The sequence below is a fragment of the Lygodium microphyllum genome, chromosome 19 (genome assembly GCF_053477565.2).
Source record: "Lygodium microphyllum isolate KBCC chromosome 19, Lygodium_microphyllum_v1.1.10, whole genome shotgun sequence".
NCBI classification, from domain to species: Eukaryota; Viridiplantae; Streptophyta; class Polypodiopsida; order Schizaeales; family Lygodiaceae; genus Lygodium; species Lygodium microphyllum.
Genome location: NC_141153.1, coordinates 114,978,793 through 115,050,881, shown reverse-complemented (window position 1 = coordinate 115,050,881; position 72,089 = coordinate 114,978,793). Strand labels below are relative to the sequence as shown.

General features: G+C 38.4%; 1 protein-coding gene across 1 annotated transcript; it reads right to left on the bottom strand.

Moving 5' to 3' along the window:
- Positions 1 to 53,691: 53,691 nt before the first annotated feature.
- Positions 53,692 to 56,507, bottom strand: LOC148020290 (CASP-like protein 4C1). The gene is made up of 3 exons (XM_087700621.1): positions 56,161 to 56,507; positions 55,724 to 55,859; positions 53,692 to 55,625 (listed from the first exon to the last, which is right to left on the bottom strand). Exons 1-3 carry the CDS (start codon positions 56,457 to 56,459, stop codon positions 55,398 to 55,400), a joined length of 663 nt encoding a protein of 220 aa, XP_087556747.1. The 5' UTR covers positions 56,460 to 56,507; the 3' UTR covers positions 53,692 to 55,397.
- Positions 56,508 to 72,089: the final 15,582 nt, after the last annotated feature.

Below are 72,089 nucleotides of genomic sequence, written 5' to 3'. Positions count from 1 at the left end.
CATAGATAACAACAACAACCATACCATCTTCTGTATGCCTCACATAAAGTGAATAATTAGCTTTGCTCTGCTAAAATCCCATACTGCATAAGAATTTGTTGATTCTATCACACCATGCTCTTAGTGCTTGCTTCAGTCCATATAAAGACTTCTTCAACTAGTATACATAATGTGGGTATTTTGGATCTACATAGCCCTCTGGTTGATCCATGTACACTTCCTCTTCTAAGTTGCTATTCAAAAATGCATTTTTCACATCCATTTGATAAAGCTTCCAGCCATAGATAGAAGCTAAGGCAATCACCAATCTCACTGCATTATTTTAGCTACTGGACTGAATGTTTCTTCATAGTCCAAACCATAAGTTTGTGCATATCCTTTTGCAACTAGCCTTGCTTTATACCTCTCAAGGGAACCATCCGACTTACATTTGACCTTATAAACCAATTTACATCCAATGGATTTCTTGCCATGAGGTAATTTCACCATACCCCAAGTCTTGTTTTTCCTTAGTGCATCCATCTCTTCATCCATTGCTTGTCTCCACTCTTTGTTCTCTATTGCTTCTTCAAAGCATGTAGGCTCCACATGTTGTACATAAGAAACCATGTATGCATAATGCATCTTCATGAACTCATTATAAATCCTTTCTGACCTTCTCAATTGAGGTGCACTATCATGTGTCTCAATTGATCTAGCATTGTGGTAGAACATACTTTCTTACACTTCTAGTGCCAGGTGTTTTAACATGCGGAATGCCATACTCATCATCTATAGATTCATCTTCTGAACTTTCAACCATAGGTCTCTTTCCTTTGGCAACTTTTCCACTCCTTTGTGCACTTCTCAACCTACCACTCCATGGACTGTAATTGCCACTGCTTTCCACATTCTTTTGAGGTCCTAAAGCATCTTCCACATGCTGATTTTCAGTCTTGTTATTTGCTGAAATTTTCCTTCCATATCCATCACCATCACTGCTTTCATAGGAATCAACATCCACTACAATTTTGGGCTTGTGCCATGATTCATATTCACTGAATCTGACATCCTTGCTTATGTATACTTCCTTACTCACTGGATCATAGCATTATTATCCCTTCTTCTCATTAGGATATCCAAGGAAAATGCATTTTATAGCCTTTGGTTCCATCTTCTTTCTCAAATCATCTTTGGTTCCATTTTACAGCCTTTGGTTCCACCTTCTTTCTCAAATCATCTGGAACATGAACATAACAAACACGTCCAAAAACTCTAAAGTATGTAACAGTGGGTGTCCTACCATACATTTTCTCATATGGTGACATATTATGAGTCAAGGTTGCTGTAGGTGTTCTATTCATAATGTGAACTGCAGTATGTACTACTTTTTCCCAATATGACAATGGCATGTTCATTTGGTTCATCGTTGCCCTTGCAACCTCTGTAATGATCCAATTCTTCCTTTCAGCCACACCATTTTGCTGAGGTGTGTACTTGCATGTCAATTGCCTTTTGATACCATGATCTCTCAAGAAGTCACAAAACTCATATGACATGTACTCTCCACCATCATCTGACCTCAAACATTTTATGTAGCATCCAAACTGCTTTTCAGCAACATAGATTTAAATTCCAAAAAATTTTCAAATGATTCACTTTTATGCTGCATAAAGTACACCCAAGTCATTCTACTAAAATGATCAATGACAGTGATATAGAATCGACATCTTCCGCTCATGGAAACATTCTGACATGGGCCCCAAATATCTGAGTGTAACATTTCCAAAGGATAGTTGCTTATTCTCTCCCTCTTTGGAAATGGACTTCTAGATACATAGAGTTTTGAAACACTAGAGTACCTGCATCGAAAGCAAATAATCTCCCTTTCTTTCTACCATGAGCAATCACCCTGCCAGGTCTTCCATTATGAGACTCCTCAATGAAACATCCAAACTTATTGAATCTCACCTGCAATCCTTGATCTACAAACCGATGCTAAGTTCTTAGTTATTGTGGGCACATAAAGTACATCACCAAGATTATTCTCAATCCCATCTTTAGTAACAAGTGACACACTACCAATATGAGTAATTTTCTGTAAAGTATCATCACTAGTGGTAACATATTTCTCATTCTACATCTGCTCCTTGCTATCAAACCACTCAACATGATGAGTCATGTGGTTTGTAGCTCTTGAATCAAGAAACTAGTCATTCTCACGAGGAGGGTGAATCATGCTCCCAAGCACATGTTCCATAGCAAATAGGTGACCTCTAGGCGATCCACCTCTAGGTGCATAACCCGTTCCACCATAAGTGCTTGCATAGTGGCCATATTGGGTCCTTCCACGACCCCTAGACATGGCATTCTATTTGTGATAACAATCCCTCTCAAAATGACCAAATTTCCCACAATAATGACAAATGCCATCTCTCTATGAAGGACTAAACCATCCTCTACCTCTAGGGAAAGATCTCCCCCTGCCTCTATGCAAGAAGTCACCACAACCAAAGTTACCTCTTCCATGAGCAAAACCATCATTACCACGACCAAGTGAAGAGCCTCTTGCTCTAGATGAGCTGCCACGACCTCTTTGGTGATAGAAAACACTGTCTCCACCTGCATTTTTGCCACTGCTAGATGCATTCAATCCCAACTTGATTTCTTCTGTAAGTAGCAATCCAATAAGCTCCTCAAAGTCAAGCGTACAACCTCCTCTAATTGAAATAGAGGTATCCAAAGATTTGAAAACTTAATCATCATCATCAACAGGTGCATTAATGGATGCAAGGTCTTCTGCAATGAGAGGTGATATGATGAATGATCTCATTGCAGAAGACCTTACATCCATTAATGCACCTACTATGAGGTCCATTCTCGCAGTCTCCTACAAGTGGCATTCTCAAAGTGATAGATACCCTTAACTTAAGGACACTTTACATATGCTTCTACTTTAGATACATACAACCATAGAATATGACTTAGGATATGTCATATTTATCAACACTATAAATTTTCACCACAATATTTGAATGAGATTCAAGTTTGGCTGTGCTATTATGTTTTAGGGTTTCAGGGAGGAAAGATGAATATCATAGGTTCAATGCTGAATAATCTTGATGTAGGACCTTCTAACTCAGTGCTTGATGAAGCATAATAGCTCAAATTAAGGATTAGTGAAGCAAGAAGTATAGATTGAACTAGCCTATTACTCAATGCAATTTACAATGCAATGTGTGCTGGCTATTCAGCCCTTGGTAATGGCACCAATGATGATGCAACAAGTGTACTCCATTGGTTACTTATGAAGTAATGAAGACTTTGCATAAGGTTAGAAGCAAGGAAATGATATTTGATGATCAAGAAGAAGGATTTGAGAGAAGATCACCATGAAAGCTTCACAAAGTTTGAAGGAGGAAAGAGAGAGAAAGATTATCTCCAAAAAGTAACTAGACTTGTAACCCTAGCTAGCTCTCATTATCCTTTCTTTAATCATTTTACCTCCAAAATAGCTAGTTTCTTGACCACAACCTATTTTTGTCCATTGTGATTTTATCTTACATTTAGCTTTGACTAAATTTTCATTTGCACTTGAAGGGTCCTTAGTCTCTGCACTTGTCCACTTCAAGAGCTAGACACCCTATCCTTGAGAAATTGAAATGTGATTGATTTGAGAGAGTAATATATGGTTAGATTGTGACCAAATGGATCAAAGACAACAAGGCTTTGATACCACTTGCCAAGGAGAGAACTAAGAAGTGAGAGAAGAGAGTGCATAAGAGAGAGAAAATAGGAGAGAGAATAAGCAACGAGGAGAGAGAAATATTAGAAAGATAGAAGAGAGGAGAGAGAAGCCATGGAAACTGTGAAAAATAAGATAAGATTAAGAGATTGCAATTGTATTATTGTAAAGCAATGAAAATTTACAAGTCTTAGCACCTTATATACCTATGCCAATGTGCTAATGTATTATTAATAAAACCATCTAAAATAATGTCTCTTCCTAGCTTCTTACATCGACACATTGCATGCACATGTTTAACCACTAAAATGTATAATCTCATATGTTTAATTAGAAAATAAATTAATCTCTCTCTCAGATGAATTTCAAGAGAGCCATAAGCAACTTTCAAAGACTCACATTTTCCCTTTTTATCATCATATTGCCCTTGAAAAGAGCTAGGTACAACTTTTCAAAGACTCTTTTCTTTTCTTTTCATTATCTCACTCTTTCCAAAAAATCCTCTTTATTTATAGGAACCTTTCCTGCTTGTGCTACATAGGCTCAGGAACCTTCTAGTTGGTTTAGGATCTCCAAGGCAAAGCTCTATATTATATATAGAAGATGAACAATTTGGCATGCATGAGTATGATGTTCACCTCTTTATACTTGTGCTCTTTTATGCATGTTAGCCTCATTTTTGGAGAGCAAAGTTAAAGAAGAAATAAGTGCAATATTCTTAAGGATCAATTTCATGGACGTATGTGACAAATTGTCATCAAAATTGAATTTGTAATACTTATAAATTTCAAAAAGTTATTGTGTTTTAGTTGTATCATCCAAGAGTTGGTGGGCCCCCTCACATAAGCAAATTTTCTTAGATAGGAGAGATTACAAGATTAGTCCCCCAAAATATATGCATACAATGCAAGGACTAGTTAAGAGCCCAAGAAAGGAATAAGGTACCCAACTTTTTTTGGGGTGGGGGGGGGGAATTAATATTTGAGTCCATGTATAGAAAATGTCAAAAATTAAATAAAAGAAGTCATTCATGTGTATGCCAACAGAGCTTTTCTTTTTGCTTCTATCTTATCTATCAGAGTATCTTGCTAGAGTGAGAGGGGCATAAAGTGAGATAGAGAGTGAGTGTTTGTGTGAGCATAAGGAACAATGGGGGGTCATTGGAGAAGCTATCATCCACCTATTCTGCCATTTCGTTCTTCGTTTCTTCATTCACAATCACTTGGAGCACATGTGGACCCAATTGAGGCCATGGAATAGTGGATCCGAGTGGCAGAATCACTTCAATCCTAGAGCCACTTGTGAGCCCATTACATGATGAAGACTAAATGAGATATCTAAGTAGATGAGCTCTCTAAAACTCAAATATAGTCATGTATTTTATCTTCTTTGAGGATTGATGTTGATTGCATAGTTGAATAGAGAAAGATTGTTTGTAGGAGTTTTGTAGCTAGGTGAGAGATAGTGTAGGCAACATGGTGGAACCTCTTGAATCAATAAGAGTTTTGTCAAGTCCTACCATTGAGTAGAGATCCCAACAATGTGCCATTTTTACATTGACATATTGTAGCTCAAAATGAAATCATACAATACTATAGCTACATTGCAAAAATGTCTAAAGGAGGAGGCTAAACGGTGATTATGAATATCACTTTCCAAAAGTTGCTAGGTATACCAAGAGCTCCCCCAAATGTTATAAATAATAAGATGCAAATAGCTAAGTATTCATTTTACATGGCCATAGCCTTGCATGCATGATATCTAAAAACTTAAATCTTTATTATCAATCATTTAAATCTTTGGCTCCCTGACTTCCGAATCAAGGATAAGGTCACAATGCCTATGTAGAAAAAGAGGGGATGTTTGACATTCTCTATGTGTGTGTGTGTGTGTGTGTGTGTGTGTGTGTGTGTGTGTGTGACCCCATTGGTTTTTTTCATCATACTCTTGACATGTTCATTGTAACACAATCCATATTGAAGCCGTTATAGCCTCAAAAGCTCCTTGGAGCAACAAACTTGGCAAACCAATCTCTCTCTCTCTCTCTCTCAGGGCAAGGGGCTATCCCTCAAATGACCAAGATAGCACAAAAGTAACAATCCCTCATTTCTCTCTAATTACACTTACACATAAAGATGGTAACCAAATTGAGCTTCTTTGAACTACTAGGCTCACCTTTATCGAGGCTCGTTACTAGGCCCTCCCTTAGGGTATGGATATGGTCCAACAACTATAACAAGAATTCAAAACATTAAAGAGGATTCAATAAAAGCAAAGCAGAAGGTTCAAAGATTAGAATAACAAATCAATCAATAGAAAAAAACTAAAGATGAGATCATCCACTAGATATAATGATCTAAACCACATAAATAAATTCTAGCAAAATAAGTCATAACATAGATTGAAGAAGAAGAGAAACACAAATGGGTTGCCAAAGAAAAATTAGGGGGCTTGGATGAAGGATGGGATAAGGTTGAGACTTAGAGCTTGAAGAGATAGAGAATGAAATTTTTGTTCCAAAAAACACAAAATCATACAAAAAAGGTCCTATAGTTCCATTCCCTTGATTAATGGTGGAGATCCATTAATCACCCCATCAAAGGAAAACATTTGGTTTTACAATACAAAACAACGCAATAAAACATTAATCTAGCAAAGAAGCAAAGGAGATTCTTGCAAGGAACCAAGATATGGATGGTGGATGAGCTCACACCCACATATCTCAAGAACAGAAAACAAGAACTGGTTAGAGAACAAGAAGCACAAAAAGAAGAAAAATGGGTGGTTTGTAGAAGAGATAAAGCAATCATTGTAGTTTTTTGGATATCAAAATGATGAATTAATCATATGAGAGTGTCCAAATGCATCGTTTAATAGAAGTATCTCTACCCTATAAGGATAGGATAACCTTTGAAAATTTAAAAGATCTGCTATCCAGTGAAAGTACCTAAAAGTGATTTTCTTTGAGCTTATTGTGAATATTGTGTTATATATTCAAATGAAAATATTCTAAGTTTTTTTTGGTTTATATGTATATTTTTATTTATGCTTAGTAGTTAGAGGTACCTTTACATTCCAATCATTATAGATTTAGCCTCAATGGACATTGGAATCTAGTGCAAGTATCTCTATATATGCAAGCTATTAATGTGGTTCAATCCAATTGAATTTTGTATACATGTTAAATTAATAATCACTTACATATAAGAGTAGTAATATTATGGTCATCATACACAATCTTATATGTATTAGAGTTTACTTTTTGCTTTTTCCCTACTTTCTAGTTCGATTATGCCTGTTAAAACTCAAAGTAGAATGCATGTGTGTGTGTGTGTGTGTGTGTGTACTCTCTCTCTCCCTCTCCTCCCACTCTCTCTTTGTGTTAGCATTGTCACACATGGTTCCATATCTATAGTTTAGAAACTTACGAGATCTGTATTATTGTCAGTATTTCATTTGTGTGCTTATGGGATCTATTAGTCATTATTTATATTGAATTTCATATTGTTTGTGACTATCTCTTAGTACGTTTCAAGTTAATTTACATTTCTCTTGTGTCTATCAAGTGACGAGACTTTTCCTAGGCCATAAGTGGCTAGTTTAAAGGACCTAAAAATGTGGGAGAGAGTTTGGTCAATGTGCGAAGCTCGAGATTTCGCCTCACTTTTTGAGATTAAAGATATAGGTTGCTATTGGCACCCTAATCTACTATGAATTGGCTAAGAAAAATCATGATTTTTTCTAGGGAAAACTCAAGGAAAAGCTAAGGGAAAGTAGGGTGCAAGCAGGGCATGACTGGGAGAAGATAGAAGAGTTGTGGATGCATATGTGAGGACAAATCTGAGTATTCTAGGATTGTTGTAGAATGATCTAAGTAGAGATAGTAGGTTGTCTAACATTGTTCACTTCTTACACATGGAATTCTATCTTGAATCAAGTGCAATCTATCATGAATTGCATAGTGGGGGGACTTGCTTGAGTTGTTGTGCCAAACACACACCATACGCATAAGAGGAAGCTCACTCAGAAACATAAGAAGATAGATGGGGGGACTTGCTTGAGTTGTTGTGCCAAACACACACCATACACATAAGAGGAAGCTCACTCAGAAAAATAAGAAGATAGATGGAGGCTAGAAAGTTTTCTTTCTAGTTTCTTCTTCTTCCTTTTACACACAATATAATATACACAAAGTATAGGTTCTTAAGATACAACATAAAAGAAAGTGGCCTACTAAGTCAAATAATGCATAACTAGCTATACTAATTGATTGGAGCTATAACTATGCTAGATATAGGTAGGTGCAACAAAACCAAGTATAATAAGTGATAAGTTAGTGGCTATGTGAGGATTAGTGTAGATGTGCAGACCCATCTAACCAAGGAGTCCATCATCAATGTTCGCACGTGTTCAGCTTTCCATCTCAACATTCCCCCTCAAGATTAACTACATCTTTGCGATTCCAAGTAAGCTTTGAAAATTTTAAAGCTTCTCTATATCTAATGCCTTTGTAAAAATGTTATCTATTTGAACCTATGTGTTGACATATACCAAGTCAATCTCTCATGCAAGCACCTTCTCTCTCACAAAATGGTAATGCATCTCAATGTGTTTTTTCCTAGTAGCATAAAGCATTGGGTTCCTAGTTAACTATATGCTGCTCATGTTATCACAATGAATGAAAAATGGACCATCTCCCTATACATTCAAATATCCAATAATATTTGTAGCCATACCACCTCACATGCTGCCAAATTAGGATCTCTGTACTCAGCCTCTGTACTCAATAAAGCAAATTTAGGTTGCTTTTTGCTATTTCACGCAACTACCAAACTACCAAGGGAAAAAATGAATTCACTAGTAGATCTTCTGTTAGGTATGCTACTAACCCAATCTGCATCTATGTATCCAAACATGTATATATTCTTACTTGTCTCATAAAAAAGTCCATAATGCAAAGTGAACTTTACATACCTTAATATGCATCTAATTGGATCCAAATGAGGCTTTCTAGGCATATGCATAACTTGATTGATAACACCAATACCATAACTCAGATTTGGCCTTGTGATAGTCATGTAAATTAAACTCTCTACTATCCTCTTGAACATAGTAGGGTCTTCTATCTCATCCCCAACATTAGTACTCAACTTTACATTTTGCTCCAATGGCATACACCCTATCATACCATACTTGGATAACATATCCAAGCCATATTGCCTTTGGGATAATCATATACCACCATCATATCTGATCACCTCAATACCAGGAAAGTACCTTAGCTCACCCAAATCCTTCATCTCAAACTTCTTCTCCAAAATATCATTGACTTCATTAATCTCACTGTTGTTGTCACATGAAGTAATCAAGTCATCCACATAGATGACTATGATGATCAAAATTGCATATCCCTTTTTCACATAAAGTGAGTGATCAGAATTAAAATTATAAAAGCCAATGCTGACAAGAAACTCTATAATCTTATCAAATCATGCTCTAGGTGCTTGTTTCATCCCATAGAGTGCCTTTTTTGACTTGCATACATATGTAGGATGCTTTAATTCCTCATAACTTGTTGACTGCTCCCTATACACATTTTATTTTTATTAACCATATAAGAATGCATTCTTTATATCCATGTATTGTAAACTCTAACCTTTTGCTACTACCAAGGCAATCACACATCTAATAGTTCCTATCCTAGCAACTAATTGAATGTCTCTTCATAATCTATGCTATATGTTTGAGCATAGCCTTTTGCAACAACTAGCCTAGCCTTATACGTGCTAATAGAAGCATCTACATTATGCTTAATTTTTTAGACCCACTTATAGAGAACTTAGGTAATGGTATTAGATCCCCTGTCTTATTACCCTCTAATGCAGCCATCTTCTCATCCATTATTGCATCCCAATAAGCATGACCAACAACGTAGTGGGCTCGATATCCTTAACCACCTTTACCATATAATCATAATGGTGAGCTATATAGCCTTCAAAAACAAATCTTTTAAGGGGGTATCTGACCTTGCTAGACCTACATATTAGTGGATCACTTTGTGGAGCCTTTACATTACAATGTGCTCTTTGTGCACCTAGTTTCTCGACTAAAAAAATACCAAGTTCATCATCTAAACACTTTGAACCATTGTAATCTCCATTAAATCCCAAATGACTAGCATATGCATGATTCCCATCTAATACTTTCTTCTTCCCTTTGTCTCTACCTACAACACTTATAGATGCACCTAAAGATGTGGGGCTTCTCTTTAGTCTCCTAGACCAAGGGCTAATTGTAGATGTAGTACATATGATATTTTTGGTCCACTAAGGCTCCATGATTCTTGCTTTTCTATTTACACATAACTATCATGATCATGATCATCATCATCATCCAAGGGATCACTACTAGATGCATACCAATTGCTCGTCTCATCAAAATTAATATTCGTGCTCACTCTAAACTCACATGTGATAGGGTTATAATAATAGAGATACCCTTTTTGCTCTAAAGAGTATCCAATGAGAATCATTTTTTAATAATTGGATCAAGCTTCTTTTACAGCTCATCTAGCACATGAATATATGCAATACATCTAAACAATTTCAAGTGTGACACATCGGGCTTCTTGCTTGTAAAGCATTCTTTGGGGGTCATTCCATGAACTATAGTTATGGGAGTTATGTTCATAATATATACAATAGTATGAATAGCTCTAGACCAAAAATGTTTTGGTGTATCCTTTTCAACCATCTCAATGTCCACGTAACTTCTACAATACCTCTATTTTTCCTTTTTGCAATCCCATTTTATTGTGGGGTATACCTACAAGTAAATAGCCTCTTTATCGCATGAGGTCTCAAAAAGTCATTGAACTCATTAGAGAGGTACTCTCCCTCTCCACTTAGCCTCAAATGCTTAACTTTTAGGCCTATTTATGTTTAAATAGTAGCCTTAAAATTTTTGAAGTGCTTAAACATATCACTCTTTTCCTTCATGAAATACATCCATAACATTCTTGAACAATCATCAATAAACATGACAAAATATTTACTGCTACTAAGACATATGTTTTGTGTAGGCCCCTAAATATCTATATGTACAATATCAAGTATATTTCTACTTACATCTCTATCATGTGAAAAAGATTGTCTTGCTTGCTTACCAAATTGACATGCTTCACATACTTTATGAAAAATTATATTTTTAAAAGCAAACAAACCTATAACTAACCCTTTGTACTGCATTAATTTGAGCAATTGCACATTTGCATGTCCAATACATTTGTACCATATTTCAATGTCTACAACCAATTCTTTGTCTTTAACATACATAGTAGCATTCATAGCAAATGTCTACAACCAATCCTTTGTCTTAATATACATAGTAGCATTCATAGCAAGAATTTCAATATCTATCGTGAACATACAATCAACTCTACTTCCTTTTGTGATCATCTTGCATGTATAATTAAAGTATTTCACAAAACAACATTTTGGATTAAATCAAATTTGAAGGCCTTACTCTACCATCTAGCCAACAAACACTAAATTCTTTGTGATGGATGGAACATATAATACATTTGATAGACTCTTTTTTAGACCCTCATGTAAGGACACCGAAAAATTTTTAATATGTAATAATGGATGGCATGAATCATCACATGTCCGCATCTCTCCAAACTATCTAGTATGGCCATGGTCATATGATTAGATGTACTTGAATCAACATATCATACATCATCATGTGTTCCCTTTTCTATAATTGCATTTATCATATGTTGCATAATAAACATATGCTCATTTTTGTCTTCCTTCTATCTTGAGAACGATGCATAGTTTTTGTATTACAATTTACCACTACAGAGAACATTCTTCTTAGCATAAAATTGGGCTGCATATGACTTGTTGTGCCATAATAATGATAAAAAATACCAAAATTGTTAGAAAATTTGTTCTACCATCTACCTCTTCCTCTAAAGCTCCCCTTGCCTCTAAAGTTGCCATGGTCTCTTGAACTTGCATTTCATCAAACGATTTTTTAAACCTATTTTGTTGGTTATCACTAGTATGTCTCATGCCATAATCCCTTGAAGAGAATTTGTTACATCTCCTTTGTGAAGTTGAGTAAAATACTTGGACTTGTTCACCACTTCTTTCAAATGATTTATCTTTCATGTTGATTCCTTCAATGATCATAAGAGAGACCAACTCATCAAAAGTTAGAAATAGCTTTTGTACATACACAAAAGTTACAAATGATTTGCAAACCTTCTCATTATTAAGACCACCCAAAGTCGATGAAACCAAATCATCATTATCAAGCATTATATCAATAGTTGCAAAGTCATCTACAATGCTTCTCACCTATAAAATATACTCATTTATAGACATCTTTCCTTTATTCAAGGTATTCAACTCTTACTAGATTTAAATCTTATGTGCCTTTGAGCTTATTGTTTAAAAACATGTTCTAAAAAATTAGCCAGGTTGCATGTGAAATTTCTACTTTTCTGATATGTCCTATCATAGTATTATCAATGACTATTGCAGACAACCAACACATTACTTTTTTATCTTTTGCATTCCATTCTTTCCACGCCTTTAATTATTCTACAGTTGTAGGATTACTTAGCTTTGGCTCATTTTCTTCATGTGAAACAAACTCATAGAGGTCTTTTTCGATAAGGAAGTCTATCACACAAAACTTTCACAATAGGTTGTTGTTCTTGTCCAGCTTCTCAATGATGGGGTTTCCACTATTCTCTATCATTATCACAAAATTAATACAAAATAACAAGCAAGTCTTTTGCAACCTTTCAAGTGCACACCAACCAATCCTTTTCACTAACTATTCAACTATATATCTAATTAGCAATTTGTTAGTAGATAAAACTTGTGTTTGCTTTATGGAAAACACCTCAAAACTTACATATTCAAAATCTATAATCTTTGTATCCACTTTCAGTTTGAGACACAACCGAAATCGCAATATATCCTAAAACTATTGCCCACAACTTTGCGGATCTAAATGGGGCTTGCAACAACCTCAGATAGTCAAAAAAGCAGTGACAAGCTCCAAACTACTTATTTGCAAAATATACATTGCTCTATTTGCATACCAAATCCCACATCAATCTGAGATTTTTACTCTTCCCTGCTTCCCATGCCTCCATAGGTACTATCCAAGAGAAAGAGTGAAAGAATGAGATAGCTTCTTACCCCTATTGCTTGCTTGCTTGAATCCTTGCTTCTTTTCCTTTATTTCAACCTTCAAAAACAACCGCTCTTAGTGGTGTTGCTCTGATACCATATCACGAATTATGTGGTGGGGGAACTTTCTTAAGCTATTGCACCAAACACGCACCATACATAGAAGATGAAGCTCACTTAAGAACATAGAAGAGAGATGGATGCCAAATTGTTTTCTTGCTAGTTTTTTTTCTTCTTCTTTTTACATAAAATACAATGTACACAAAGTATAGATAATATACAACATAAAGGAAAATAGTTTACTAAGTCAAACAATGCATAATTGACTGGTATTATAATTATACTAGTTGTAGGTAGGTGCAATAAGCCAAATATAATAATTGATAAGTAAGTGGCTGTGTGAGGATCATAATAATCACTAACATGCTAAGTGTAGACATGTAGGCCCATCTACCCAAGTGGTCCATCATCAATGTCCGCATGTGTCAAGCTTGCCATCTCAACTCAATCTATTGCTCTTGGTTGTTCCAATTAAAGGCATATTGTGGAAAAATTCTGAGCTTTCCTTGTTGCACTACTAGAGGAATCCCTTTTTCCAAGAAAGAACTTCGAGCACAAAATAACAATCAAGCAACACATGGCAAAGTGCCCCCTTCAACAAAACTTTATAGTTTCTTCATTAGCATAAAATCATATTCACTCCTATAGTTGGAGTGATAGTGACACATACACGATGTATTGATGAGTACAAAAGGTTAGCTCATGAAAGGAGTGCTAAGTTTGAGTATACATGAATTACAACTTTATGAACAAGAAGCACGCCTCTAGATTTGACCTTCAAAATGTTAGCATACCAAAGTTTAGTAAATATAAAGAAGGATAATCATAGTGATACAATGGCATAGCCTTACACATCTATTTGAGGAAGTTTGGTGTTGCACCATTGCAATTCTTTGCAAGTAGTTAGAAGCAGTGAAACCTTATGTACATAAAAATGTACTACTAGGTATAATTATCACCATTGCACCAAACGTCTCTCTAAGTAGGAGCATTGATTCTTCATCCTCCTAGCTTGAAACAATTTAACCTTTGTTGAGACAACTTGATGAACGAACTCTTGTGACAAATAATTTTAGTCTAAGAATACTTAAGAACAAATAGTACATATAGTTATAATATGAAAAATTAACTTGATGCTTGCTTTCTCTCTTTTAAAAATCATCACATGTGCAATGAGGAAACTCTACTATTGATATGAAGTAATTAACACCCAAAGCTCTGCTCCCTTCTCTACTAACATAAAACACATGTGACTCATTACACAATACAATGCCCTTAAAAATTATAGTTCTACCCTTATAAGTGTTTCTCTCAAATTCCTTTATCAACCTTGATATCCAATTAACCAACCTACCATCTCGATATCTAAGTCAACATCCACTAATAACACTTACAAAAATAGATATAGATGGAGCTTGGCTAATAGCAAGACTAGCACTTTGCAATATAATAATTCTACCTATACTAGTATTAGAGTTTCACATTTTGAGGCTTTGTATGTTTATAAAGTGTCCCTTTCCATAGTAATTTGTAGTGAAAATATAAACATTCATGGAAAAGAGGAATTAGAAAGAATACATACCCTTCTTCAGTAGTGCAAGGTGAATCTTAGGAAAACCCAAGACCAAATGAAGATGTATGATGATGAGAAGAGATGTCCTATGGAGTTCCATGAAGAAGATTTGGTTTTGTTGAAAGTACCTAAGTCTTGTTACTCTACATTGAAAGAAGGTTCTAGTAACAAACTTGCTTATAGATTTTATGGACCCTATAGGAACTTGAAGCATATAGGAGACTTGGCATATAGACTAGAACTACCCTCTTCCACTAAGATTCATAATATGTTTCATATCATCACCTCAAACCATTTTATGGCACCCAGGTGGATACAATTAGTGAGTTGCCTCCCCTTCATGAAGAAGGTATCATATAGTACATCCCTAAGGAGATCATAGGTCAATGCGAGAAGAAGCTTCACTTCAAATCTATCACTAAGTACTTGATTAAATGGAGAGGTTTTCCACTCAAAAAATATCCTTGGAGACTTGATTCTATTTTAGATGAGTCTTCATACTTACCGGATGCATTAGTGATGGGGTTGAAGCATAGCTTCAAATGGGCAGTTTTGGTGCATATGTGACCTCGATAGCTATTTGTTTTAGAATAGTTATTCTTGTTTCTAATTTTCAAAAAATACCACCTATATAGGCATCAAAGTAATCTTTGAGATCTACATTTCAAAATGTGGCATGTTCCATTTGGATTATCCTATCAAGAGTTATGGAAAATTTTGTCTAGTAATAGTGCCTATTCTTTTAATAAGCTATCTACTCACTATAGTGACTTTTTCTTGAAGATTTAAGGCTCAAATTCTCTTTTGAAGATATCTAGATTGTGTATATGGAAGAGCCTTCTCTTTGTGTCTTTGTTTCAATCAAAAGATTTGATTCTCTTAATTCATTTTCCATCATTTGTATAGCCATAAACAATGTAGTATTTTGTTCTATCCACCAATTTTAGCCATTGTAATTTTGTTTTTGTGGGAATCCTAGGCATAGGATGGCCTGATTGGTGGCCCAAAAAAATAGCATCCATGGTATGGCAACTAAAAGAGACCATCAATTTTGACGATAGCAACATAGTAGTACAAGGTGATGGATTAGCCATGGATTATGGTAGAAGTACTTCATGATAGCACAAGCACCGAAAGCTATAAAAGGATCAAAGAAGAAACGATGTGTTTCTCTCTCACTCTTCCTTCCTCTCCCTCTTCTCTTTACTCTTCACCTTCCTTCTTCCTTGTTATTTCCTCATTTGACCCACTATTTGGGTCTTGACCTTTCCTAAACTTTGATGATCGCTATATAACTCTTCAACACAGTGTAACAATGTGAGGGCAGCCAAGTGAGTCATGTCCATTGTCATGTATCTTCTGAGTAGTTACCTTTTGGAATGTACCATGTGTTCCGATGTTTGTTATCAAACCTTGTACACTTTTGATGGAATATATGAGCATTTTACTTTCTTGATTAACTACTTGTCGCAATAGTACAAATGGTTGCTAACTTTGTCAATATACTCTATTGTTATTGCCATACTAGCATACCCCTATGATGGGTCTAGGTATGATAAGGCTCTACTATCCCACAAAGATGGTGTAACTAATTTGCACCCGTTGACCATAATTGGAACTTGGACTCGATTACAGGGCAATAACCTTCAGGAAGGGATGGATTATAGGAATCTAGGAATACATTATTTGTGATGGTTCTATTAATAATACCTTGCCACACGGGATATGTATATCAGGTATTGAGACTTGTAAATTTTTATTACTTTTGCAATAATAAAATTAGAGTCTCTTCTCACTAAAAGAATCCATGGTTTAATCAGCATAGATAATGTATGTGAACACCTTATAAATTGCATGGAAGGTTCTACTTAAGCTTTCCACAGGTTGCCATTTAGTACTTATTGTAACAGAAATATGTCTACAATCAAGAATTCATTATTAGTACTTGCTTAAATGAAAAAAATATTACATACATGATTAAATAAAGACTTACAATGTGTTTGTTGGGAAACACGTTCATTTGGAGGCAAGTGCATATCATTGGCCATGTAAACATCTTACACTTTGATAAACCACACTTCAAGCATAATTTTGAAAGCAATGATATGTCCCTTCCAATGTTGTTTTATATCCTCTCTTTTTCTTTTCTTTTCACCTTGTGAGAGCCCTTGCAAGAGGGTACCATGGTAACCCAATCATTTATGCTAAAGATTTTTTGCTCCTAATTTTCGTCAGCTTCCTGGCTATAGATGGTGTAAGAGTTTACTAAATGAGAAGGATGCCTCTTAGATGCCATACAAGATTGAATTTGCAAAGAAAGAAGTTCACCAAGAAAGGTGAATGAACAAAAAATGAATATTAAGAAGACTAATGAAAATATATTCAATGCCAAAAAGAATATTGACAGCTTTCAACTTTCAAAAAATTCATTAGTAACTTCACAATATCTTTATCATGCCCTTTGTCAGATTTTATAAGTAGATAAGGACTTTTGAGCCATTTAAATATGTCAGATTTTGGAGATTTTGGCTAAAAAGGAGGAGAGAATCACAAAGTAGACTCTACTATCTCCAAAAAAGAGGAGACAAGAATACCATATTCTTGCATACATGGCAAACTCTATTTGGTCTTTTCTTAATCTCATGATTAACAAAAGTGGGTTTTTTGAAGCATTTTTTGCCCTAATGGCTTACTCTCTTTGAGCCAAGTGCGATATGGGACCACTTTGATTCGAGTGTTTTTATGTAAATAATGACATTGGAAGACTGACATTAGAGACTATTAGGTGACCTTAGCTCTTTTAAGGATTGGATTTAGATTGATTGTTGTGGGGACAACCAAAACCTTGCTCTATAAGGTGGTCTCAAGTGAGTCTAGGTGACAAAATCTATGGAATTCTAAAAAAGGAGTCCAAGATATATAACTTAGAAGTACCTCTTGATGGACCATCGAAATCATGTAACTAAAGGCTCTTTAGTTAGGACATCATACATGGTATCAAAGTGAAACTATATGGATAAGATAGCAAAAATTTGTGCATACATTTCCTTAATATTTTGACTTGTAAGCTCAAGAACAAAATATTTGAAGCTAGCCATCCTAAAAGCAATAGCCTCAATGATGTGATCTTTATTTCCATGCATCTTTAGCAAAGATTAATGTTGAGCTTCATGAAAAGAAATTTCTCTTAAAGAAAATCAAGTTGCCTAAATTCACAGGAAAGGGGCCAAATATTGAGATTGATGTTGAAGCCTAGATTGAAACTCGCGGGGGAGGGGGGGGGGGGTCACCTTATAGAACATGTAATATACCACGTGAGTTCAAAAGAAAGTGTATTTTTATCATGTTGACTTACAGTTTTCCAAAAACAGAAGGGGTTTATAAATGCACCTCATGTAAAATTTACATTAGGGGTGTTTTTATTCAAAAAATATCAGAAGCACACTTTTTAAGGGAGGCGGGGGGGGGGGGGGGGTGTGGGGTGGGAAGGGGATGGGTGGGGGGAAGATGGGGGGAGGGGATCAATACTTAAAGGCATATATGTTCTCATGAGACAAATATTTACAACTAGCATGGGGGAGGGGGAGTGGATTCTATCATAGCTTTTCATCAATATGAATTTACCTTGTGTTCACATTAAAATCCTGGCAACTTCCAAGTTTGAAGATTATAGGAAACACACCAGGTGCTTTTGTTGGGTGAGGCAAAGCATCCATAGTTGTTTCCTCTCCTTGCAATATTATTAGCCTTTCCCTTTAGGGCATATGCTAGTAAAATGGTTCATGGCAAGGTGGTGCATGGCTCCAAAAAATTAGCCACACTTTACTCAAGTTAAGTGGCTCACTATCTTGAGTAAAGTGGCCCATTTTATGAGTTAAGAGTTGTGGATCTTGGAAAAAAGGGAGTCCTTAAAATTAGGCATTGGTTACATCAAGGCAGATTAGAAGTGTTGGAGGAGGGCAATCAAGAGGGTTGCTCAACTTGCTCAACCTTGTAAACTATCATGGATAGTGGTCAAAATAGAAATGGTACAATGGTGTAGTAGTAAATCGCATCTTAGTATGGATAGCACCCCTCCTCTCTACATAGAAGGCAAGAAGATAAGCCAATCATTGTCTTCCACTCATGTTAGGAAGCTATTGTTAAGGTGCAAACCTGACCTTAGCCACCTTCCTAACAAAAGCTCCTTATGGATCGTGAGTCATTGGCAAGCAATCTGCTTACTCTTGTCTTTCTAATTTCATGAGAACCCATATATTGGAAGGTCAAGTGCGTCCAATAAGATATTTGACAAATCAAGGGTTGAAGATGGGAGCGATGTCTAGCTCAAAAGATGTAGAAGAAAGCAATGAAGATAATGTGGTTGCGGTTTTAGCTACAGGTAGAGGAGATGGATATTTTTAGTAACACTCACAATGGTAAATGACATCTTTTTAACCATTGAAACCTCTAGTAAAATGTTATTTTCATATATGATAATTATTGGTTTATGAAAGAGTTGAGCTTTAGTAAGGTTTGGGTTTGTTTTAAAATCACTTTGGTATATGTATCTTAGGGCTAATTTCTAATCATTTTGGAGATTAATTTGTGAGAGTCTTGACTTGAAATGATTCAAGATCTAATTTTGAGCTTATTGAGGCAACATTGAATGACTACAAAGATAAAGGGAGAGAAGAGTTATATGCAAAAGTATGATTAGAAATGATTGCATTTGTGCCCTTCAAGATCAAACTTGCACATGATTTTTACAGAGCATATCAAGTCAATGTCTCACATCATGGCTGCATCCAAAAAAACATCTACCAACCATGTAGCTAGGTTTTCTTAAAATGTAAAAATTGAAAAAAACCTTCTATATAAATGAATCACAAAGATCAACTTACGAAAATGGGAGTGCACATTGGGTCCTCTTTAATACAACAGTTTGAGCTAGTTTTGTTGAAATGTCTTGTGTGATGTCTAAAACACAAAATTACTTTTTGGGGCTGATATAAGAACCATCGAGATTAAGGCATTGTGCCAAGGGTGTCACTCAGGACTACTCAAGGACCTAGGAGGATCACGGAGGTGATGGATATTTTGTTTGAGTTGCCCAAGAGGTCACCCCAATGAAATCAAGACATCAGACCAAGGGTGTTGCAATGGATTTCTCACAAGCTTGCAATGATCGTGAAGGCAATGATTTTTGTTCGGTGGATGTTTGTTTGTTTGATTTGGCCCAATAGTTCATACAAAAGTGAGACTCAATGTACAAAACCACAATCAAGGGTGTGGATGTAAAGAGTAGATGAGGGTAACTGCCTAACTAGTGTGGTAGTTGCTTGGGATCTTGTATGAGCAATGAATGCTCATAATGCTCCACTTGATGAGGTAAAAGGATACATGATGCTCAATGCATGGTTTTCCATTTGGAAGAGCTGAGATGGAGAAGTAGTCACTATGGTACTATCATGTTTTAATTTGAATTGTACAGAAGGGGCCATGAAAATGCACATTCGATTCAAATTTTAGATTTACAGAGGGGATATAACTATAGCCTTCAAAATTCACAAAAGGGGTATATAAAATGATGATTTAAAAAAAAGGGGGGTTTTTTAAAGTATCCTTTGAATGTATGTTATATAGTGTGCTTCTATAAGGTGACCCCCCCGAGGATTGAAACCCTTGGATTGTTTCGATGCAACAATAATAAGTGTAGCTAATAAGGCTATGATTGCAAGGTTATGGCGGATAGGCAAGGCATGCTTGTGGTGGAAGTGGTGGTGTTGGGACAACACTACTGTTGAAGCCCTTATAAGCTACGAAGATATCAAGAGAGCCATAAGATAAAGATACTTACCACCTTTCTATCATTCCATCAAGATGAACAAGTTCTTCTCCTTTTGCATGATTAATCCTAGAGGCCTATTTTTCTTAATTCATGATACTTGAAAAATATGCACTGCCTATGGATACTATCTGACAAGTCGTAAAATTCTATCGTGGACTAAATCAACCCTTGGATACTTATCTAGAGTCCCTAATGCTAACTAATTTATAAGGCGCTCTCATGCAAGACAAGGCTCTAATCGGCAAGTCAAAGGCAAACTAACTTCTTGAAGATATGAGCTAAGACATATATGTTGAGAATCAAGCTTATATCTACTGTATCGACACTAGACAACTATAGCTTAGCTAGACTAGACATGTGTGATCTCTTTAATGAGTCGGGTAGGCTTAACTTGAGTTAGTCACTATGTCAAGCCTATCTCTTTTATCATTATTGTAGACTTAGTGTGAGAAGACTAACGAAGAATAATGGAAGAAGATGACTACTAGAGCACACTACTCTACTCTTACTTCAACCCTTTGTCTCCCTTTGTCTCCTATATTTTAACATGGTATCAGCACTTGGCCTTGTGGGAGTTCGAGTGTAATTGGGAGCTGAATGTGGACTACAACCTGTGAAGGAAAATTCCGTGGAAATGGACATCGATAGTCTCAAGTAAAAGGCTTGCATTTGATGTGTCTCTTGGTGAGGGCTTATCGAGGCATTCAAAGTGGATTTAGTGGCATGTATTGAAGCCTTGGGAAGTGATAATTCTAGTCAAAAATCACACCAACATATTAGTGTGATCTAAGAACAGTTGTGCCTATTGTTTGGGCAGCATCATAGCTCTAAGAGATAGCTTTATTGGTGATTTATGTATGGTAGATGTTATGTCTACTTCATGGAGCTTCCATTGGTTGCATTTAGTACTCATTAGAGCTCATCAATGTGATGAATTTAAGCTTCATGGATCAACGTGAATACGAAGACAGTGCCTATTTTTTTAACCTACTCAAACAGTTAGACTACAACTCTTATATGGTGCACAAGACATAGGTAATTTTATGTCTATTATGGGCCAATATTTAAAATAACTTTGGAACTATTTAGTAATCATCATAGTATTTATTATAAGTAGCAGAAAGTCCCTTGAAATCAATGTGAGAAACATTATAAATGCACCTATTTTCTTGGCAATCTTCAAACATATTTAGCTACCTATGCTTGATGGGAAGCACACTTAGACATTGTGCAAATTGTTGGCATTGACTCGGCACAATTTTCATGTGTTTGAGCACTTCTGGAAGTGGCTTGAAGGTATATGTTGTAGACTGTGTGCTATCATTTTGAGATAGAATCTCTAGGTTTTGAATGACTTTACCCCTATCATAGTTTGGGGCAGACTTGTGAGTGAATTGTACTCAGTGTGATAGCCACTTTGGCTTGTTTTGGAGGTCATATTGCTACATAAATATTACTACAATTTTAGGGCTAGTTGTGCACTTAGTAGTTGGGGCTGTAATATCCTACTTGACAAGGATTTCTATCTAGTGTACTTAACTAAAGTCTTGAGTACTCTAACTGAAGTATTGATGTATGTAAGTACTATTTTGAGCTACCAATGTATGTGAAACACTACATAGGTTCCAAGTGAATAAGTAGTTGTGTGATTGAGCAACAACATAGATATGAATGCTCATGTTTTTTAGTCATTGAATGTGATCTTTATGAGGAGCATTGATTAGTTCTAACATATAGTAAATTGCACCTGAAAGCAATTGAAAATATGGACAACAAAGTCATCTACATTTATTAGGAAGTAAAGATAGTATGTATGACATATGATTGAATTGAAGTGGATGTAAAGTAGCTACCAATGTGTTGAGATATCGAGCTCCACTCGTGATACGCCAGGGTGACCGTTGTGCATTTATGTCACCGACGTGTTAGTTGCAGATGCGGTTGGTATACCGCCCATGAATAATAGCTACATGATAGCTATCCTTATCTACTCTAGTTCGTGGCTCAGTTAGTATGCCACCTTAGTTAGTTGAGTTTGGTTTGAGACCCATATATAGGGTTCTTCTATTTCTTTGTACTTGAGTTCTTTTGGCTTACACAACTAAGAAGAGGAAAACTGTTTTCAGCCTCCACCCTTGTGTGTCTTCCCCCATTGTGCAAGCAAGAAAGCTTCAAGCGAGACTCCTTCCTTCTCTCCCACAATCTTGACATGGTATCAGAGCCTTGTTCATGGTAAGGAGCTCAAGAAAGCAAGCCAAGCTCGCGGTGTTCTGGTAAGAGGAGCAGTGTTGCTTTCATTTTCTGTTTTGGGAGCAGATCTCTGTAGGTAGCACAGCCGGAAATTGCAGGAGTGCATTGTCTCAGGTTGAGACGCCCTTCGCGGTGAAGCAAGAGGGCAGTATATGCCGCAGGAGAGGGCTTTAGCCCTTGGCGACCTTATTTTTTTTGATTTGAGGCCATTTCGGGGCCTGTTTTGGAGGCGGAAGTTTTCAACACGCACTCAGGAAAAGGCCCTGTTTTATGCTGTGCGGCCACTGTTCTACAGGTCGGTGAAAAGTTTCTGTAGAAATTGCATTGTATGCTTGTGCGCAGAGACATTGGGAGTTACAGATTCATCTTGTTGCCTGTTGATGCAAAATCGTCACTAGGAAGTGACTGTGTGGTCAAATACCACTTTCGCCAGTTTTGCAGATTTGCCCTTGTGAGGGTGAAGCTGTGTTCTTTGCAGTGACAGAATTTTTTGCAGTATTCTGTAATGGCGTCAGATTCTCTTTCACAGATTGTCACTGAAAAGCTTGACAAGAACAACTTCCAAGCATGGAAGTTTAGAATGACGAATTTCCTTATGGGAAAAGGATATTGGGAATTTGTTGCAGGAAATGAAGAAGAACCAGTTCTTCCTGATGTTCCCAATCAACAGCAAATGCAGGCATTTAAAGCATGGCATGAGAGAGCCAGGAAAGTTATGTATTGGCTGTCTATCAGCATTTCAGACTCTATGATTGTGCATATTCAGGATGCAAGTACGCCAAAGGAGGCATGGGATACTTTGTCAAAAATGTATAGCACAAATACGCAAGCCAGGAAAATGAAGCTCAAGCAAGAGTTGCACAATGTGCAAAGAGAAAATATGAGCATCAACGACTACCATATGAAGGTGAAGAAGATTGCAGATGCACTTGCTTCCATTGGGTCACCAGTGGAAGATGATGATTTAGTTTCTGTGACCTTGAATGGTCTAGGAAAGGATTATGCACAGTTTCGGACTTCCATTTCAGTTCGTGAAAGATTTCCTGATTTTGAGGAGTTGATTGCTCTTCTAATTTCTGAGGAACAGAGAAATGGTGGTGCATCTTCTTCAGGAGGAACTTCAAAAGAAGCTGTCTTCTACTCAAATGCTGGAAGAGGTAGAAGCAGAGGTAGAGGAGGCCGATTTGGAGGCCGTGGTAGAAATCAGAATATGCAGCAAACTCAAGAAAACCAGTCCTATGGAGGAGGACGTGGTAACTCTAGAGGCAGGGGGAGCCAAAGAGGTCGTGGTGGATGGCAAAGAGGCCAAAATGCAAACAGTAATGTTGAATGCTACTACTGTGGTAAAATGGGTCATATGGCTAAAGACTGCTATAAAAAGCAGAATGACATCATGAATGGAAAACTGCAACAAGGAAATTATGCATCCTCTAGTAGACAGGGTGATGACAGAAATGAGCATTTGTTCATGGTGCAACACATGAACAATTCTGTGACAAGTGCAGAAGAAAGCAATGATGTATGGTATGTTGACTCAGGTGCATCAAACCACATGACAGGTCATGCAGAATGGATGGAGGATGCAAGGAAAATGAAAAAACTAGGATTTGTGGAGACTGGTGATGATACTGCACATCCTATTGTGCAGATTGGAAAAATTCCCTTGTCTATGCAGGATGGGAAAAAGAAATACCTGTCCGATGTATTTCATGTCCCGAATATCACCAAGAATCTGGTTTCTGTCGGTCAAATGGTTGAGCAGGGCTTGCAGGTCAGATTTAATCCTCATGGATGCTTTGTTGAGGATATGAAAAATAAAGGTCGCTTGATAGCAAAATGAAAGAAGAAGGGCAGAATGTTTACATTGGATGCAGACATGCCTGAATTGAGTGCAGCAATGTTTGCACACGGGACCGGTGTAGTTGCAGATATTGATATCTGGCATAAACGCATTGGTCATGTTAATGTACAGCGACTTAAATCAATGCAGGCCCAAAATATTGTTGCAGGTTTGCCGAAATTCAAGGTTGCAGAAATGCATAAGGTATGTGAAGCCTGTCAGTTTGGAAAACAGGCAAGGAAACCATTTCCTAGACATGTTCAAGAGAGTAAGAAGCCATTGGAATTAATCCACTCTGATGTGTGGACTACTAAAGCTGCATCTCTTGGAGGCTGTCATTATTTTGTCACTTTTATTGATGACTATAGCAGAAAAGTTTGGGTGTATTTTATGAAAAAGAAAAGTGAAGTTTTTGGACATTTCAAAACCCTTAAAGCTATGGCTGAAAAAGAAACAGGTCTGCAAATAAAATGCCTGAGGTCAGATGGAGGGGGAGAGTACCTCTCAAATGAGTTTGCAAAGTTCTTGCAGGAGCATGGCATAAAGCAGCAATATTCATGCAGTTATACCCCACAACAAAATGGAATTGCAGAAAGGAAAAACATGCATATTGGAGAGGTATCTCGTGCCATGCTCAATGAAAAAGACTTGCCAGATTTTTATTGGGCTGAAGCAGTTGCTACAACAGTCTACATAATGAACAGGACTCCCACTGCAGTAATACATGGGATGACTCCAGAGGAGAGGTATACTGGTAGGAAACCAGATATTTCTCATTTGAAAATTTTTGGTTGCATTGCCTATGTACATGTGCCAGATGAGTTGAGATCCAAGTTGGATCCAAAAGCTGAGAAGTGCATCTTTATTGGTTACTCTCTGCAGCAAAAAGGGTATAGATGCTATAACCCTTCTACTCGTAAGTTTACAGTGAGCAGAGATGTTGTTTTTGACGACATGAGTAGCTGGTATAAACCAGTAAATGTGATTGATGATGTAGATGCACAAAATGGTAATGCTGCACAGAATTCACAGCAGCAGTCACAAAATATTAGTGGACCTGGAGCGTCCTCTAGCAGTGGTTCACATTCTTCGCCATGGACAGGCAGATTTGAGATCAGGAGAATCTTCTCAAAGTAATGCAGATAGTGGTATGCAGGTATCACGAAAAGGAAAAGAGAAGGTAGATCAGCCCATGTTTGATGTGAATGCAGGTCACTCTTATGTGGATGGTGAATCCAGTGGCTCAGAACAGAGCATTGATGATGAGTTGGGTATTCCTTCTATTGTTACACCTGGAGTAAGGAAGACCAGGGATGTTTTGAGAGCACCTAGGAGTGAACCTACTTTGCGCAGGTCTACGAGAGCTAGGTATCCTGTGGATAGGCTGAAATATGATGGATTTACAGCCATTCACTATGCATATATGGTCAAGGTGATACAGGAACCAGAACCCACTTCTTTTGAGCAAGCCATGGAAAAAGAAAAATGGGAGAAAGCCATGGATGAAGAAATGGATGCCTTGGAAGCAAATGCTACATGGGAGTTAGTACCTTTGCCTAAAGGTAAGAATGCAATTGGCTGTAAGTGGGTTTATAAGGTGAAGCACAATGCAGATGGTTCTGTGAACAGATACAAGGCAAGATTAGTAGTCAAGGGGTATGCACAAACATATGGCATTGACTATGAAGAAACATTCAGTCCGGTTGCAAGGATGGCAACCGTAAGAGCAGTCATTGCTATGGCTGCATCAAAGGGATGGTCTTTACATCAGATGGATGTAAAGAATGCCTTCTTGCATGGTGATTTGCAAGAAGAGGTCTATATGGAGCAGCCACCAGGTTATGTGCATGCTGTTCATCCTGAGTTTGTTTGCAGGTTGAAGAAAGCCTTGTATGGCTTGAAGCAAGCACCTAGAGCATGGTCTGACAAGATAGGACAGTATCTTGTCACTATTGGCTTTCAGATTTCCAAGGCAGATTTCTCACTTTATGTGAGAAAAACAGAGAAAGGTATTATGCTACTTGTCATTTATGTTGATGATTTGATTATGACAGGTGACAGTGATGAAGATATCCTTCATGTGAAAATGCTATTGAAGCAGAAGTTTGAGATGAAGGATTTGGGAGAGCTGCGTTATTTCTTGGGCATTGAGGTGATTAGATCACCAAGTGGGATACAGCTCTTGCAGAGGCAGTATGGATTGGACATGCTGTCCAAATATGGGATGACAGGCTGTAAGCCTATTTCAGTTCCTTTGGAGCAGAATGTGAAGCTGAGCGCAGATGCAGGTGAGCTTCTGGAAGACCCTACTATGTACAGACGCATAGTAGGAAGTTTGATTTATATGACTATTACCAGGCCAGATTTGAGCTATGCTGTTGGATTGGTAAGTCAGTTTATGCAGGCTCCAAGGAAACCACATTTGGATGCGGCTAGACGCATACTCAGGTATGTGAAGTCCACATAGCAGTATGGACTATTTTATGAGACTGGGATTCAGATACAGCTGCATGGATACACTGATGCTGATTGGGCTGGTAGTATTTCTGATAGACGATCTACCAGTGGATATGTGTTCTCTTTTGGGAGTGCTGCAGTCACTTGGAGCAACAAGAAACAGCCTACAGTTGCCTTGTCCAGCACAGAGGCTGAGTACAGGGGTGCAGCAATGGCTGCATGTGAGGTAGCTTGGTTACATAAGCTACTTTATGATATGCATCAGTCTACAGATGGGCCAGTTGTCATTATTGTGACAACATGAGTAGTATACACTTGGAAAATAACCCAGTCTATCATGCTAGAACAAAGCACATTGAGGTGCATTATCACTATGTGCGAGAGAGGGTTTTACTAGGTCTTATTGATCTAGTTTATGTCAGCACAGAGGATCAGGTAGCTGACATATTCACGAAGGCATTGGGCGCAGAGAAGTTGCGCAAGTTCAGAGACCTGCTTGGTGTGCAGGAATTGGGATTGAGCTCGAGGGGGAGTGTTGAGATATCGAGCTCCACTCGTGATACGCCAGGGTGACCGTTGTGCTTTTATGTCACCGACGTGTTAGTTGCAGATGCGGTTGGTATACCGCCCATGAATAATAGCTACATGATAGCTATCCTTATCTACTCTAGTTCGTGGCTCAGTTAGTATGCCACCTTAGTTAGTTGAGTTTGGTTTGAGACCCATATATAGGGTTCTTCTATTTCTTTGTACTTGAGTTCTTTTGGCTTACACAACTAAGAAGAGGAAAACTGTTTTCAGTCTCCACCCTTGTGTGTCTTCCCCCATTGTGCAAGCAAGAAAGCTTCAAGCGAGACTCCTTCCTTCTCTCCCACAATCTTGACACAATGTACATGTGTTTCTTGAATGATATGCAAGATTTTTATGAGTAAAAAGGCATATGCAAAAGGAGTCAGGAATTTTTAGAACTTAACCTTTAATACTTACAAATTGCCACCATCTTGTGATCGTCCATCCCCTCGCCACTACTATCATGCAAATCACCACCAACTAGCATCCCTCATAGGCATTTCCTTATACCAATGCCACATGATTAGCCACATTGCCTAGCTTACTAAGAGCCCACCATGTCAACTAACATCACCACCTTGATCATAACAAAGAGATAAGTCAACATGAATGAGAGAGAGAGGGGGGTATTCTCCCCCTGAAGTCTAGATTGAGACCCTTGAAAATTATTTCAATATAATAGGAAAAAGTGTAGCTAACAAGGCTATGATTGCAAGGCTATGGTTGGTAGGTGAGGCCCTCTTCTGGTGGAAGCTGTGGTGTGACAACACTACCATTGAAGCCCTTGTAATTTGGCAAGATATTAAGAGAGCCATAAGACCAATATACTTGCTAGCTTCCTATTGTTCCATGAAGATGAACAAGTTATTATCCTTGAGATGCTCTCATACAAGCCAAGGCTCTGATCGAGCCAAATAGAGACCAACTTCCTAAAGAGAACTATCTCATAGCAAATATCAAAGAAGACTATGATTATTCAAAGAACCAAGGAAAGAAGTGTCATGAGTGTAGTGAGGTAGAGCACATCCAAAGGAGATGCCACAATCACTAATGCTTCTTTTGCAATGAGCAATAATATATCTAAGTCAATTTCCCTAGATTGGATCAAGAAGAGGAGGAACCAAAAACAAAGCAAAGTTGCATAAGTTCAACTTTTGGTGTCCCTCAAGAATTGGATAATAATGAAGATCTAAGGCCCATTGAAATCCTGGAAGATGTTTAGAAATCCTAAAAAGATCTTTCCAAGATATAATAAACCTTGTACTTATAATAAATTTACTTTGCAATGTATCACAAAATTCTATTATAAAATGGTTTTTGAATCCATTGTATCACTTTGAAGTTTGAGTACTCGTGTGTAATTAGAGTAGTGTAGTAGGAGCATGGTGGTTCCTAACCCACATATTCTATAATAAAGTTTGTTGAGATTGTAAGTATGTGAATCCTCTGTATGCTAGAGAGGATAAGGGTAGCTGAGTGTGAATGGTCATGAGGAGAAGGGGAAACCCTAACCCTATAAACATCCCATGGGTCTTCATCAGTTGGTTGAGTGAAAGTGACCCAAGTTGTACTTCCATAAGAAACTTGATAAGCAAGACTTGTTCTTGTAATTTGAGCTCTCCTCTTCCTCTTGTGCACACATCCCAAGGTTGCTTCCACTTTGATATTCAATGTGTTGTTAGAGCCTCCTTTGATCCTTTTAGCTTCAATCATCCACATTTTCAACTAAGTGCACAAGATCCTTCATCTTCTTCATTTTATCCCTTGACCCCCTGACCTTGGAGGAGCTGGTGTGAGCAAAGGAGGCAATGTTAGCTTTGGATTTCTTCTTGAGACTTCATCCCTACTCACGGCACTTCAACAAAACACATCAAATCGTGATAGTGAGCAACCGAGAAGGCGGCATTGCGTGTTTTTGCAAATTTGGTGCCTCGGGTAAGTTACTCATGAATATATGTGTGCATCACGTGGGTTCAAAATAAGGTATTTTTATAATACCATTTTTATACATTTTTTACATATAGAAGGGTCTAATATAAATGAGTTATTTACAGATTGAATAGAAAAGGGTTATGCTTTATTCATGAAAAATTCACAGATAAGGATATTTATAAATGGGCCTTGAACGCACGTGATGTAGAGGATATACATATAGTAACTTCCCCGAGTTTGGCACAAATTTCGTGGCGACCAATACAGCCCAATGGTGCAACCTGCAGAGGGCACAATCCCTTGAGCAACCATAGGGATTTGTTAGCCCCCCTAGTGGGCCATCTCGCCGTAAAAGGGTTTGGCTTAACTCTCTTCCTACTGCCTGCTGCAAACAAAACCCTAACTGTGTTTCATGGTGGTAGCCATAGCCATAAGCTTGAAAGCTTGAATTTCTTGCTTTTTTCATATTCTGTTGTCATTAACAATGATTTTAATCATTGAGTCACTACCTCTAGAGTTAGTTAATGATCTATGATCTTCATTTCAATGGTGACTCTTCATTTGGTGGCATCACTAAGCTTGCCAAGATGGATACTTATCATCTCAAGTGGTCTTAATGATGCCAGGAGGCATATTCCACGGTGGATTCCGTGAGGTTTTACGGTGGATTCCGTAAACTTAGATGACCAGGGCTCATACACAAAGAGGATTCTTTGTGCGAGAAGTTGATGGGGACGCCTATCCTTTTCGGGCGTTTCATTAATTTAGTGTGTACATGGGTGATTCCATAGCGGGTGATTCCGCAAAATACATATTAAATTAATAAACGTTTATGAGTTTAGAGTGCGCACTCGTAATAAATTAAGGTTAGGATTTATTTCTAACCAGTTGATTTATTTATGTAGCTGAAGACTGCTAGGTATTCACTTTTGTTGGTTTAATTGTATTATTTTACTAACGATTGTGAATGCTTCAGTTGATGTGTAGAGATAGCAGCAGTGGCTGAGGAAAGCATTGGAGTCTAGCGAGTATTCGACCTTTGGATTATATTTTGATAGGCGCCACGCCTATATTTTGTTATGTCTATTGAGACATTGATTATTGATTATTATTTTGTATGCGCCTATGCGCACGGATATGTTATTTCTATTTTGGACATTGAGATTGGGCGTGCCAGACTCTATGGGCACCGTCCATTAGCTTTATTTCCTATTTTTGTAGAAAGCAAACTCAAAAGCTAAAAGCTTGTCATATTTTTGTAAATTGGGCTATTATTGAGCATGAAGATGGAAATATACATAAAATACATGCTTTGTGAAGCGCTCACACAAGGCATGGGGGAGATTGAACCCAATTGGTCTCTTGCTTCTTGTCGTTCATGCTTTTACATTGTTTTTTGTGCAAAAAGGGTAGAGTTCATTGTTCTTGGGGACCTTCCGGGATTCACTACGTGAGCATTCTGCGAGACCGATCTGCGCACTAGTGGTATCAAAGCGGAGCTCAGATCAAGAGCTTCCAATCGCTACCAATCTCGAGTGAAGGCGGAGCTCCAGGAACGATCGGGCTCTACAGTCAAACTCGTCGCGAACCGTCGATACAGGTAGACTTTTGGCAATCAAGAACCCCTGTTTCTACTGTCAGATCGCGAAGAACCAAGCTGTGTAGGCGGAGGACCACGCATCCATCTCCTTCATCAAGTCGTGGTTATACAGTGAGAAAACAAAAAATTTCATCTCTTATTTCTCACAAGTTTAAGCTTAAGTTAAGCTTAGAAGAAGCTTAATAAGCTTCAAATTTCACATCGAGCTATCTGAGGAGGCCTGCGTATTTCGCGCCGTCATGAAAAACGGCCCCCCCCGACGAAATCAGGCGACGACTAATTAAGCTCTTTAAGCTTAATCTCCTAAGTCAAGCTAAGCTTTCTGCAAGTCACACAGGGCAACAAAGTCACTAAACTCCGGGTCCTGCGCACCAGAAGTCAAGTTCTATAAGTCAAGTGGAATCAAGTCCTGCAAGTTCATCAAGTCGGCCTAAGTTCTGCAAGTCTGCAAGTCGGCTAAGTCTGCAATTCTGCAAGTCAGACTAGTCAACTGGAGTCAGAACTGACTAGTGCTTAAAACTCCTAGAAGGCTTGTTCCTATGCAAAAACTCTGAACTGGAAAGTTGTTCGTGGCAAGGTATTCTACCTATCTACAAGTTCACTGAAGTATTTTCAGCAAAGGAAGATGGAAATATTGCAGATTTTCTGAAAATTGAGGAAGAAATACCCAAAAATACATAGCCTTGTAACCCCGAATTTGAGCTACGCTCATCCCGCTAACTTGATTTTGAGTGAGAAAGGTTTATTGAGTTTTACAGGATGACGACCCCACATATGGATGATCCTATGGCTGAAGACGACTTACCTGAGCCTACCATGGAACAAAAGCTGCATCTAGTCATGCTACAATTGGAAGAAGAACGAAGGGCTAGGCAAGCATTGCAAGCGTAATTGACAAAATTACAAAGAGCGTCTACCGATAAAGAAGAACCTCAAGCCGAAGATTTGATTCGACGTACCATCGACGCCACTCTTGAAGCACAAACCATTCGCAAGGAATCAAAGATAAGTAAACAAAGTTTCAAATTTTTCACTTTCAATGGCATACGAGAAGGAAAGACTGTTTTATCATTCATTAGCCAGTCTGATGACTATTTCCATGAGGAAACCTATCCCGAAAAAGATAAAATCGTGTGTTACTAATCATTTGGTAGACAGAGCATCACTTTGGTGGACTGTCGTACGCAAGAGCATAGAATGTCTTGCTACTTGGGAAGATTTCAAGAAGAAGTTCATGCAGAATTTCCTTCCACCGCAATTTCATGAGAAGGCTATCAAGCAATGGGATTTACTTCAACAACGGGATCGTGAGCCTATTCCACAGTATACAGAGCGTTTTTGGAATGCACTCCTACAACTACGCATGCTTGAAGACGTACCAGAGACCACACATAAGCGGAAGTATATGTCTGGACTCCTTGGACATTACTACGCTGAAGTGAACATGTTTAATGCCTGCTACCCTTGAAGACGCCATCTCACTAGCTCACGACACTGAAGATAAGTTACGCGGAAGAGACAGACGACCACAGCAATTCCAAGCCAATGGTAATTATGGATCTAAAAAATTCAATTCCAATTTTAGAAGGTTTAATCCAGGTCGTTTCTCATCACCATTTTTCCGCAAGAATTGGGCTAAACCACCTGTTACCATCCAATGTCAATCCAAATCCTAAGCCTATTCCACAAGCAAATCCAAATGTACCCAGACTTCCAGCCATTGCAAATAATGTAACGAAAGCCAAGCCAATAGTATGCTATAAGTGTCACCAGCCTGGGCATCTCGCAGCAAATTGTCATTCAAAGAAGCCACCAGCACATATCAACTATCTTGGAGCCATGGACGAAGACGAGCATGAGGATATGCCTGACTTCACTGAAGATGAGGATGATCCTACTACTACTTCCGACACTTTACCAGGTATGCCTACTCCACATTCATTGTTGGCTATGAAATGTTTGGTACATGGAAAGGAAAGAACTATCTTGCATGATGACGGTAGTACTCATGACTTTATTTCAGCAAAATTGGTAAAGGAATTGAAATTACAGACTGTACCTACGCGTTATCGCATAAAAGCTGCATTTTTAGGCACTAGGTACAATGGCACACAAGAAGTTCAAGATTTAGAGATTCAAATTGGTTCATATATTGAAAGAAGAAATTTCTTAGTTGTCCCATTACAGTCAAGCGACATTATTTTAGGAATGCCTTGGAGACACCAGCATAATCCAAATATAGATTATTCCACGCACACAATGAATATTAATTTTCAAGGAAAATCTATTACATTATATGGTATGCATGCATCTAATATTTTTCCACTGCTTTCGCATACTCAAGCAAAACGTGCATTACGCAAGAGTACTAAATCATATCTCATTTGGGTGAATGAATTGCACGCAAAGGAAAATCATATGCACCCTAGGCACCAGAAATTCAATAACATGGAGAGGAAGAATAGATCCATACAAGATTATGTCACAGAGGTTAAGACCATAGCAGATTAGCTAGCATCTGTTGGCTCACAGGTAGAAGATGAGGATATGGTTGCAGTGACCTTAAATGGCTTGGGTCCGGAGTACAAGTCTTTTGATACTTTAGTATCTGTGCGGGCTGAGATGCCTGATTTTAATGAGCTGGTTGCATTATTGATTTAGGGAAGATGTCTTAGATGAATTGGTCAAAGGCATGCGGGATCTTCAATTGAAGGTTGCAAAATTGGATGAAAAATGACGCACACAACCACCTTGCAAAGCACCATATAGGCACAATCAAATAGAGCAAAAAGAAATCCAGAGTCAAGTTGAAGAATTACTAAATAGAGGCTTAATTCGACCTAGCAGTTCTCCATTCGGTGCACCTGTACTCTTAGTCAAGAAAAAGAATAATACTTATCGTATGTGTATTGACTACCGAGCATTAAATAAAATCACTGTAAAGAATAGGTATCCTATACCTAGAGTTGATGACTTTATGGACAAACTGCAAGGATCTTCTATATTTAGTAAAATTGACCTTAAGTCTGGATATCATCAGATGAGGCTAGATAGATCTGACATATTTAAGACTGCATTTAGAACACAATTTGGCCATTACGAATTCTTAGTCATGCCATTCGGATTGACTAATGCACCTGCTACTTTCAGTAGAATGATGAACCGTATCTTTCTGAAATATCAGTATTGTGTGATTGTTTTCTTTGATGATATTTTGGTGTTTAGTCAAAGTGAGAAAGAGCATTATGAGCATTTATCATTAGTTTTTCAATTACTGAAAGAAAATCAATTGTTTGCAAATCCTGAAAAGAGTGAATTCTTTAAGACAGAAATTGAGTATTTAGGTCATATTGTATCAAAAGAAGGAATTCAAGTTGATCCTAAGAAAATTGATGCAATATTGCATTGGCCTGTTCCTAAAAACGTGCATGAGTTACGCTCATTCCTTGGTCTTGCTAGTTTCTATAGGAAGTTTGTACGTAATTTTTCATTACTTGCTTTACCATTAACCAAACTTCTTAAGAAAGCAATTGTTTATCAATGGACTAAAACTCAGCAGAAATCCTTTGACTTACTGAAACGTGCATTAACCAATGTCCCAGTTCTACAATTGCCTGACTTTAATAGACCATTCTTTCTAGTTGTGACTGATGCTAGCGGATCAGGAATAGGAGCCGTACTAATGCAAGACAATCATCCAATAGCATATTCTAGTTCTAAGCTGAAACCCTCTGAGCTGAAATATTCCACTTATGACAAAGAACTATTAGCAGTTGTACAAGCATTAAAACAATGGAAACACTATTTAATGGGTTCAGAATTCATGATAAAGATCGACCAGCAAAGCATTAGACATTTACTTAGCCAACCCCAAATTTCTGACCGTCATATTAAATGGGCTTCCTTCATTCAAAGTTTTCATCCTATCATTCAATACCAACCTGGAAAAGAAAATGTAGTTGCTGATGCATTGAGTAGAAGACCTGCAATTCATAATATTTCTGTCATATCTTTTGATTCTTTGATTGCTATGAAAGATACTTATCACCAGGATATTACTTTTCATTCTGATTGGCATAAATTACTTCAAAATAATTTCATTCATGTTGATTCATTGTCATATAATGATGGATTTATGTTTTTTGAAAAGAGACTGTGTGTTACTATTCCATTCCGATCTTTTGTTTTGAATGAAATTCATTGTCCCCCATATCAAGGTCATAGAGGTATCATATCTACATTACGCATGTTAACTGAAGATTTTTATTGGCCGCATATGGATGCAGATGTATCTAATTTCGTTTCTGAATCTTTGATTTGTCAAAGAATAAAGAGACATCATGGTAAACAATATGGATTACTAATGCCTTTGTCTATTCCATCTAAACCTTGGGAACATATTTCTATGGATTTCATTACTGGTTTACCAAATACTAAATCTAACCATGATATGATTTGGACTGTTGTAGATAGATTTAGTAAGCAAGCATATTTCATTGCATGTAAGAAAACTTTAACAGCATCACAAGCAGCACAGTTATTTTTGAAAACTGTTTTTACTAACCATGGATTGCCAAAAGTGATTATTTCAGATCGAGATTCTAGATTCTGTAACAATTTTTGGATAACACTGTTTGCAAATCTAGGCACAAAGATTGATTTCTCATCTGCATTTCATCCAGAAACAAATGAACAAACAAAAGCCACAAACAGTACCATTCTAGATCTTTTACGTCCATATACTATCTCTAAACCTCACACATGGGACAATCATTTGCATTTATTACAGTTTGCATATAACAATACACCGCACAGATCTACAAAGAAAGCACCTTTTGAAATCATTTATGGATATAGATTATCTACACCTGTTGCATCTTTGTCTAATAAAATTCAGAGTGCTGATGATATTGCTACTATGCATAATAGTATTTTTTATGAGGTTAAGGATATGATTGCTAAAGCCCAACAATCATATACCAAACAAGCTAACAAGAAAAGACAAGCCATGAATTTCAAAGTTGATGATTATGTTTGGCTTAGAATAGAAAAGCGTAGACTGCAAAGTGTAGATAGACATCCAGTTGTCAAATTAGCTCCTAGATTTTATGGACCATTTAGAATTATTCATAAGATTAATGATAATGCATTCAAGTTAGAATTGCCATCTCATTGGAAAATTCACAATACATTTCACATTAGTTTATTGAGACCATTTAGAGGCCAATTACCTATCCACCCTGTTTATGAAAACCCACCTTTATTAGAGGAAGAGACTGAAATACTTGAACCAGAAGCCATCATAGACACTAACTACATGACCACTAGAACTGGCCGAAGGTATTCTAGATATCTAGTAAAATTTAAGAACCATCCTGTAGAGGAAGCACAATGGATGCACGCTAGAGACTTAAATGCTTTCCCCACTCTGTTAGCTCCACATTGAGCTAATAGCAATTGAGATCAATTGCTATCCCACCCCGGGGGTATGATGCCAGGAGGCATATTCCACGGTGGATTCCGTGAGGTTTTACGGTGGATTCCGTAAACTTAGATGACCAGGGCTCATACACAAAGAGGATTCTTTGTGCGAGAAGTTGATGGGGACGCCTGTCCTTTTCGGGCGTTTCATTAATTTAGTGTGTACATGGGTGATTCCATAGCGGGTAATTCCGCAAAATACATATTAAATTAATAAACGTTTATGAGTTTAGAGTGCGCACTCGTAATAAATTAAGGTTAGGATTTATTTCTAACCAGTTGATTTATTTATGTAGCTGAAGACTGCTAGGTATTCACTTTTGTCGATTTAATTGTATTATTTTACTAACGATTGTGAATGCTTCAGTTACTGTGTAGAGATAGCGGCAGTGGCGGAGGAAAGCATTGGAGTCTAGCGAGTATTCGACCTTTGGATTATATTTTGATAGGTGCCACACCTATATTTTGTTATGTCTATTGAGACATTGATTATTGATTATTATTTTGTATGCGCCTATGCGCACGGATATGTTATTTCTATTTTGGACATTGAGATTGGGAGTGCCAGACTCTATGGGCACCGTCCATTAGCTTTATTTCCTATTTTTGTAGAAAGCAAACTCAAAAGCTAAAAGCTTGTCATATTTTTGTAAATTGGGCTATTATTGAGCATGAAGATGGAAATATACATAAAATACATGCTTTGTGAAGCTCTCACACAAGGCATGGGGGAGATTGAACCCAATTGGTCTCTTGCTTCTTGTCGTTCATGCTTTTACATTGTTTTTTGTGCAAAAAGGGTAGAGTTCATTGTTCTTGGGGACCTTCCGGGATTCACTACGTGAGCATTCTGCGACCGATCTGCGCACCACTTAACCTTGAGATGAGTGCTTCGTAGCACTAAAATGCATTTGGTTGTCATTATTTGTTGTTGTTTTATGATAAAAAAGAAATATTAATGTAATTGAAATCTCTCAGACTCCTCTACAAGTATTGAAGTTCTTAATCAACTTTGTTCAACCAAATACTCATCCATTGAACCACAAGATTGGGAGGAACCAGAAGTTCAATCCAAGTTCACTTCACTAAAGCCAAGAATACAATCAAATCTAAAAAAATGATTTTCCAAAGGAAAGGACTACCAAAGTCTTATTTTGAAGTACTCCATATGTATGACTTTCAACCTTTCTCAATCTTGTAGTTTTAATTATTAAGTCTACATTGTTGTGAGGCTATGTGGCATCTATGAATACATAGACCATTTTCTTCATTTTTTTGCATCTATTGGCCCTTATTGTAAAGGATTAGACAATGCTACTTGCATTTAACAAGGAGTAAGACCTTCCTATGGCCTCAACCTATGCTGACATATGTCCACAAATCTGCGAAAATGACTTCCATCCATTGCAAGTACTTATGAAATACAAAAATACAAGATGATGGAGAGGGGTTACTTATCTCTTATTACAGGGACCAGACCTGTTGATCCTTCCAACTCAAATGATATGGAAGAAAATCAATGAGCGTAGGCTATTATCATGGTTCATCTTGATGAATCCTTAATACACCATGTAGATCAACACTCTACTGCCAAGGCCAAATGGGATGAATTGGAAAAACTCTATGGTGCCCGTGGAAAAAAGTCAAAAACTTTTCTTAAAATTGAGTTTTTTAGAGAAGAATATAATCAAGGGGAGGATCTAGGAAAATTTATTTCCCATATGAAAGGGCTTATGGCCTAACTAGCTTCTATACAAGCACCAGTGGTCGAACCAGATGCTATTGCTATCCTTTTAAAGGCTGTTAAGAAAGTTTTCCCTACTCTTGTAACAACATTAATGAATATCCCAAATCCCACCTCGGAAAGTACTATCCAATCATGCTTGGATGAAGAGAAGAGAACCATAAGGAGGGCACTTTCGCATCTACTTCCTGTGATCAATTGTTGATCCATACAACTTCCACAAAATGTTCTTTCAGTCGTAAAAAAGGAAATATTGTAAGTAATTGCTGGAAGAAGTACCCAGAAAAGATGAAATGCAATAAATGCAAGAAGACTGGGCATATTACTTGTAAGTGTCACAGTGTGCCAGAACCACCTAAAGAATTGGAGGCTAACTTTTCCTCTCAACCATCTAATGAACAACTCTTTTGAGTCTTATAAACTTTCTACCTATAACCATCTTTGTAGCCTTATTTATAAAGGCATCTCATTGTGGATTAAGGGGGGGCATCCTATCATTCTTTGTAATCCAATGCCACATGGCATTGGGGGGGAGGGGGGTTGTTGAGAATGTAAGCATGTGAGTCCTCTGTATGCTAGAGAGGATAAGGGTAGTTGAGTGTGAATGGTCCTGAGGAGAAGGTCTTGAGGAGAAGGGAAAACCCTAACCCTAGCTATCTAAGGCTATATAAACATCCCATGGGTCTACATTAGTTGATTGAGTGAGAGTGACCCAAGTTGTACTTCCATAAGCAACTTAATAAACAAGACTTGTTTTTGTAATTGGAGCTCTCCTCTCCCTCTTTATGCACACATCCCAATGTTTCTTCCACTCTGATTTTCAACTAACCCTAGAAAAATAATACCTCTAAGATTATCTTGGGATGAGGACATCTCCAAGGGGGAGAGGATATAATGTTTCCCATTTTTTTCTTCTAGTGTGAATGGTAATAGTGGATGGGGATTAATACAATTTAATTTTTTAAAAAAAATATTACCTTTAATAATTACTAGTTGCCCCTATCCGATGATCGTCCATCCCCTTGCCACTATCATCATGGAGGCCACCAATCAGCACCCTTTGCAAGCATTGCCTTGCACCAACGCCATAGGATTTTCCACATACTACCTCGATCATAACAAAGAGATACAAGTTGATATGAATGTGATATATATATATATATATATATGAAGGATGATCTGGCCATGAGGTAGCATATTGTAGAGCCCCATATAGGCTCCTTGCTTCAAACTTTTCTTACCAATAATTTAATCAAGGGCCAAACTATGTTAGACAACTTCCACACACTACAACTAGCACTGCTAGCCCCTCCAATATATGTGCAACGTATAGAGATTAATCCCTAAAGAATCCTAGACCTTTGATACTAATTGTTACACATCCACCCAACAATGCCCCTATCTATTTCATTGAATAACAAGTGAAAGAGGAGGAATACATGGATCTTTTTATCTATTATGATGATAAAGGTCATTCGATCCTCATGGACTATCATCCTGTACCCATTCTAATGCCAGGACGAGGCATGGGCAAGGCATGCTTGCAAATCAGGATCCCATTACCTATTGGAACTATGAGTAGCAAGTCATGTTTCCTTGAGGTGTCCATTAAAAAAAGAGTAGTCTAAGATTGATAATGTTAGCAAGCATTGCCCTGAATGTTGGAATTATCCATATGTGTCTAGATTGTCCCAACATAAGGCAAAGAGTAGTAAGGGGATAGTGCCATATGTTCCTTTGAGCCTATTCATAGTGGAAATGATCAATGACAAAGATAGTATTCAAACTCCTATCCATGTCATCACTCATTGATGCCAGGAGGCATATTCCACGGTGGATTCCATGAGTTCACGGTGGATTCTGTGAGGTTTTGTGGTGGATTTCGTAAAACTATATTTATTTCCCGAGGCTCGTACACAATGTGGATTCTTTGTGCAAAAAGTTGACATGGACGCCTGTCCTTTTTGGGCGTCATGTTAATTTAATGTGCAAGTGGGTGATTCCACAAAATACATACTTAAATTAATGGACGTTTATGAGTTTAGAGTGGGCACTCGTATTAAATTAAGGTTAGGATAGAGTTCCAACCTATTTATTTATTTTGTAGCTGAAGATTGCTAGGTATTCACTTTTGTCAGTTTAATTTTATTATTTTCTAACAATTGTGAATGCTTCAGTTTGATGTGTAGAGCAACAAGCGGTGGTGGCATTGGGAAGCACTGGGCAATAGCGTGTATTCAAGTTATTTAGAAGAAATTATCATTTTTGATGGGTGCATGTCTTATCATTAAAGGCGTGGCACTAATATTTATTTAGGCGCACTTATTTATTGAAGCGCTTGATATATATTTATTATTTTGTATGCGCATGGGTGCACGGTTTAAATATTCATTATTTGACATTGTATCTGCTTGACTTTTGGGCTGCCCAACCGCTTTATTCTTTATTTGGACAAAAGCAAACAAAAAGCTAAAGCATGATAATTATAAAATTGGGCTATTTTTTAGCTTAGAGATGAATAAATTAATAAATACATGCTTTGTGGAGTGCTCACACAAGGCATGGGGGGAGATTGTACCCAATTGGTCTTTTTGTCTCATGTCGTGCAAGTCTATTCTCTTGATTTTTGAGCTTAAAGTAGTATTATTTGTTCTTGGAGACCTTTTGGCACTCGCTACATACGCGCACAACATCCAATTTGCACATCAGTGATATCAGAGCAAAGCTGAGATCAAGGAATCACTTACCATCTCGCGCGAAGGCAAAGCTTCTGGAATGAACAGGATCTATAGTTAGTCTTGCGACAATCCGTCAATACCATCATATTTCTAGCGGTGAAGAACCCCCTGCTGTGCTGTTGGATCCCGAAGGATCAGTCTTTGATGGTGGAGGACCACTTCCCAAGCTCCTTCATTAAGATGTTTTTCTCAGAGAAGAAGGTAAGTCAATTTTCATTAGTTTGGAGATGACAAAGGTTAATAAGCTATATAAAAAGCTTAAGATCCATGATTTGATGATCTGCGACGGCAGCATGTTCTAAATGGCTTAGAAGTTTTATTAAAAATCTCCTACATAGCAGCTGTTCTTATTGTCATACTCCCGAATTGATTTTACACCTCTCTGCAAGCCTTTATTCACACCCGTGCTATGACAGAGATAATTTCTAGCAAGTAGATTGCTATATGCAGTCTTCACGGGCAAAGAATTCATCGAAGAAGGATTTCAGAAACTTCTGTATCCACAAAAAAGAAAGATTGCAAAAAGCCATTTTTAAAAAAAAGCAAGCCTTGTAAACCCGACTTTGAGCTACGCTCATCCCACTAACAAGATTCTAAGTGTGTGAGGTCGTTTGAAATTTTGCAGGATGACCGATCAAAATATGAAAGATTTTATGGCCAAAGGTGATTTACCGGAACCAATGATGGAGCAAAAATTGGACCTAATTATGATGCAGCTTCAAGAGGAATGAAGAGCACCTCAAACTTTGCAAGCTCAATTGGCCACTCTTCAACGATCTACTGCCGATCAAGATGGACCACAACCTGGAGATGTTATATGACACACGATCGATGCGACACTCAAAGCACAATCTATCCATAAAGAAGCCAAGATAAGTAAGATAAATTTCAAATTCCGTACTTTTAATGGGTTACACGATAGAAAGACTATTCTCGCTTTTATCACTCAGTTTGATGATTATTTCCATGAAGAACAGTATGCTGAAAAAGACAAACTCAAGTGTGTCACTAATCATTTAGTGGATATAGCATCGCTATGGTGGACTGTTGTCTGCAAAAGCATTGATTGTCCTACTATCTGGAAGACTTTTCAAAAGAAAATTTTGTAGAATTTTCTTCCACCTCAATTTCACAAAAAAGCAATCAAACAGTGGGATCTTCTGCAACAAAGAGATCGCGAGCCTATTTCACAATATACCGAGCGTTTCTGGAATGCCTTATTGCAACTTCGAATGCTCCAAGATGTACCTAAGGCGACCCATAAGTGCAAGTTTATGCCTAGTTTGCTTGGCCACTTCTATGCGGAAGTAAACATGTTCAAGCCAACGACTCTCGAAGGATGCGATTTCCTTGGCCCATGATGCTGAAGACAAAATTCAAGGATGAGAGAAGTGACCACAACAATTCCCAAATAATGGCAACTTCGGTACAAAGCAATTCAATTCTAACTTTCGAATATTCAATCAAAACCGCTTTGTTCCATCTTCATTGTATAAATCTTGGACACGACCCCCTTCTTTACCATCAAACACAAATCTAAATCTAAAGCCATCTCTCCAGCCAAATCCCAACATTCCTAAACTCCCCACTAGTATTATCAATAATGTTTCCAAAGCTAAATCCATAGTCTGCTATAAGTGCCATCAACTTGGACATCTAGAGGTGAATTGTCAATCCAAAAAGTCAATTGTTCACATCAACTACTTGGCAGCGCGACTGAAGATCAAGACCATGAAGAAATGCCAGATTTCACAGAAAATAATGATGATATCACTACTACTTCAGATACTTTACCAGGTATGTAAATCCCCATTCTTTATTAACGATGAAATGCCTTGTGCATGGTAGAGAAAAGATTGTTTTACATGATGACGAGAGCACACACAATTTTATTTCTGTAAATTTGGTCAAAGAATTGAATTTACATATTGTTTCGACTCATTATCGCATCAAGGCTGCATTCTTAGGCACTAGATACAATGAAACACAAGAAATGCATGACCTGGAAATTAAAAATGGTGATTATGCTGAACACAGAAATTTCTCAGTTGTTTCCTAGTGACATTATCTTAGGAATGTCTTGGTGTCATCAATATAATCCCGATATAGATTATTCCATGCATTCAATGAATATTCATTCTAATGGAAAACAAATCACATTACATAGTATGCACACCCTTGATAATTTTCCATTGCTTAGTCATACACATGCTAAACATGCATTAAGAAAATGTAGCAAATTCTACTTAATATGGGTGAATGAAATTGAAGCTAAGAAAAATCAGATGCATCCTAGGCACACACAATTTCTTTCACAATTTAAAGATTGTTTTGCTGTTGACTTGCCACCTGGCTTACCACCTACACGTCTTGAAGATCATAAAATAGACTTAATTCTAGGTTCTCAACCACCATGTAAAGCACCTTATTGACATAATCAAATTGAATAGAAAGAAATTCAAAACTAAGTTGAAGAATTGTTAACCCAAGGACTCATTAGGCCCAGTAGTTTTCCTTTTGGTGCACATGTCTTATTAGTCAAGAAGAAAAATAATACCTATAGGATGTGCATTGATTATCGTGCCCTAAATAATATCACTGCCAAAAATAGATATTCAATCCCTAGGGTAGACAACCTCATGGATAAACTACAAGGGGCTATAATATTTAGTAAAATAGATCTTAAATCTGGATACCATCAAGTATGATTGGATACATCTGATATTTTCAAAACTACATTTAGGACTCAATTTGGATATTATGAATTCCTTGTTATGCTTTTTGGTCTAGCTAATGCACTAGCCACATTCAGTCATATGATGAGTCACATATTTTTGAAGCATCGACATTGTGTCATTGTTTTCTTTGATGACATATTGGTTTTCAGTAAAAATGAAAACGAGCATTATGAACATTTATCCTTGGTTTTCAAATTATTGAAAGAGAATCAATTATATGCTAATCCTAAAAATAGTGAAATTTTCCAAACTCACATTGAATATTTAGGACATATTAATTTTGTTTCATTTTAAGATATTAAAGTTGTGGGGGTATGATGCTAGGAGGCATATTCCACAGTGGATTCTATGAGACCACAGTGGATTTTGTGAGGCTTTGCAATGGATTTCGTAAAACTATATTTATTTGCCGGGGCTCGTACATAATGTGGATTCTTTGTGCGAAAAGTTGACAGGGACGCTTGTCCTTTTCGGGCGTCATGTTAATTTAATGTGCAAGTGGGTGATTCCATAACGAGTGATTCCGCAAAATACATATTTAAATTAATGGATGTTTATGAGTTTAGAGTGTGCACTTGTATTAAATTAAGATTAGGACAGATTTTCAACCTATTTATTTATTTTGTAGCTAAAGATTGCTAGGTATTCACTTTTGTCGGTTTAATTTTATTATTTTCTAATAATTGTGAATGCTTTAGTTGTTGATGTGTAGAGCAAGTGATGGTGGCATTGGGAAGCACTGGGCGATAGTGTGTATTCAAGTTATTTAGAAGAAATTATCATTTTTGATGGATGCATGTCGTATCATTAAAGGCATGGCACTAATATTTATTTAGGTACACTTATTTATTGAAGCGCTTGACATATATTTATTATTTTGTATGCGCATGGGCGCACTGTTTAAATATTCATTATTGGACATTATATTTGGGCACTGCTCGACTTTTGGGCTGCCCAAGCGCTTTATTCTTTATTTGGACAAAAGCAAACACAAAAGCTAAAGCATAATAATTATAAAATTGGGCTATTTTTGAGCTTAGAGATGAATAAATTAATAAATACATGCTTTGTGGAGCACTCACACAAGGCATGGGGGGAGATTGTACCCAAGTGGTCTTTTTGCCTCATGTCGTGCAAGTCTATTCTCTTGATTTTTGAGCTTAAAGTAGAGTTCTTTGTTCTTGGGGACCTTCCGGCAATCGCTACATACGCATACACAGCATCCGATTTGTGCACCACTCATGTACAAAAGTAAGGTTTGGGGAGTTAGTATTATAGGCCCCACGGTAATGAACAGATCAATCATCAACAAATATAGCACCAAGAAAAAAAGAACAAGAGCTAAACTCAAGCTTAAGAGTGAACAACTCACATCACCACCCAAAATTTTTGCCGCCTCAAGTGTAAATACTGCTTTAACAAAACCACAAATTGCTAAAGAAACCATAGCCAAAGATAGTTTATATCTTAGTCTTGTTCAACGGAGCTATCGACAATTGGTAAGGTCAAAGAATGGATAAATGCAACTCAAGATAAGTTGCAAATAGGGCAAATTGACGATGATCGAACAAACCATTATTGCAACTCTTGCACCCACTAAAGTTACCATTTCACATGGAATTCTACTTAGAGATAGCCCATTGATTTGGCAAGGATTAAAATATTAGGAAAAAAGCATGAACCCTACCAAATCTCACCATATTCCATAATCCAACTTTAGTGCATCCCCAACCTTCACTTTAGGGGTCAGCATGTTTTGGGAGAAAGCTAAGTAATATGCTATCCTTCCCATGCAAACCCTTGAAAATACTATTTGCCATGGGATTGTAGACACTAGAGCTAGTGTAAGCATAGTTAATGAAGATGTACTCCAAGCTTGGGAAATTTGGTGATTGAATGAGCACATTTTAATCTAACCATCCATTAAGAGAGATTTGAGGTCTTGAAAATGTCGTGTTAAATATCCTAGAGAGACAAAATATTTTAGAAATAAAATATTTTACGATCATTAAAATTTTTATATTTTGACAAATAAACATATCTAAAATCATTAAGAAGTCACTACCATAATATTCTTGTAGCTTGCATCAAACTAAAAATGTAGGTTGCCATAAATATGGCAATGATTGACTTAATAAAGATTCTACCTTCTCTTAACAAAAGTGAAAGTAAATATTTACTTTGAATTTTTTGATATTTGGTTACCTTCCTCTATCCTCATTCTCTTCTTTCTTTCTCTCCTACCTTCTAGTTACTTTCTCATTCTTCTTTCTTTTTTTTCATCCTTACTACTTCCTCATTTTTCTTCTTTTTTAAACTCACAAATTTTTCCTCTATTTTCATGCTCTTTTCTTTCTTCCTTCTCCTCACTAATTACTTCCTCATTCTTCTTCTTTTTTGAATTCACATAGTTTTCCTACTCAAAGTTATAGATCACAGCCTCAGCTATGGATCAATCATCCACATATCTTTGTACTCAAGGAGGTCACTCATGAATATATGTGTGCATCACGTGGGTTCAAAATAAGCTATTTTTAAAATATTAGTTCTACATATTTTGTACATACATAAGGTGTAATATAAAGGGGTTATTTACAAATTAAAGAGAAAAGGGTTATGTTTTATGCAGGGAAAATTCACAGATAAGGTTATTTATAAATAGCCTTGAACACACATGATATAGAGAATATACATATAATGAACTCATTGAGATCTTTGTAGCACTATTAAAAGAGCTCTTTTTCATATTCACATTAAGCTAGAATGTGAGTATGAACCAATTAAAAAAGAACAAAACCTAATATTGTTTCAGAGTCCATGAAACATGTGTCTGAATTTGAAGGAAATAAAAATGTTGATCTTTGGTTGGATGGAAGGTCATATCCCAAAGATCCTATAAAAAATAGTACTCCACCTTCTTATAATAGCTATTTGTTAGAAGATGGGCATAGAAACCCACTGTAAGCAAGGGAGTATAAGGGTAGATGGGTGTGAATAGCCCTAAGGGCAGGGGAAACTCTAACCCTAGCTGGCAAAGGGCTATATAAACAGCCTATGGGTCACTATCACTTGTGAGAGAGTGTACCCAAGTTGTACTCTAAGCAACTTAGTAAGCAAGATTTCATTCTTGTACTTTGAGCTCTTCTCTCCCTCTTGTGCACACATTCTACTGCTGCAAACTCTGATTCTCAACATGGTATCAAAGCCAACTCTGATCTCCTCAGCTTCCCTCAGCATCAGTCATCACTAAGTGCACACTAGCTGTCATTTTCTTCACTCTACCCTTCTTTCCTCCATAGCTGCCTGCAACCTACCTCCATTGGAGGACTTGAGGAGGACAAAGGAGGCCATATTAGCCTGAGATTTCTTCTGGAGACTTCTTCCCCACATCAGGGCGCAGCTCCCTGTCAGCTCAAGCACCGACATTGTCCACGCGTGAGGCCAGCATTGCCAACATTGAAAAAACGGCGCAGTCTGGACAGGCGTGAATCTCGGGCTGAATCATGGGCAGCAGACGGCGCAATCCCAGCAACTATCATGGGGGTTTGATAGCCCCCCAAGTGGGCTATCCTCAGCCAAGAGGGCTCTGGGAAATTCCTCTTCTGCTGGCTGCTACAAGCCAAACCCTAACTGTGTTTTTTTGGGTAGCCATAGCCAACAAGCTCCAAGCTTGAGATTTTGGGATTTTTACACTCTGAGCTTCATTAACAGTGATTCTAATCACTGAAGCAGAGTCTCTGAATCCTATTCCAGAGTCTAAAGCTCTTCGGCATGATTAATGGACATCACCAAGCATCGGGAAGCCGACTTCAAACCGGGTTCCATTCAAGCACTTCACTAAGCTTGACAATAGTGTTCTCTTAACACTAATCATAAATCATCAGTTGAATAGCTTGCTGGACATTTGCTAAAACCAGTGAGTTTTTTTATTCCTCTTCATATATTGTTGTAAGGTTATGTGTAAAATGAACACATAGACCATTATGCACAAGAAGTGTATTGCATACCGTAAGTGACATTGTCTCAAGTACTTTGGTCAGTAAAATCAATAGCATGAGTGTCATCATACTCTCCTCAGAGTCATCAGCAACAAGCATTGAGATCATAGACAAACCGTGTCCAACACAAGTCTCATCCACTAAGCCGTATCACAAGGAGGAGCCTGAAGTCCAGTCTAGGTTTACTTCATTAAAACCTAAAAAGACTATTAAACCACGGAAGAAGTTTGCACATAAGAAAGGACCACCAAAGTCATACCTGGAAATATTACACTTATATGATTTTCAGCCTTTCTCTTCATTGCAACTTTGACTTCACTTTGTCTAAATTGCTTCCGCATTCAGTGAAAGGTTTGTAAGGGACTAGACACTGCCCTTGTCCTAACAAGTGGTAAGACCTTCCCAATGACCACAACATATGCTGATGTCCGTCCTCAAATTCGAAAGTTTGATGGTAAGGATTTCCATCCATGGCAGGTACTTATAAAATACAAAATGATGGAGAGAGGGTATTGGCCTCTTATTCAAGGCAATAGAGTTGTAAACTCTGCAAATATGATTGATATAGAGGATGACCAACGAGCTCAAGCAATCATAATGCTACACTTAGATGAATCCCTGATTCATCATGTTGATCAACTAAACACTGCTAAAGAAAAATGGGATGAGCTTGAAAAGCTCTATGGAGCCACTGGGAAGAATACTAAAATCTTCCTTAAAATTGAATTCTTCAGCTTGGAATATCGTTCAGGAGAAGATTTTGGGAAATTCATTTCTCATATGAAGGGACTTATGGCACAGCTTGCTTCTGTACAAGCTCCAATACTTGAAGAAGATGCTATTGCTATTCTCCTAAAAGCTGTAAAACAGGTGTTTCCTACTCTTGTAACCACTCTCACCAATATTCCAGATCCTACTTTGGCAAGTACCATTCAATCCTGTTTGGATGAAGAAAAGAGGAACCACAAAGAAAGCAGCAACAGTCAGGCAACTTCAAATTCCCGTGAACAAGTATTGGTTCATATAGTTCTCACTAAATGTTCTTTCTGCAAGAAAAAGGGACATCTTGTAAACAACTGCTGGAAGAAGTATCCCGAGAAGATGAAATGTAACAAATGCAAGAAGACAGGGCATATAACAAGTAAATGCCCCAACACTCCTGAAATACCCAAAGAATTGGTGGCCAACTATGTCTCCAATTCATCTGAAGATCGACTGTTTTGACTATCTAAATCATCTACCTAGAACAACCTTGTAAGCTTGATTTATAAAGGCATCCAAAAAGGGGGGGATCTTTTACATGTCTTGTAATCCAATGCCACCCTGGCATTGAGGGGGGGTGTTAGAAGATGGGCATAGAAACCCACTGTAAGCAAGGGAGTATAAGGGTAGATGGGTGTGAATAGCCCTAAGGGCAGGGGAAACCCTAACCCTAGCTGGCAAAGGGCTATATAAACAGCCTATGGGTCACTATCACTTGTGAGAGAGTGTACCCAAGTTGTACTCTAAGCAACTTAGTAAGCAAGATTTCATTCTTGTACTTTGAGCTCTTCTCTCCCTCTTGTGCACACATTCTACTGCTGCAAACTCTGATTCTCAACACTCTTCACTAATGAGGTTTATTAGTGATGGTTATAATGGATTTTTAGGCTATATGATCAATCTTGATAGAGAAGTATGTTCTTAGATTGGAGAATCACTTATTAATAAAACATAGAAATGAGTTATTGCAAAAACTATAGGATTGCTAACAACAAAAGATTTGTTAATTGAAGAAACACATCAAAGTGTACTAGAAAAAATAAACAAGTTTAGGCCTTCAAAATCAACAAAGAACCATTAAGTAGAATATGGGCTCCAAAAGGGCCTCTTAAGAAGGAGATTAGTAGTGGATTAGTTTTTTTAATCTTGTAGTACGATAAGCCTAAAATTCAATGATGAAGATGAATCTAGTCTTCTTGTAAAACAATGGTAGATTTGAAATAAAATTGAGGAAAAAGAGAGCACTATTTTAATTTATATAAATATCAAATAGGTGTCATGATACAAGTGGCTCCTTGTCTTGGACAACTCATAAAGGAGAGGTAGGCAGTTCCATTCCCACATATCATTAAATTTTCAAATTGAAAAGGAGATATAATAATGCCCTTGAGGGGTGCAGTACACGTCACATGTTTTGGTGTATTTGCAAATTTTAGCTTTGCATATTTTTGTGGTTTTAAATTCAATTTGTGTCTTCCAAGGGGCAATTCAAATTTGAAGTTGAGAGCTCTCTCCAATGTTTTGGTGTATTTGCAAATTTTAGCTTTGCATATTTTTGTGGTTTTAAATTCAATTTGTGTCTTCCAAGGGGCAATTCAAATTTGAAGTTGAGAGCTCTCTCCAATTGCCTTAGGTGTAAACCCCTTATTTTGAACTCACGTTATATATACATATATTTATGAGTGACCACCTCCCCCCCCCCCCCACCCGAGGTTCAAGCCCCTTTTTCACATGTCATGCTATGAGATTTTATAGAAACAAAAAACATTTTTAAATTAAAATATTGTATGTATTTTATTGCAAAATCACTCAACTTTTTGAACAAACCACTTTTGTGAGCCACCCAAGGTGGAAAGGAAAGTGCATAAAATATACATACTACCCCCTCTTCCATAGGTCCGCCTTAAATCTCCTGTCATTAGAAAAGTTATTAACTCTTAAGCTAAAGGGGCCTTTTTTAATCCATATTTTCACTAATGTTCAAGAATATGAAGAATCTCAAATGAGGAGGTGGTTGTAGTAAAAGAGTCCAAGCAGTAAGGTACACCTTTCTACTTAAGAAATGTTGTATATAATTTTGCTCCTAATAGTATTTGAGTTGTGATGTGAATCTTACAAAGGCCTATTATTTAGCCAAATGCAAGTGAGAATTAGGGCCAAAAAGCTTCAAAAAAGACACTTGTAAAAAAATATTAGCTAAGGGCACAATGAAATGGTGTGGTAGAATAGAAAAACAAGAGTATTTTTGAGACTCCTAGAGCATTACCAAATGAAAAACACATGCCCAAACACTTCTGGGCAGAAACAATACAATGTGCAATTTACATTATGAACAAGATGCTTACAATGGTAGTATGGAAAAAAACTCCAAAGGAGGTGTACATAGGGTATAAGCCAGATGTGTCACATTTCAAAGGCTTTAGATGCATTTGTTATGTTCACATTCTTGATGAGAATAGGAAGAAGCTAGATCCTAAGGTAGAGAGATGTATTTTTGTTAGATATATAGGAGAAGAAAAAGGTTACATGTATTACAACCCAATCACTCATGAACTTCATATTAGTCATGATATAGTCTTTGATGAGTTGAGTACTTAATACACTCCAATCATAACTACTCATGATGCATTCACTGATATGGATGGCAATGAGGTGCAAGGAAATGCACAATTGGGGGTTGTAAGTGCTTCATCTAGTGGTGTTACTATAACAGAGATAGTTAGTCCATGGTTAGGGTGACTCAGAGTACATGTACGTGACTTTAGAATGGTAAGAAATGCACATAGTGCTATTGATATTATAGGAGTAAATTGGCCCCATTCTTATGAGCTTAGAAGTTGTAAATCAATGCCAAATAGTCTAGAATTCCATGCTAAAATTTAGTCGTGTGTTGATGATGTTAATGGTTGATCAATGACATCTGGGATAGTAGATTTTGAGCAACAAATGGGTCTATAGAGAGGTGAAAAAAAAGCTAGTTTACCATGTCACCCTAATCATGTGAGATACCTAATACAAATGTTGACATATGATGGATTTGTAGCTATACATCATGCATAGATGACAAATGTCTTAGAAGAAAAAGAGCTTGAGAAATTTGAGCATGTAGTGGAGAACCCTGAATGGGTACATGCCATGGATGAGGAGATGGATGCTTTAGTGCAACAAGGTACAAGGTCTTTTGTTGACTTTCCTGATGGCAAAAATGTTATTGGATGCAAATGGGTATATAAGATAAAACATAACTTTGATGGTAATGTGAGAAAGTGCAAGGCTAAACTTGGTGGCCAATGGCTATGCTTGATAGTATGGCATCGATTATAAGAAGACCTTTAGCCCAATGGCTAAGATAGCTACCATTCACATAACAGTTGCATTGGCTACATATAATAGGTGGAAGATGCATCAAATGGATGTGAAAAAAGTATTCTTGAATGGAGAGTTGACTCTAGACATCTATATGCAATCGCCACAAGGTTATGAGGATTAGAGGTATCCACATAAGGTATGCAAATTGCATAAGGCAATCTATGGGTTGAAACAAGTGCCAAGAGCATGGCATCATTGTATTACAAGCTATTTACAATAGTTGGGATTTCATGCATGTCCAACAGACTCTTCTTTATTTCCATTAGTCGAAGGAAGTGACAAGGTCTTAGTCATTCTATTTGTTAGTAATCTCATTATTATAGGTGATAATGAGCACCTCATTACTCAGGTTTAGGGTCAATTATAGCAAGAATTAAGATGAAGGAGCTTGGAGTGCTTAGATACTTTCTTGGTATTGAGGTGGTGGAAGAAAGAGATGATTCATGAATGTTACAAAGACAATATGCATTAGACGTGCAAGTAAAGTATGGTATGAGAGTATGTAAAACCATGAGCACACCACTTGATCCAAATGCAAAGTTATTAGTGCATGAGGGTAATGAGAGAGAGGATCCAAATATATACATGTAAATGGTAGGAAGTCTCATTTACCTTACCATTACACAGCCTGATCTCAACTACACAGTTGGAGTAGTGAGTCAGTTTATGTAGTCACCCAAGAAACCACATTTAGATGTAGTATGTAGGATCACATGCTATGTGAAGTCTATAGTGGGTTATGGATGACACCAAAGGGTAGACATTGAGTCCACACTTTATGCCTACATAGGTGTAGATTTGGGCAAGTAGTGGAAACAATCTGAGATCAACATCAATTTGGTCCATCAAGTATGACAATTTCATGGATGTCAAAGAATTTACCTACCATTGCTTCATCTTCTACAGAGGTTGAGTACATAGGGGCAACAATTATTGCATGTGAAATAGTATGGTTATGCAATTTGTTAGAGAAATTTGGCTATGACATATTGGACCATGTACCTCTTTATTTTGATAACATTAGTAGCATCACGCTAGCTAATAGCCCAATGATTCATACTTGCACAAAATACATGTAGGTCCATTACCACTTCATTCATGAGAAGGTGCTTAGTGGAGAAGTAGACCTAAAACATGTCTCTACTAAGCAACATGTTGCAGATATTTTCACCAAGTCATTGCCCCGAGAAAAACTAGAGTACTTCTAACAAGCAATGGGAGTACATAGCTTGAGTGATGCAAGATCAAGCACTCATTCTCCATGTGACTTGAGCTTGAGGTGGAGTGTTGATATGTATGGCACACACGATGCCAAGATATATCCTGCAACTTGTATATGATAAGGAAAAGTAATGTATATGAATGATAGATAAGTTGGATAGATAGAGAGAAGAGGTTACATACCAGAGTTATGAGATAAGTAGAATGGAGAACAATGGCTTAGAGAGAAGAGATGTCGAAGAGTTCTTGAATTTTAGAGAATATAATTTTACCTCCCAAGAAGTTTTCAAAGAACAAAAAATTTGACCAACAAATTTGTTTCTTGACCAAAAGCTAGAATATAAAAAATCCCCCATGAATCATAAAAGAACTCCTAAAATCTTACTTTTCTTACCTTCTATTTAAAAATGAATTACACCACAACTACTAATAATTATGCATTGAAAACCAAGCACCACACTCTTGAAATTGACAACTAACTGAATATAACATTTAGTTGAAAAGGAACTCTTGAATGAGGAGAGAGAAGGAATATGAATAACTCCTTTATGGATAATATTAAAAGAAAAAACAATATTCCAAAAGTGAAGAGAGAATTATGTTACTATTCTTCTCTCCAATTTTCTTCGTTTTAAAAGGAGAGAGAGAGAGAGAGAGAGAGAGAGAGAGAGAGAGAGAGAGAGAGAGAGGCCCAAAAGAGAGTTCATTTTTTCTGTTATGGAAACATATACCACATTTGAGCCTAACTAGATACTTGACTCATGAACAAAAAGTACAAAATGTTATTCAAGTTGTCAATAATATGCTTGGTCCTCCTTCAAATCACCTTCCTCCTGTGCTAAATGAGAGATGAGATCCTTGAATGTCGTACAATCAACCTTCTCAATCACTATCTCTACAAGAACATAAGTCTACAAGATAGCCTCCATCATTGCATTCCAAATGCAAAAGTTTTCTCCATCTAGCTTTTAATCCATTGCCCTGACTTTACTTATCCATGGGTTGTCTCCACTATTAGAGAATGATAGGTAGAATGGGGATTTTATGGTCGAACAAGGCCTAAAAATCCATGCCCATCTATAGAAATCCTTCTTACACATAGAATTAACACTTCAAGTGTAGCCCTCCTTTAACTTTGAAAATGTAGCCTATTAGGACTTCATGCACTCATAGGTTTTCTTCACTTCAAGTGTAGCCCTCCTTTAACTTTAAAAATGTAGCCTATTAGGACTTCATGCACTCATAGGTTTTCTTCACTAATGAACATGACCAAAGTACAAAACCTACCCTTGATTGCTGAAAACACAACCTCTTTAGCACTCATATGGCCAAGTTGAACCTGGAAATGGACCAACCTATTGTATAAATAATGAAAATATCAAAATAATCATGAAAATATTGCATGCCAAACTATCCACTCCAAATAATTTGGTCATTAGCTCATCAATATATACCAGCTAGACCAAGATAATGATTGCATGAACTAGCACAAACACGAGCTAAACCTCTACAATTTTATCATAAGAAGTTGTTCTCATGTAAGGGTAAAGGAAGATATCCAATAACCACAAGGACAATAGGTTTTAGCAAGGAATTTCACCAAGGCTTGGTAGAGGTAATATAGTATAGGATGAAAAAAGCCTTCATGTAAACAATTTAAGTTTACTTAAAGTTACAAAAATGAAAAAGATAAGGTTCAATACACTTTAACGTAGTATGGTAGCTTGAAATCAAAGTGTTGGGTATATTACACATTTTCTTATCCATTAAACGAAGGTAAATGTCAAAAGTTGAATCGTTTATGACCCAACTAAAGGGTTAAACTAGATGAAGGCACAACAATTAAACTGCAGAACAAAATCAATTAAAATGGCGAATTGGGACCTGTATCTTCTATAAAAGTAAACAATATGATCAACTTTGCTACACATTGACCAAAGAATGTTAGTCAAGAAATTCAAATCATGGTCTTGTATGAACACAATTAGCGAAGCAATAACATGATTTGGATTAGGGGCAATCCTCTTCTAGAATGAAGTGCATGTAGTATGCAACAATCTTGTTTGGCCCATTTCAAGAGAGCCTTGACTATTAGAGGGGGCTAGCTAAACAAATGTGGAGGGCTTGATCAATTGTGTGGAGCCATGTGCCTATGTGACCATATGTAAGTCCGCTGTATTGTGATGGTAGGTAGTTGAGAGATTGCGTTGCACAAGGGACACATCATCCATAAGTGATGTGTTGATATGTGCTGTGATGCTAAGTCATGTTATATGGTAGTGGTGGTTAAGAGAGCCCCTAAGAACTGCTAAGCCATGTGGCAAGTCGGAAACCTGAGAGTAGGGCCGACAAGGCGATGAACAAGAAGGCTCCATAGCCAAGCCCTATGGCGATCTCTGCGTGCGTGCAGAAAGCCGAGGCTTCGGAGCATCTGTACTTGCCATGGATGAGCACTTGGCCATCTCTCAGATTGTGAGCCACGGCAGTGCCTGCTGAACAGGCCGAAAATATGAGATACGCAAAACCCTGCACAGTCCCATCTCCATGGATGAGCAAGCTCTTCCCTGATCAAGCAACACGAGTGAGAGAGAGAGAGAGAGAGAGAGAGAGAGGTTGCCTTTTACCTGATCATGGCCGAAATCGAACCAGTAAGCTAACGAATCTGGCATCAGCAGCCTCCCCGTGCAGAGATGCCATATCCCAAGGCCGATCTCTGCGAAGGAGTAGATGCACACAATGGCGGTCGCTGCCAGGACATACCTGCCGACACGATGGATACAGGAAATCAAGCCTTTTGGTGAGAGAAATCGCTAGGGTTTGGTGCTGTGCGAGAATCCATGGATTCCGAGAGAAAGGTTTTCGAAAATGGAAGGTATGGCAAGTATACAGAGAAGACACACGTTTGCAAAGACAGAAAGATGTAATTGAAGAACAAAGTGCCTGTCTGCCTGTGTGTAGGTGGGTGTGGGCGGGGGGGGGGGGTGTGTGTGTGGTGGGGGGTAAGTGTGATGAGAGAGAGAGAGAGAGAGAGAGAGAGAGAGAGAGAGAGAGAGAGAGAAACCTGTAAGCATCTAGATTGAACCATCTAACACTGTCTTTCCCTCCCGCAAGAGAGTGGTGGTCTGTGAGCATGAGCAGCAGAGATGCAAACGAGAAGACCAGGGTCACCAGGCGCAGGAGCAAAAGAAGAGCGTCAGCCTTGTGATGGCCAACCCTCCTCTTCTCTGAGAAGGAAGCAGAAGATGCAGTTGTTCCATAATAGTGCACGACCTTGCCATTGCCATCTTGGGGCTCCTCCACCATGTACATTCTCCTGGCGACGGGATTGAGGCTACTGTTCGATGAGGAACGCGAGTCCATGAATGAGAGAGAGAGAGAGAGAGAGAGAGAGAGAGCAATTGTGAGTGGGCCAGTTTGGAGCTTGACTACTACACTCTCTTTACTAGCCCCACTTGCACGGATTCTTCACATCGAGACAAAAAGATCTTTACCAGAAAAGGCTAAAAGTGACACCCCCCCCCGGGCCCCGCCACGTAAAAGACAAATCCCAAGCATGCTACCTTGACAGTTGGATAAATCGATTAGGTGTCATTTGAAGCGCATGAGAATTTTGTCCCTAGTGGGCCCCAGCTCCCCCACGGGAACCCTACAGCCACGTCGCACCGAGGTTTAGGATTGCAGTGCTACACCCGTGGTCACTGGTCACTGGTCACTGGTCACACCACAACGCCAGGAGCATGACAGAACAAATAAATAGATATAATTATCGTGGTCGACCGTCGCCTTTGATTGGCTTCTCCACCAGCAACTTTCGACAGCAGCAAAAAATGCAACCTTGTGCAAGTGCGTTTAACGAAGTGCGACACGGCCCTTAGATGGAGTTCACGGAAAAACATTTTTACAATTCTATACACAGGCCTTCAAGCCTTCCTATGTGTAGGCCTTTTGTCTTTGAAAATTCAAGGTTTTTTTTAATTTAATTGACACCAAACCTTGATTTTTTTTTGGTAAACATCTATCTTAAAGCACCTTTACAAAAGATAGATTTTCTCGATAGAGAGCAAAGGTTATTGTTGTAACTACCAAATACAGTTTTCTTGCACATAAAAACAAATTGGATTCATTTTAGCATTTGGAAAGATTAGGTTAGAAGTCAAGTGCAAGGAGGTTCCATATAAAGTAAAATGATTTTTGAGCATTGCTTGTAAACTAGGAAAGCTTGGAAAAAAGATTTAGCTAAGGTGGTAAGAAGGGCAACCTAGCCTAGCCTTATTCGGCGTTTTGTATCTACTAATGTTTATTACAACTGAATCCTATCTTTTCATGTCTATAATATTGATTAGAAGTACTTGCAAGGCAAATAAACTTATTAATCTAGTAGTCTGATACTCTCTCTCAACTCTCCCATTATTGCTCCACAACTATACATTATTTTTAACAGCTTCTAACCAATATGCTCTACTTTGATGGTTTCTATGAGAGTTGCTCAACAAAAGAAGGTCATAAACAAAAAGAGAAAAGGAAGTGACACACAACATGAACTGAGAGAATGAAGGAACGAAACTACATTGATCTAAAAAGAAGGCCGAATCCAAGACTACATTGATCAACTCCTACAAGCAACTATAGTGTGTGACACTGAGGGCACTAAGGGCATGCTAGAATAGCATGCTAAGAAGGAGAGAGTGGAGATGTGGAATGTGGAATGTGCAAGAGGCAAGCAACTCAAATAAATAAGGTTGGGTCTATGAGACTAGCCGACCACCCAACAAATGGAACAAAAATACATGCCAACATGTATTTAATCCAATAAATTATGTCGAGCCTATTCACAAAATTGTCTTCAATTTGAATGAAGCCTACCACATGTGCATGTGATGGCATTTTGATTATTGACCTAAAGTGATATAGGTGTTACCTAAGGGAATGCAATTTCTACAAGCATGTGACACACTCGTACTCATAGAACACAAGGTCCAATACTCTACCTCTATTAATGAAAGAGCAATAGTGGGTTGCTTCTTATTGCTCCGAGAAACTTTATTGGATCTAAGAGAGAGCATATCCTAATGTCATCAACCCAATCTGAATCACTCTATCATGTAATAGTGGCCCCCTCTTGATACAAGATCCTATAGGATCGAGTCCCTTGTAGATGCAGTATAACACAAAGAGTAGCTTGTTAATAAGCTTGGAAGGTAGTCTCTATAGAAGAAGACAAGAAAGCTACCATGTAAGTAAGAGATGTTGGGCCAAGTGTGGGTGAGCTAGATGCGAGACCCAATTAGTAGCATCTACAAAGGAAGAAAGTTTGGAACCTTGGATCCATAAGGTAAGAAACAACATACAAGAAGCCATGCCAAACTTCATCAAAAGCTTGGAGATGTATTTATGCTAAGAAATAAATATGCTCTGAGGTAATTGTTAGATAGTCAAACTCTTGACTCAATATCTATTGTGTGTACTGTGCATGGTAATTTATTGTAACATTCCCCCCCCTGTGCTCCCCCGGGCCTCCTCCATAGGAACAGTCCCCCCCCATAAATTTTTAAAAAAAATTTTATATCTTCCTCTCTCTCCCCTTGCCGTGGCATGGCGAGGAGAGAGAGAGCGAGCGAGAGAGAGTGAGAGAGGGGGGTGACGTGTGGGAGCTGGGGGGCATGCAGGCTGTATAGGTGGCAGCGGCCCCCCACTATAAAACCTCTCCCTCTTCCTTCCTTCAGAGGCAGTGGCCCCCCTCCATCGCCCGCAGGCTGCTGGGCACCGGCCCCCCTCCATCAGCTAGAGGCTCCCCCTGTTTATTGTAGGTGGACCCATGGGGCCTCTGTGGGACGCTGTGGCCCCCCTGCTAATGTACGAGACCCCCTGCTGACGTACAAGACCCCCTGTTGACGTACGAGCTCTCCCCCCTACTGCAGAATGCCCCCACTTGCGGCAGCAGCACGGGAACCTCGGCAGGGAAATCCCCCTAAGGCTGTCATTGAACCCCCCCCCCCCCCCCATTTCGCTAGGCAACTGGCCGTGATTAGATAGAAGGGGAGAAGAGAGAAGAAGTGAGGAGGGAAAGAGAGAAGGAGAAGGAGAAGAAGAAGAAGGAGGGGAAGAGGGAGAGAGAAAAGAAGAAGAAGAAGAAGAAGAGGGAGAGAGAAAAGGTAAAGAAGGAGAAGAAGAAGGAGAAGAGGGAAGAGAGAGAAGAAGGAGAGAAGAGAGAGAAGGAGAAGAAGAAGAAGGAGAAGAGGGAAGAGAGAGACTCGAGGAAGGAGAGAGAGAAGAGAGAGAAGAGAGAGAAGAGAGAGAAGAGGAAGAAGGGAGAGAGGGAAGAGAAGAAGAAGAGATAGAGGAGAAGAGAAGAAGAGAAGGAGAGAGAGAAGACAGAGAAGAAGGAGGAAAAGGGAGAGGAGAAGAAGAAGAGGAAGGGAGAAAAAGAAGAGAGAGAAGTAGTGGAAGAGGTAGGAGAAAAAGAGGCAGCAAACAGGAGAAGAAGAGAACGAGAGAGAGAGAAAGAGTAGGAGAATAAGAGAAAAGAAGAAGAAGAGAGAAAGAAATAGTGGAAAAGAAGGGGAAGAGAGAGGGAGAGGGAAAGAAGGAGAGGGAGTGGGAGTTGGTGGGCAACTGCAAGGGACCACACCCAAACCACCCTCTCAGCGAAGGGCCCACCCAACAGTCTTGCCCAACCAAACCTGTCAACCCGAAACCCGTGATGGTCCGGACTGCCCAATCTCCGCGAGGCGAATGGCTCCCAAGAAGAAAGTCGCAGGAAGCGTAGGCGCCCAAGCCACCGGTAATGCTGGAGGGCCAAGCGGAGCAACCAACGCAACACAGATGAATCAAGCCCAAGTTTACACACATGAAATGATAGGTTTTTTACAATATTTCACATAAAATAATAGGCTTCCACCCAATCTAGTACATGAACAGTTATCTAGGATTCATGGTTTGCGCCTATGATTACAATAAACACATGAAATGATAGCTCCCGTTTTTAGCATGCAAATGCACAAATGCATGGAAATTTAAGCTTTCATGTACTTAAGCCACACAAATACATGCATATTAGGATTAAAAAGTCATCGACTAAATGTGAAGGGAATTAAGGTTCGTAGATTGTGTCAGTTTATTAAATGATCCTTGTGCACGGGAGATGAGTTTGATGGCAAAATTTTGCATAGCATCACACTAAGAGAGGATTGAAAGAATGTATGACAAGTCTTGCAGTATATTTAATGTGTTTTAAAGATTACCAAGTATGTTAGAAGACGTGCAAGGAATCGAGGATTCACAACTTGGAACCCTAGGATAAAACCCAAGGGAAAGAGAGATTCAAAAGAAGTTGAGTGATTAAACACACGTGCTTGTGAGTTGTTTTTAATGATCTTGTCTTAGATTGTTGGAAGTGGATATCCTCTTAGTTAAGCTAGGCTAGTAAGTCGACTCTAAATGGAATGTTGATCAAGGCCTATGCTTGGTTGTTTTGAAAAGGATATTTCTAAGTGAATTGGTTGGTTGCCTTGGTAAGAGGAGATCCTACTAAGGACAAGTGGGTTATAAGCAAAGTGATTGCTTGATGTAGAAAATGATATTTTCTTGATTGGAAATGATAGGCTTGTTTTGCCTTAGTTGTGATGGATTCATAAAAGGATTAATTAAGGAAGGATGGCGCTAGCTACCCCCCGCGAATCGCCAAACCCTAACCAAGGGGGTTGTGAATCCGCACTGGGAATGTGGACCGAACCCGCCGCGAGAGGTCTCTCCGTAGAAATTACTTGGCGTAGGAGGACACTTGGGTGCCAGTGGGGGATCTGGCCATAAATCCCAATGCCTCCGGGCCCTACACAAGTGTTCTACGTGACTCAAGATGGGATATCGGGGCCTTGATACTAGTTACAAGGTGGAATCTTGGAAGGATAAACCTTCGGGTTTTATTGCGGGAAGACGGAATGATTTTTCTACGGAGGCAGAAAGGAGCACTTACTTCTCCTGTATGGGCAGGAGACACACATTAATCCGAAGATAAGTTAAGGAAGTGTTTGATCTTGTTTTAACCCATCTTCGTGTCTGTGTGGCCTAAATTACGTAAAGGAACTTGTGACTAAAGGGTTAATTAAAGAAGCTGCTTTTATGTGCCAAGCATAACATGGTAGGTAATTAGATAACTAAAACGACCCCCGAGGGAAGCATGGTGGATGTGACCAATGGGTCTATCCTACGGAAGGGTGGTCTTGGTTAGCGGAGAGCTTTCCTCAAAGGAAATGTTAACAAGAAATGTTAACAAGAAATGTTAGGAAAAGTCGAACGATGACCTTAGACAATGTTGGTTAGAATCCTGATTCATACCGTTTTAGGGGACCGGAATGGGACTATACCCTACGGGCAGAGAGGTCGAGCGATGCATCCCTCTCATTTCCCATTCTCTTTAAACCAAGTGCGGTATGAGTCTGCTTGGGTCCAGTTGTATCTACGCAAAGTGGAGCGGCTGTAGAGCGACGCTAGAAGGCTGTTAGGAAGACTCGACTACTAGGAACCCGGACTTTAGGTCGATCCTAGTGGGAACGGCCGAATAAGTTTCGTTGCGGGGCAGACTCGAGAGACCCTAGTTGGCAAACCTTGTGTCATTCCTTGGGAGTGTTGGGCGGCGTCTTCAAGATTGATCTCTCGATGGGTTGCTAAGACGTGTCCCGCGAATTGAGGGGCGAGCATATTACAGTTGGTATCAGAGCAAAACTTCTTAATGATGCATGATTGATTAATGTTCAGATCATAGACATAACCTAAATAACCTAAGTGGTATGGCTTGACTGTCAGGCACCTTCTGCACCTACGAATGCTGGCATGCAAGAGAAGAATTTCCTTCTCAAGCAAATTAAGCCACCCGAGTTTGATGGCAAGGGAAGGACTGTTCAAGCGGACGCCGAGATCTGGATTGAGTCCATGGAGGACTATTTTGAGGCAGCAAGAATTGCATCTGCTAACCAAGCCATGCCTGCCAAACTTAAGCTTACAGGCGAAGCGAGACTTTGGTGGAAACAATGGTGCAGAGACCAAGCGATCTCGGAGGGGATAGTCACTTGGAATAAGCTTAAGGAAGCTGTGTGAGGGAGGTATCTACCACCTGCCTACCGCACACAAAAGATGAATGAATTCTACGACTTGAAGTAGATAGGATTATCCCTTGAAGCCTATTATTCAAAGTTCGTTTCACTCCTAAAGTATGCACCCCCAATGGATATGACACAACAGGTGTCAAAGTTTTGTGTTGGGTTGAATCCACCCATAAACACTCGATTGGAATCAATGCACCCAACGGACTTGCAAGATGCATTACTCCGAGCGAGTCCAATCGTCCAAGAACTTAAATTAGGCAACTATGATGAAGATGACTCACAGGATCAAGACAAGAGGTGCCACAAGTACGGAGAGATAGGACACATTCGTAAGAGATGCCCCAACTGCCGATGTTTCCATTGCAATGAACTAGGACGCATCCAAACAGATTGTCCTGAGTTGGACCCTAAGAATCAAGAACGTGCGGTCAAACGAAGCCATCTAAACTCTACTTTTGGCTCATATTATGAACCATATGATGATGAAGGCCTGGAGCCTGTTGTAACCTTTGAGGATGACTAGATATCCTAGAAACATCTTCTTAAGACAATAATTCTTGTACTTGGAATAAATCCTATTGAATCCTATGAGTTGTGACAAGTTGTTATTTTAAGTTGAGAATTTGAGTAATCAAAGTAGCGCAGCAAATGCGTGATGGGCCCTAACCCATAGGCTACAAGCCCCAATTGTGCTTGTCTCCCCAAGGTTCTCTCGAGATGAGGACATCTCGATTCCTCTAAGGGGGAGAGGATGTAGCATTCCCCCACCCCCCTCCCCCCCCCTGCTCCCCTGGGCCTCCTTCATAGGAACAGTCCCCCCTAATTTTTTTTAATTTTTTTAATCTCTCCCCCTGCCATGGCATGGCGGGGAGAGAGAGAAAGAGAGAAAGAGAGAGAGAGAGAGAGAGAGAGAGAGTGTGTGTGTGTGTGTGTGTGAGAGGGGGGGTGACGTGTGGGAGCTGGGGGGCATGCAGGCCGCAGGTGGCAGCGGCCCCCCATTATAAAACCTCTCCCTCCTCCCTCCTTCAGAGGCAACAGCTCCCCTCCATCGCCCGCAGGCTGCTGGGCACCAGACCCCCCTCCATCAGCTGTAAAGGCTCCCCCCCGTTTGTTGTAGGTGGACCCTTGGGGCCTCCGTGGGACACTATGGCCCCCCTGCTAACGTACGAGACCCCCTGCTGGCGTACGAGCTCTCCCCTCCTATTGTAGAATGCCCCCACTTGCGGTAGCAACACCGAAACCTCCGCAGGGAAATCCCCCCTGAGGCCGTCATTGAAACCCCCCCATTTCACCAGGCAACTGGCCGTGATTAGAGAGAAGGGGAGAAGGGAGAAGAAGTGAGGAGGGAGAGAGAGAAGGAGAAGGAGGAGAATAAGAAGGAGGGGAAGAGGGAGAGAGAAACGAAGTAGAAGGAGAAGAAGAGGGAGAGAGAGAAGGTGAAGAAGGAGAAGAAGAAGAAGGAGAAGAGGGAAGAGAGAGAAGAAGGAGAGAAGAGAGAGAAGGAGAAGAAGAAGATGGAGAAGCGGGAAGAGAGAGAAGAGAAAGGAGAGAGAGAAGAGAGAGAAGAGAAAGAAGGGAGAGAGGGAAGAGAAGAAGAGATAGAGGAGAAGAGAAGAAGAGGAGAGAGAGAAGAGAGAGAAAAGAGAGAAGAAGGAGGAAGAGGGAGAGGAGAAGAAGAAGAGGAAGGGAGAAAAAGAAGAGAGAGAAGTAGTGGAAGAGGTAGGAGAAGAAGAGGTAGCAACAGGAGAAGAAGAGAAGGAGAGAGAGAGAGAGTAGGAGAATAAGAGAAAAGAAGAAGAAGAGAGAAAGAAATAGTGGAAAAGAAGGGGAAGAGAGAGAGAGAGGGAAAGAAGGAGAGGGGTGGGAGTTGATGGGCAGCTGCAAGGAACCACACCCAAACCACCCTCTTAGCAAAGGGCCCACCCAGCAGTCCTGCCCAACCAAACTTGTCAACCCGAAACCCATCAAGGTCCGGACTGCCCAATCTCCGCAAGGCGAATGGCTCCCAAGAAGAAAGTCACGGGAAGCGTAGGCGCCCAAGCCATCGGTAATGCTGGAGGGCCAAGCGGAGCAGCCAACACAGCACACACGAATCAAGCCCAGGTTTACACACATGAAATGGTAGGTTTTTTACAATATTTCACATAAAATAATAGGCTTCCACCCAATCTAGTACATGAATAGTTATCTAGGATTCATGGTTTGCGCTCGTGATTACAATAAACACATGAAATGATAGCTCCCGTTTTTAGCATGCAAATGCACAAATGCATGGAAATTTAAGCTTTCATGTACTTAAGCCACACAAATACATGCATATTAGGATTAAAAGGTCATCGACTAAATGTGAAGGGAGTTAAGGTTCGTAGATTGTGTCAATTTATTAAACGATCCTTGAGCACAGGAGATGAGTTTGATGGCAAAATTTTGCATAACATCGCATGACTAAGAGAGGGTGGAAAGAATGTATGACAAGTCTTGCAGTATATTTAATGTGTTTTAAAGATCACCAAGTACATTAAAAGACGTGCAAGGAATCGAGGATTCACAACTTGGAACCCTAGGATAAAACCCAAGGGGAAGAGAGATTCAAAAGAAGTTGAGTGATTAAACACATGTGCTTGTGAGTTGTTTTTAATGATCTTGTCTTAGATTATTGGAAGTGGATATCCTCCTAGTTAAGCTAAGCTAGTAAGCCGACTCTAAATGGAATGTTGATCAAGGCCTATGCTTGGCTGTTTTGAAAATGATATTTCTAATTGAATTGGCTGGTTGCCTTGGTAAGAGGAGATCCTACTAAGGACAAGTGGGTTATAAGCAAAGTGATTGCTTGATGTAGAAAATGATATTTTCTTGATTGGAAATGATAGGCTCGTTCCTTAGTTGTGATGGATTCACAAAAGGATTAATTAAGGAAGGATGGCGCTAGCTACCCCCCGCGAATCACCAAACCCTAACCAAGGGGATTGTGAATCCACGCCGAGAATGCGGACTGAACCCGCCACGAGAGGTCTCTCCATGGAAATTACTTGGCATAGGAGGACGCTTGGGTGCTAGTGGGGGCTTTGACCATAAATCCCAATTCCTCCGGGCCCTACACAAGTGTTCTACGTGACTCGAGATGGGATCTTGAGGCCTTGATACTAGTTACAAGGCGGAATCTTGGAAGGATAAACCTTCAGGTTTTATTGCGGGAAGACGGAAGGATTTTTCTGTGGAGGCAGAAAGGAGCACTTACTTCTCCTGTATGGGTAGGAGACACACATTAATCCGAAGATAAGTTAAGGAAGTGTTTGATCTTGTTTTAACCTATCTTCGTGTCTGTGGCCTAAATTACGTAAAGGAAGCTGTGACTAATGGGTTAATTAAAGAAGCTACTTTTATGTGTCAAGCATAACGTGGTAGGTAATTAGATAACTAAAATGATCCCCGAGGGAAGCATGGTGGATGTGACCAATGGGTCTATCCTACGGAAGGGTGGTCTCAGTTAGCGGAGAGCTTTCCTTAAAGGAAATGTTAACAAGAAATGTTAGGAAAAGTTGGACGATAACCTTAGACAATGTTGGTTAGAATCTTGATTCATACCGTTTTAGGGGACCGAAATGGGACTATGCCCTACGGGCAGAGAGGTCGAGCGATGCATCGCTCTTGTTTCCCATTCTCTTTGAACCAAATGCGGTATGAGTCTGCTTGGGTCTAGTTGTATCTACGCAAAGTGGAGCGGCTGTAGAGCGATGCTAGAAGGCTATTAGGAAGACTCGACTACTAAGAACCTGGACTTCAGGTCGATCCTAGTGGAAACGGTCGAATAAGTTCCATTGCTGGGCAAACTTGAGAGACCCCAGTTGGCATACCCCGTGTCATTCCTTGGGAGTGTCAGGTGGTGTCTTCTAGATTGATCTCTCGATAGGCTGCTAAGATGTGTCCCGCAAATTGAGGGGAGGGTGCATTACATTTATTAAGATGATATCATCCACATTAATGATGATAAGCACACAATCACTATCCAACTAAAAGTAGAGGTTGTGTTCATGAGTGTAACGTTGCAAAATTATAAATTCTACGAGAGGTAGATGCTTAATCCATCATCTCGCTTCTCTGCCATAAGACCTTAATACATCTTTGATGGTTTGGTTTACCCTCTCACTTTGGCCATTAGTTTATGGGTGATTTCCAGCACTAAAGCATAAGTGTGTCCCAATGGCTCAAAAGAAATAAGTCGAAAACTAAGAGGTAAACTTGAAGTCTCAATCATCACTAACTATGCTTTTTGATAGTCCATGCAATCTAAATATTTGTTTGACAAAGACTCAAGAAATATTAGATGACTTATAAGTTGTCTTGATAGGAATCAAATGTGTAACATTAGTTACTCTATCCACCACTACCATGATGAAATGATATCCACCAATAGCAATAGGTAATCCAATGACAATGTCCATACTTATGGATTCCTAGTTCATTTTTGGAAAATCCAGGCGTTGCAATTCTTCGGGCATTTTGATCCTTTCGGACTTGGTCTTTCCTAGTTAGAAGCTTCACCATGAAGTCCTTTAGTTATGAGCTGCTCATATTCCTTATCTTGAGAAATATATTGGCATGCAAGTTCAAGGACAAGATTACCATGTATGGACACAATTCTTAGGCTTTATACCTCAATAATATTGTTAAGAAAAACTTTTCGATTCAAGGTGTCTGCAATAGCATTGTCCTTTTCTGGTCAATATTTGATTTCAAAATTAAACTCTTGTAGTATCTCTATCCATCTCCTTTGCCTTATATTCAAGTTCATTTGGGTGAAGATCTGCTTGAGACTTATATGATTTGCCACTAAAGTGGGCCTTCCTCCAAGTAGATAGTGTCTCCATAATTTCAAGGTCTAGATTATTATGAGTAGTTCAAGGGAGTAACATAGTTTGATTCATAGGGCTTGAGCTTCCTTGAAGTATAGCCCATTGATCTTCCTTCTTGTACGAGCATCCCATTGATTGCAATTTCACATGGATTAGTGATTACTTTGAATGGTTAGCTAAAGTTAGGGAGCTTCAACATTGTAGTAGTGATTACATCTTCTATAAGCTTATGAAATCTTTTCCTATGTTCAATTTGTCATCCTACCTATTTTAGTATGTCAATCTGTCATCTCCTAGATCTTAGCTCCGTCACAATTGAATGAAGACATGGGAGCTTTGATTGAGTTTTGTGTGCATTTCTTAGATCAAAGTATGTGCTACCGTGCTAGTCAATTTCCTACCCCTACCACCTTGTGATTGCCCCACGACTGCCACATCAACATTTGCACAATGTTTTAGTGCATTGGATTGCATATTCTACAACCAACAAAATCAAGTCGACCAATTTTGGTGTTCTATAGCTATTTATAGGTAACACATTGGCTAGGCAGAACATTCACTTTTTTATCTCACATGTGCTATGTCAGGTGGCTACAATCTTCTCCATCTCTGTCATGGAATAGGAGGCTACATATTCTTCATCTCTATCACCAACATTGAAGGTCTTATCATCATTATTTAGCATGATTTGGTGCCCTCATTAATACCTTGGGTTGTGTGCAAGGACAAATCAGTCCTCATGTATTCAACTTTCTTCTTTTTTTAGTGCAAAACATTCTTCTCTTCTTCTCTCCTTTTCTCTCCATGTTCATGATTCTCTTCCATTGCGCACTCTCACACAATTACCCATATAGTCATAGTATTCTTCTTTAAGACATTATTTAAGGGTGCTCCAATGAGAAAATAATCATTGATGAAGATTTGATACTATCATGTTAGTCTCAAAAATCTTCAGATTTCCTTGACTATCTTAGGTATCATCCAATCTAGGATATTCTTTACATTTGAGGGATCTATTAAGTTTTTGTTGGTAGAGACAAAGTACCCTAGGTATTCAAACAATTCAAACAATTCAAACAAAGTACCCTAAGTTTTTGTGGAGACTTTTGGTCATTATGCATTCAACTCATTGATTAAGCACACTTGTTTATTTAATCTCTCTCTCTCTCTCTCTCTCTCTCTCTCTCTCTCTCTCTCTCTCTCTCTCTCTCTCTCTCTCTCTCTCTCTCTCTCTCTCTCTCTCTCTCTCTCTCTCTCTCTCTCTCTCTCTCCAAAGTCATCAAGAAGGAAAATTGCCAAGTGGCCATATACATTGTATAGTATATGTAAACAAATAGGACAACTATATCCATATACTTAAGCTTCATAGTCAATAAAGAGAGAGTTGATGGCACTAGGACTCAAATGCAAAGGTTCTAGTATGCTTCAAAGGGGGGTTTACCATTCACAAGAAGAGTAGAAATGAGTTTCCATTCAAGCAGCAGTATATCTCTCCAATCACTTGAAAAATAGATTGAGCTTTTAGTAGAGCATTATATTAAAAATTCATGTTGGCCTTCAAATTCTAACACTAGACAATGCCCATCACCCACCTTGTGGATGAAATTGACTCTTACTTGTTGTCTTGGTTCGTCTATGTCACTTACAAGCTTTACCTTCTAGGGCCAGAAATCTCCTAAAGTATCATCTTAAGTGAAATGAAATCATGATTAAATGTCAAGGAATGTAGCAAATATTGCATCTTTAATTACATTATTTGTCCAAACACATCAAATGTTGCATATGTAAAATTCTTTGAGCATTTTCAATGGAGTGTTAACAAAAAGAACTCACATCATTCTTGTCTACATTGAAACATATGTAGATGTTAGACACGACAATTGTACCAAACGGCTAATGCATTACTTAATATGACTTACACATTAGTCTTACATCTAGTGGTCAAACTGTGCACCTTTTGTCTGAACTCAATTTCATGATTTTCTAAAGTCTTAAATTGAGTCATACCAAGTAAGATGCCATTTGAATTAATCATACTTGAATCCATTATTACATTTTGTACTCTTGGGGGTTTACTCATAAATATGTAACTATATCATGTGGGTTTAAAAGAAGTGATTTTTTATGTACCATTTTTACACATTTTTACACACAGAAGGGTACCATATAAAGGGGTTATTCATAGATTGAATAAACAAGGGACATGTCTTATTTGGAGAAAAATTACAGATAAGGATACTTCTAAATAGGTTTTGAGCTCACATGATATAGACAATATACATATAGTGAGCCTCTTGAGTTTGTACTTAAGGCAATTGATTGATTGCAAGAAAAAAAATACATGGCCTACCTTTTACAACTCTTGCTTTTCATTAATTCTAGTTTTTAAATTCAAACACCCTTTTCTATCACTAGCAAACTTAGATCTTGCTTGTATTTGACTTGCAAAGCTTCCTCATTGTTTGATCTAAAGCACTAGACATGTAGATTTTATTATCATCAACATTTTGGAATTAAATACAATATGCCTTTTAACATCACTTTGGCAAAAACTTTAATGGTGATATGAAACATAGGGTGACAAAGATAAAAACTAGAGTGCTTACCTTTTATCGTTCATTGAGAGTGTAAGATTTGTATTTTTTGGTATCCTAAATTATCTTTGTTTGTTTTGCTATTCGTAATGTACATTGTTAAATTTAGGTAAAATCTTTGAAGTTTTTGTGGATTGCAAAATATTTAAAAAAAACTACAAGTTGTTAATTTACATATATTTGTATGTTGTCTCAACTTGAATTACGTGAACATCAACTAAATCTCTCAATCTAGAAAGCCTCTCAATACAAAAGTGTAATGATGGGGATGTAATCAGTTCATTGATGTTACTACTTGAGTTGGCACTTTTCAAGACATGGCTCTAACGTGAAGGAGGGTCACGACTAAAGAAGATGTATCACATACGTGGCCAAACCAAGTTGAAACAATGATTGTAGAATGGCCTTTACACATCACAAAGATAGTGTGCACAAGAAAGACCCATAAAGTTTCATGGTTGTAGCTCTAAAGAGAAGGAGATACCCTAAAGGGATATATGGATATCCACTTCCACAAGGGACCATGCGAATATATTTAAGAAATTTTAAAAGAAATAAAGAGGTTTATATATAATGACAACTTCAACCTACTATGCAAGAAGCACATGATTTCAAATATTCGTAGCTTGTTGGCCTACCCTAGTAAGGCTTGAGAGAGAGAGAGAGAGAGAGAGAGAGAGAGAGAGAGAGAGAGAGAGAGAGAGAGAGAGAGAGAGAGAGAGAGAGAGAGAGAGAGAGAGAGAGAGAGAGAGCTTTTACTTAATTATAAAAACACAAAATCCAATCCTTAAAAAAAGACTAATTATGTATTAATTACATTTTAGTGTAATGGTAAGTGGTAATAGGACCACCCCTCTTTCTTTCATTTAATCTAAACCATCTTTGTCTATTTCATTAAGCAAATAAGGACCCTTTTCTCTTTCTTATTACTAATCTCTCTCTCTCTCTCCACATCGGACATGTAATGTTCTTATATAAATATGAATATGTACATCCACTTACCTTCAAATTCATTACTCTTAGTTTTAGTTATGCTATATATTATACACATGTAAACTTCTCGAAAATTTATAAACATTGTTTGAAACAAAACCACCAACTCATATGATTGTGAGATGGTGTGATAAACCCAAAGTCAAGGGTCCTACTCTCATGGGCAATAGTGAAGGAACCTTATACAATGCAATAAGAGATTATGACTTCACTTGGTTGGTCAATAGGACCGATTTTAATTCATCCATGTGTTGAGTTGGTAGTCAAAGGTTCATGTGCCTCCTCACCTACATGTCGATGTAATCCTTGTCATTCCATTAGTACAAGTCCTTTCCTCACAAGATGGATGTTGCAATGGGACCACATGTCGAGTTGGTAGTCAATGAGGTAATGTCCCCTTACCAATCCTCATGTAAGGTATGTCATTTAATCAGTACTAGTCCTTTCCTCTCTCGTACAAGAGGTGAGTTGGTAGTCAAAGGTAATGTCCCCTCACCTACCAAACCTCATGTAAGGCATGCCATTTAATCAATATAAGTCCTTTCCCCTCTAGTATTTTGACTCATATTTTTTAAGTCTAATGTTTGATGATTTGATTAGCAATTTATAAAGATCTTATAAAAAATAAAGGACTTTTAATATTTGATGTTTTGATTTAGCAATTTATAAGGATGTTTTGCAAAATAAAGGATATTTCCTCTTATATAATGAATCGATTGAATTTTTAATTGTACATTTTCGTAAAACTTGTGTGCATGAAGATGGACTCACTTATGTTAGCCTCATGGTGACAATCTTCCCATTTGCATAGCTAGCCTAGTATAAATATGAAAGCATACATTTTAAACACTGTGAGTCATGTAAAGAAGGCTTGCGTTTGTTGCACATACATATAAGTGCATGTGTGTGTGTGTGTGTGTGTGTACAAACATATGCACATCTTGCAAAACATATGTAGGCAAGCAATTACCAAATTAGTTTTCCTTCTCTATATCCACATACAAAATTGTGTATATGCATACAAGGTAGAAGCACATGTCATGTCAGTTATTGATCCCCCATTACCTTTTTGGGTAGTTCATCTAGTACTAAACATCATTTCACAATATCCAAAGTTGCTAAAAGAGAGCGAACCTTGACCTTTTCCTTGTTTCAAAAGTGAACATTGATAACTATCTACAATATCTCCTCCTAGTCCAAGATTTGAAGATGCCATTGAGATTCCATAGTTTATTTTTTTCTCTTTTAGACTCTCTTTATTAGGCATCTAGTTGGTACCAAAGAACAAATGCAATGTACGTTCTATGTACTCATTGAAATTTGAGATATAGCAATTGCACATTTCTTCTAGCTTATGAACATTACTCATTCTATAAATTATTTAGAGGTTTGTCTTGGGGATCCAGAACCAACTAGAAGGTTCCCAAGCCCATGCGACACAAGGAGGAG

Excerpts from the sequence above, each read along its gene's own strand:
- LOC148020290 (XM_087700621.1), bottom strand. The coding sequence starts at position 56,459 with ATGGACTCGCGTTCCTCATCGAACAGTAGCCTCAATCCCGTCGCCAGG. Across the intron at positions 55,860-56,160 it reads TTCAATCTAGATGCTTACAG|GTATGTCCTGGCAGCGACCG; the intron begins GTTTCTCTCTCT and ends TCGTGTCGGCAG. Across the intron at positions 55,626-55,723 it reads TCGATTTCGGCCATGATCAG|GGTTTTGCGTATCTCATATT; the intron begins GTAAAAGGCAAC and ends GGGACTGTGCAG.